General features: G+C 43.6%; 1 protein-coding gene across 1 annotated transcript; it reads left to right on the top strand.

Moving 5' to 3' along the window:
• The first annotated feature begins 1,718 nt into the window (after positions 1–1,718).
• On the top strand, positions 1,719–43,329 carry GRK7 (G protein-coupled receptor kinase 7). Its single transcript, XM_069563722.1, has 4 exons — positions 1,719–2,345; positions 3,914–4,351; positions 30,666–30,940; positions 42,276–43,329. The coding sequence occupies exons 1-4, from the start codon at positions 1,734–1,736 to the stop codon at positions 42,607–42,609; spliced, it is 1,659 nt and encodes a 552-aa protein (XP_069419823.1). The 5' UTR covers positions 1,719–1,733; the 3' UTR covers positions 42,610–43,329.
• The last annotated feature ends 17,619 nt before the right edge of the window (positions 43,330–60,948 follow it).

Raw genomic sequence — 60,948 nt, 5'->3', positions numbered from 1 at the left:
GTGGTCCAGTGAGTAAGATCCCAAGCTCCCAAAGAAGGGGACCCAGGTTTAATTCCTGGTCAGGGAACTAGATCCCACATGCCGTGACTAAGACACAACACAGACAAATAAGTAAATAAACATTTACAATAAATAAAAGATCCTTACTCTAAAAAAAAAAAAAAACAGGAAAGTAATTTCCCACTTAGGGGAGAGTCTCCGATTGATTTTTGTCTACTCAGAAATGCGAGCCTGGGATGACCTGTGAAGGACCAAAAAAAATAAAAAAGTACCAACATTTCTAGTGTGGGCTGCAAAGCAGATGATGTGGTTCCAAACAGTGGTCACTCATGCAGATCCTCCACCTCTGCACTGGTCCGATGGTTTACAGCGCAGCAGTGCAGAGCCAAAGGGCACCCACGAGTTCATTACATAATTCTTGGTAGCGTGAGGCCAAGCTCATATCTGCTCCGGGGGCCAGGCGGCAGGCTCTGCTCAGGCCGACCGTGGCCATCACAGTGGTGTTTTGACAGAGAGTGTGCTAGAGGTTGTTTGTTTGGAAAAAGATTGACCAGCTCTTTTTTTCCCCCCCCCCGTCCTCCTTCCTCTCTCTCTTTTTTTCCCTTTTAAACACTCTGGCATAATACTGAATGACTTTGTTTTTAAGCTGCCTTAGCCTTGCTTTGTGAAGAAAAAGCCGGAGGATTCTCTCCCTGGAGGACACAAGTGTTATTTTTGGAGCAGAGATTCTTAGCCTGATCTCTGTCTAAACCAATTTCTGTTCTTTGTGAGGTCGTGGTCTGGGGCAGCTCAGAGTCATCTCCATGGAGGGAAGCTTCCTGGTTTCGTGAGGCAGCCTGGGCTGAGGTGTCCAGGGGCCATGCCTGGAACATCCCTGCTTGGGGTCTCCACATACAGCTCCTTCCCTCTCAGGTCCCCCTCATTAGGCTTGTGCCCTTGGGAGAGTCTAGGCCACCTGCCGTGAAGTGCGCGACTTCCCTGATGTCATTTCACGGGATGTTCTGGGTCAAGGTGACCCTCCCCTTTTAACATGGTACTGTAGGTCACAGACTCCTCAGAACTAAGGCAGCCACGTCTTGAGGATCTCCACAGGCACTTGAGGGTGCCACCAGCCATGGGAGAGCCACAGCCCCCCCGAGAGTCACAACCTGGGCCTCTGGGAACATGTCCAGTGACTCGCAGCTCAGAGCATCCCCTTCTGTAACCTGCTCTGTATCAGGCTGCTAGACCGGGGGAAGGAAAACCTCTCCAGCTTCTCACAGCTCCTCTTCCCGACCTATCACTCCTAGGAGTTTACAGAGCTTTTACTTGCTGAGAAATGTAAAATCAGACACAGTTGAAAACACTGCTGTCAACAGCAAACAGCACATCACTGTAGAATGAGTCTTTTCCTTTGGTGATTGGTCACTGTGGATGCAGGAAGCAGGTGTGAGGAGCATGGCCCGGGGATGAACAGGTAGACTCTGCAGGTGTTCCAGGTTGCTTGGTGATCCTTGATGTGCCTGTCCCTGGCAGCTATACATAGCCAGCAAAGCTTCTTACTAGAGAAACCTCTTTCCTCACCCTCTACCAGTCCCATCCGTCACCCCAAAGACTCGCTGTAAATCCCCTGGGAGTTACTGCGTCTCGGATCAGAGAGCCACCAGCTGGCCCCGGGCCTGACCGCAACCCCACCGCTGCCGCTCTCCATCCGTCCTTGTCTGTACGGGGGGGAGAGCGATCAGTGCTCAGCCATGGTCGACATGGGGGGCCTGGACAACCTGATCGCCAACACGGCCTACCTGCAGGCTCGGAAGTCCTCGGACGCCGACAGCAAGGAGCTGCAGCGCCGGCGCCGGAGCCTGATGCTGCCCGGGCCGCAGAGCTGCGAGCAGCTCCGCCAGGCCCTGGCCACCGACTTCCACAGTCTTTGCGAGCAGCAGCCTATCGGCCGCCGCCTCTTCCGGGACTTCCTGGCCACGGTGCCCGCGTACCAGGAGGCCAGGGGCTTTCTGGAGGAGGTGCAGAGCTGGGAGCTGGCCGAAGAGGGCCCCGACAAGGGCAGCGCGCTGCAGGGGCTGGTGACCACTTGCGCCGCCGCCCCTGTCCCGGGGCGTCCACACCCCTTCTTCAGCCCAGCTCTGGTCACCAAGTGCCAAGCGGCCACCACCGAGGACGAGCGAGCATCCCTGGTGGAGCTGGCCAAGGCCGAGGTCATGGCCTTCCTGCAGGACCAGCCCTTCCGGGAGTTCCTGGCCAGCCCCTTCTATGACAAGTTTCTGCAGTGGAAAGTCTTCGAGATGCAGCCAGTGTCAGACAAGTACTTCGAAGAGTTCCGGGTGCTGGGGAAAGGTGGTTTCGGGGAGGTAAGTGCGAGGAGCCAGGCTGAAAGATGAGATAGATGGCATAATAGAGTTCTGTTTGGCTTCTTTTGGTCTTCTTCTTTTTAATCTCAAGGGATCTTAGAACTAATTTCAGTGCCACATGTGGAGAAAGCGTTCCTAGCTTGCTCTCACTTCTTCTTTCTGGTTGCTGGGTGAAATAAAGTGAGAATGCCGTAGGGAAAACAAACAAGATGTGGAACTGGCCTGGAATCGTGATCATGGGGTTTCCAGGAGGCAGGAACACTCTGAAATGCCCCTTTGGTGAATGATATCAAGATATAAATACAATGGGAGAGTTCCCTTCCCCTTTACTTGTGCTCATGGAGGTAATTTGAGAAAAACTTCAGGTATCTAAGAAAACAATCATCTTGAATTAGAGTCTATAAATCTGTTTTGCACCACTGCTGTGTTCAGCTTTCTTAAGAAGAAAAAAAATTCTTTGAGATGAAATTTGCATAAGATTAGCCGTTAACCATTTCCAGGTGTACAATTTAATAGAATCTAATACATTACAATGTTATGCAACCATCATCTCTAGTTCCATTTTCAATACTCCTGTGCCCATGAACAGCTACTTCCCCACCCCAACCCCCAAGCTCCTGGCAGCCTCTGGGCTACTTTCTGCCTCTATGGGCTTGCCTATTCTGATGTTTCATGGAGATGGAGTCATACAATATGTGAGCTTTTGTCTCTGGATTCTTTCGCTGAAAAGTGTACTTTGCTGAGTCGTGTTTTGGAGGTTCATTCACCTTGTAGTGTGGATCAATACTTCATTCCTTTTTCAGGCTGAGTAACAGTCCATTGTATGGGAATACTACATTTCATGTATTCATTTATCTATTGATGGACAGTTGGGTTGTTTCTGCCTTTTGGCTATTGCGAATAGTGCTGCTGTAAATATTTATGTACATGTATTTGTTTGAATACCTGCTTTCATTTCTGTTTCATATGTGCCGAGGAGTGGAATTGCTGGGTCTTATCTTAGGGCAATTCTATGTTTAACTTTTTGGGAAATCACCCATTTCTTCATGTTTTAAGTTCCTGCCAGCAATGCATGAGGGCTTCCCTGGTGGTTCAATGGTAAAGAATCCATCTACCAATGCAGGAGACATGGGTTTGATCCCTGGATTGGGAAGATCCCCTGGAGAAGGAAGTGGCATTCCAGTATTCTTGCCTGGAAAATCCCATGGACAGAGGAATCTAGTGAGCCGCAGTCCATGGTGTTGCAAAGAATCGGGCACAACTTAGCAACTAAACAACAACAAGCAATGCATGAGTGTTTCAATTTCTCCACATTCTGGCCAACACTTGTTATTTCTTTTTTTTTTTTTAATGGCCCATTTAGTATGCGTCACATGATACCTCACTGTGGTCGAAGCTCTTTCTCCAAGAACCCTCTCACTCACAGCTTTCCTTTCCTCAGAAGCCTGCCATCTTGCCACCTTGATTGATTGGTTTCTGCCCCTCCATCCTCTGTATCCTCCACTTCCTTCCTCTCTCCACTGCTGTCTATTTCTACCTCTTCTTTTCCCTTTCCTTCTCTCCTTAAGGTATGTGCTGTCCAGGTGAAAAACACCGGTAAGATGTATGCCTGTAAGAAACTGGACAAGAAGCGATTGAAGAAGAAAAACGGTGAGAAAATGGCTCTCTTGGAAAAGGAAATCTTGGAGAGGGTCAGCAGCCCGTTCATTGTCTCTCTGGCATATGCCTTTGAAAGCAAGTCCCATCTCTGCCTGGTGATGAGCCTGATGAATGGTGGAGACCTCAAGTTCCACATCTACAGCGTGGGTGAACCAGGCCTGGACATGAGCAGGGTGGTCTTCTACTCGGCCCAGATGACTTGTGGCGTGCTGCACCTCCACTCCCTCGGCATCGTCTATCGGGACATGAAACCCGAGAACGTGCTGCTGGATGACCTTGGCAACTGCAGACTGTCCGACCTGGGGCTGGCCGTGGAGATCCAGGATGGTAAACCCATCACCCAGAGGGTGAGTGAGCCTCCACTGGCCCAAAGGTGGGCCACAGAGTCGGAGAGGAAGGGAGAAAGCTGTCCTTTCCCAGGGCAGACAGAGCCTTGGACTTAATGCTTCTAATTTTCTTGTTCCTAAACCCCTTGTGCTGTCATTTGCCTCAAGTGGTGTAAGAGGATTAGCTTAACTGGCTCTTTGAGGTCTACTTTGCTCTCCTCTCATTGGAAGCAGAGGGCAGCCTTCTCTGTGAATTGGAGGTGGTCTGTGCCTTCACCATAGATGGCAAGAGCTGAATCCATAGCCAGGAGCTAGGTATGTCCCACCCATAACCACCTCCCTGGTGCCATGTTCCTGAGTCGGTAGAGCCTTGATTTCCTCTTCGGGAAAATTTTAGGGGCTGGACCCTAAAATTCCAGGACTCTAAAAGGTAAAATTTAATAGGATAATAAATAGAAGAAAACCCAACACTTAGCACATTAAATATCTCCCTTTCCTGTTGAGTCCACATGGAGAAATGTTTTACGTTGGACAAAGGTGAAATTTTAAATGAAAAGGTATATACAAGTCAACAAAGGCAACTGATGTTTATTTTGATCAGTTTGGTCCAAAGAGACTTGCAGAGAATTCTTTGATTAAAAAAGGGATTATAAGAATTAATCAATTATGTTAAATGATCAATACAAAAATCTCTCGAATTCTGACAGGTCTTTACTGTTGAGTTTCTGTGCACAAAGATGGGAGAAGTCCCAGGAAGATAAAGGCTCAAGTCAGGTTCTTAAATATGCACTTAAAACTTTGTTTCTACACAGTCTCCAGCTTGCAAGGCGGAGAGGACAATCAGGCAAGGAAGTGAGAAAAATCATGGCAAGTATGGGAAACTGCAGGTGATTTTATGTGGCTGTAATGGAAGGAATGTTGACAAGAGGTGTAGGGCTCAGATCATGCAAAGGCATTGGAATTCTTTTCTTGTGAGGGACACGAAGCTATTGAAGGGATTTTTAAAAAGGAATAACATGATCATTTTTTTTAAACACCAGTTTGATCGTAGATGGGAGGCAGGGGAGCTAGCATATGCAGTGGTGGAGGAAGAAATGATGGCGCCTGTGTAAGACATTAGGATTGATGACATTGACACTGAAGTCGCTCAGTTGTGTCCGACTCTTTGCGACCTCATGGACCGTAGCCTACCAGGCTCCTCCGTCCATGGAATTTTCCAGGCAAGAGTACTGGAGTGGGTTGCCATTTCCTTCTCCAGGAGATGTGGGCAGACGCTTTACCGTCTGAGCCACCAGAGAAGTCAATAATTCAGAGCTGTTGGAAAGAAACTTGTTGGGATTTCAGGACCAGCTGGGTATGAGGGTGAGGAACGGGGAAGGTCCCTAGCTCCAGTGACTAGAAGGAAGAAAACAGTTATGGGAAAGCTGGAAAGTTGAATTGTGAGTGTAGTATATATAAGGCTCTTCTATGACAGGCAGGTGCTGTGATGAAAGGTCTGAGTTAGACATTGGAATTTGGAGTCATCATGGCTTGGGAAGCAGCAGACACCACTGGGTTGTTTGAGAAACAGTGGAGGAAGAGGACCAAGAAACAGCAACGTGTAGGGGGTGTGGAAGAAGAGGGATGTTGAAGAGGTTAAAGAAGTAACCTCTTCAACCTCTGTTGAAGATGAAAATGGCAGAGTCATTGGAGCTGTATCAGTTAAGTGTTGATTTCACCAGCGATAATAGAAAAACCCAAATAACAGTGGATTAAACAAGAGAAAGGGTTCTTTTTCTTATGTAATAAGTAGTGTAGGGATAAGGATGACTGATATTAGTTCTGCAGCTATGGGATAAGGGCAGAAATCACATCTCTGTGATTTTGCCCTTTTCCGTGTGTTGCAGAATGGCTGCTCTAGCCCCAACCATCAAGTCTAGGCAGAGAAAGGAGGAAGGGTCAGGAGTAAATAGGGATGCCCACAGCAACTGAATATATCTCCTTCTAAGGAACTTCCCCTAGAAGGCCCATCTGACAGCTTCCATTTAAATCTCATTGACTAGGACATTCATCTGGCCACCCTACCTGCAGGGGCAGCTGATAAATGACTTTTTTTGTTTTTGCTTTTTTGAGAGGGAGAGAGGAGTTCTAGTTACTAAGGAAGGAGAGCAAGTAACTACTAAGGGATGTGGAGCAAGTAACTGGCGGCCTCTGCCACAGAAGCCAAAGAAAAAGAGGATTTAAGGGAGGAGTGAGGTCTGCACTGCCAAGTGCTGCCAAGGGGTCACGCAGACTGTAGGGTCTGACAATCTGGAAACCACAGTGTCCTCAGGAAGAGAGATTTTCAAGGTCAAAACTCAGATGGCAGAGGTTGGATTGACCTGGAAGTAAAGAGTGAGATGAAGGAAGGAGCAGGATGGAGTTTTAAGAAGGAAGACTGGAGATTTAGATGCTGAGACTAGAAGCAGAAGAGAGGACTTCCCTGTCAGTCCAGTGGTTAAGACTCTGCACTTCCAAGGACAAGGGGGCCTGGGTTTGATCCCTGGTAAGGGAACTAGGATTCTACATGCCTTATGACCTAAAACAAAAAATAGTGGGGAAAATAAAAAAGAATCTGGAAAGAAATTGCTGGTCGTGTAGGAAGGAAAGAGGCTGAACGACAGTGGAGAAATCGAGAAGGCGGTGGAGAAGGATGGAGAACTTTAGTATCACTATCTCCTAAGTAGAGGTGGAGGAAGCAAGAATATGGGGAGGAAGCAGAGTGTTTGCCTCCTTGGGACTTTACTATGAAAAGAGAAACATCATGAATACATGTCTATCAGTGCACAAAAAATCAGAAGTGTATTACTTCAGTATATTATTTTGAATTTGTATTGCTGATTATGCAGAGAGGAAGTGTTCCTTCTGAACGTCCCATGTGCATGCCTCATGCTGACTGGTGGCACCATCTTCACGTGAAGGATGCTGAAGGATGAGGAGACACATAGCTCAGTCTCTTATAAATCCCTTCTCAATCTTCCTCCAGCTCTGTTCATGGGCCAAGAGAATATTTAAGGACAGTTCCTCCTGCATCCAGCTTTCTGGCTCTTTTGGAACCTGCAGGAAGCTTTTCGTGCCTCCTCAATATTATCCACTATAACGGAGGCAGTTGGTGGAGTTTAGGGCTTCCCGGGTGGTGTTAGTGGTAAAGAACCTGCCTGCCAGTGCAGGAGACATAAGAGATGTGGGTTCAACCTGGGTTAGAAAGATCCCCTGGAGGAGGGCATGAAAACTCCAGTATTCTTGCCAGGAGAATCCCATGGACAGAGGAGCCTGGCAGGCTAGGATCCATAGGGCTGCACAGAGTCAGACACAACTGGAGCAACTTAGCTTGTGTGCACACAATGCCTAGAGGCCTCTCACCCTTTTGCCTTTTCTGAATTCCTCTTTGTCCCAAGAGACCAGACTTCTGGGTTTAGACCGCTTGCCCCATCCAAGAAAGTTTATGCCCTGGTCCTTGGACCTGCCTCTGAAGCCCAGGGGGATTTTCAGGAAGGATGGAGGGGAAAACAGGGGTCAGAGAGAAGGTTTAGAAAGCCACAGAAAGAAAGAAAAGAGAAAAGCGTTCCTCCTTCACTGTTTACTCCTCTACATAGCTAAGTGAAACTTCTCAGTATCCTACTTACTGTAGTTCCCACACAATAAGGGGCCCCCAAGTGGATTTGAAATCATTATACTCACAATCCATTTCACAGAAGAAATGAAAAGGAACATATTTTATACAGCTTCTGTAACTAACTAATGTTTTGACATCAAGAAACCATGTAAAGAATTACTGGGTCTTCCCTGGTGGTGCAGTTGCTAAGACTCTGCACTCCCAATGCAGGGAGCCCAGGTTTGAGCCCTAGTCAGGGAACTAGGTCCCACATGTCACAGCTGAAGATCCTGCAAGCCACAGTGAAGATCGATGATGCCACATGCCCCAACTAGAACGTGGTGCAGCCAAATAAAAACAACGTTTTTAAGTACAGATCTCACCATATTCCCAGAGTATGATCAGCTGAATGAAGGTAGAACTGTAAGGAAAAGTCCTGCTAAATTTTTGCATAAATGTAAGGAAACCCGCAAGAACATTTCAACACCGATTGGATCCTATCAAAGGAAGGAAAGCATGTATCATTTTGCCTTACAGGGAAATTGCATTTGTGAGATAATTCTATAACGTGGTTTAAAAAGACTTTGAACAACAGTTGTGCAGAGCTGAAGGAGCAAACTCAAATGGCGAGGCATGCAGCGTAAGAAGTGAAGCGAGTGCCGTGGACCTCAGAACAGCGTGTGCACTTCTATCTAAGGAGGGAAACCACTCCTCGTGTCCAGTGGCCACACTGTGAGAACAGAGATCCAAAGCTCTGGCTCTTTTTTCTTTAATATTTATTCACTCATTTATTTATTTTGGGCTGCACTAGGTCTTCGTTTGCTGCACACAGGCTTTCTCTAGTTGCAGCGAGGGGGGCCGCTTTCTAGTTGCAGTGCTCAGGCTTCTCGTTGCTGTGGCTTTTCTTGTTGTGAAGCAGGGACTCTGAGCTCACAGGCTTCGGTACTCACGGTGCACAGGTTTAGCTGCTCTGTAGCATGTGGGATCCTAGTTCCCAGGCCAGGAATTGAACCTGTGTCCCCTGCATTAACAGGCGAGTTCTCATCCACTGGGTCACCAGAGAAGTCCCCTGACTTTTTAAAAGAGAAACTGACACCTGTGAATTTTTAAGAAGTCTCTTGCTTTTAAAATGGGGACATTTCATTAAAAAGAATGCATTTGAGTCAGTTCTAATAAGGTGGCTGAAACTGGAGCCTATTATACACAGTGAAGTAAGTCAGAAAGAAAAATACCAATACAGTATGCTAATGCATATATATGGAATTTAGAAGATGGTAATGATGACCCTATATGCGAGACAGCAAAAGAGACACAGATATGAAGAACAGTTTTTTGGACTCTGTGGGAGAAGGCGAGGGTGGGATGATTTGAGAGAATAGCATTGGAACATTTATATTATCATATGTGAAACAGATCGCCAGTCCAGGTTCGATGCATGAGACAGGGTGCTCAGGGCTGGTGCACTGGGATGACTCAGAGGGATGGGATGGGGAGGGAGGTGGGAGGGGGTTTCAGGATGGGGAACACATGTACACCTGTGGCGCATTCATGTCAATGTATGGCAAAAACTACTACAATATTGTAAAGTAATTAGCCTCCAATTAAAATAAATTAATTAATTTTAAAAATAGATAAATAAAATGAGGACAATTAATTCAAAATGAGCCCAAATCATAAACTAACAACAACAAAATCCTGGTGAGATTAATCACACTAGCTGCCATCTGTATTCACGGAGTTTGTTATCACCTTATCCATGTTTGACAATCTCTGAATATAAAGTTCAATATAGATGCTCTGAAGGCCACTATATCTTAAAGGCAAGAAAAGAATGTGATATGCACCTAGTATTGAAGATTTTTTTCAACAAGAAAATGGCATGACCAGAGTGATTCTTCTTTTTTAAAAAGTTTTATTGAAGTATATTTGATTTACAATGTTCTGTTAATTTCTACTGTATAGCAAAGATGTGTGTGTGTGTGTGTTCTTTTTCATATTCATTTCCAGTGTGGTTTATCATCAGATACTGAGTATAGTTCCCTGTGCTATAGTTTATCCATCCTATATGTACTAATTTGCATCTGGTAATCGCAAATTCCCAGTCCTCCTTTCCCCCACCTCACCCTCTTGGCAAACACAAGTCTATTCTCTGTGACTGTGAGTCTGTTTCTGCTTTGTAGAAACATTCATTTATGTCGTATTTTAGATTCCACACATAAGTGATATCAAATGCTATGGTATCTATCTTTCTCTTTCTGACCTTTTTCACTTAACGTGGTGATCTCTGGGTCCGTTCATGTTGCTGCAGGCAGCCTTATTTCATTCTTCTTTACGGCTGAGTAATATTCCATTGTGTATTTATACCATATCTTTTTTATCCATTCGTCTGTCAGTGGGCATTTATGTTTCTCCCATGTCTTGGCTACTGTGAATAATGCTGCTGTGAATATAGGGGCATGTATCTTTTCAACTTATAGTTTTGTCTGGGTATACAGAGAGATTCTTTAAGAAGATGATTAACAGCATATATGATGGATTGAAGTATGTTGAATCACTGTAATAATCCCCACATGAGGTAATGAGAATTGAAGTATGGCCTGGGCTCTGAACAGCCTTACTTCCAGAGTTCAGCTCGCTGGCTTCACCTAAGTTCCATCAAGACCCACATGTGTGTTTATTTCTCTTAAATCATGGCTGTCTTCAGTGGAAGGGGGAGATTATTGGGGGAATGGAGCCACTTCTAGAAGGTGATGCCCTTTGTCTAGGGGGTCCCCTTTGTTGCGGGTAATTGGACAATGATTCAAGAAGGAAAGGTGAGGATAGTTCTGCCCGAGTCTGAGAAAGACTGAGGCAGACATACAATGAGAGGCAAGGATGCTTGAGAGCACTGGCTGGAATGCAGAAACCCTGGCTTCCGGTCCCAGACCTATCCCTGACTCACGGAGTCAGCCATCTCAGGCAGGCCCCAGGACATCCTTAATGGAAAAGATTTCATGAATCTATGAGATACTCTTTGAATTATTTATAGGAAAAGACTCATAAACTCAGAAGATGAACATATGGCCTACATTTTACTATGACTTACTGGGCTATCAATCAGGGTTCTTACGGAACAAAGCGAAGTTACTTAAGAAAATGAAATTAATGGTTTTCATAACTGAGAAGCCTAGCAGTTTGGCCTGATCCAGGGTCTGAGCAGTGTCGCTGAAAACTCTCCCTCTGTGTCCCAGCTCTGCCCTTCTCGATATTGGTCTCACTTTCACTCTCAGGGGCTCCTACGTGGAGGCCACTGGCAGCTCCATGCATATCCTAGCAGCCAAACAATCTCATAGAAAGGGAACAGTTCTTTACAAAAGGTCCTTCAAATTTCCAGGGAAGACTCTCAGTGGACAACTCACGTTACATGCCCAATCATATCCAAGTCCACTGGCCAGGACTAGGTCTCTGTTCTCAGGAGCCAGGGAGAAGTTTTGTCCTATATAAATATCGGAGGCAGAGGAAAGTGTTCTTCAATGGAAAACAGGGATGGAGGGACTTCCCTGGTGGCCCATTGGTTAAGACTCTGCACTTCCAATGCAGGGATCTTGGGTTTGATCCCTGGTTGGGGAATGGAGATCCCACATGCTGCACCACAAGGCCAAAAGAAAACAAGAAAATAGGGATGGAAGAGAATGGGAATGGAATTCAGATAGACAGAAGCAGTGGATGCCCCTAATAACTGCACGATGGTTTGGAAACTTTCTGAGCTCTTAATTAAGTGATGACAGCATCTAGATAGAGCCTTTGCAAAAAGATGTTACAAGGTAGGGGCTATTATTAGCTCCATTTTACAGATGGAGAAGTTGAGACTCAGGTTAAGTTACCCATCCAAAGTCACATTGCTCGTATGTGAGATGAACCCAGTTATGCCAGATTCAAGAGCACTTACAGTTTTGACTCCACCTTGTCAAATTCACACCCAGGGCAGAATGTTGCCTCTGGTTTGTAATGCTGTAAAATACCCTCCACTGAATAAAACTCAGAATGAGTGTGTGTGATGACGCATAACTTCCTGAGTCTGGTCTGACATGTACACCAATCTCAGGCCTAGTTGAACCTCTGATGGAGTTAAGACTTTGGAAAAGGAGCCCAACCTTTACAGGGAAACGTGTGACTAATATTTCAGAGTCAGCCTCCCACAGCCCAACACAATATCATTAACCGTGGTCCCAGCCACTGTCAGTATTCACCTATAATAAATGTGATAAGCACTCCAGCCTGTTTTCAGCTGACATTCACATGCACACATTAAAACTAACTCTTGGCAGTTTTAGAGATACGAGGTAAATATAATAGGAAAATCAGGCGGTGGGGCTTGTGCTAGGACTTTTCAAGTTCAATGTTGTATGTGGAGAACAATGACCTTCAGATTTTAAGGAACATGAGTCAATCCTTAAAACTTGCTATTTTGTCAGGAATTAGAATGAAATTAGCACAGTGACCCAAAAGCTCGTGACATGTTTGGTTGCCTTGCCCTACCTCTGATCAGTTCTTCACACTCAGAAGGATGATGGGTGACAGAGTTCCAGCATTACGTTTATTTTCTTAATATTTATTTATTTGGCTGCGTCTTAGTTGCTGCATGTGGGATCTTTATTGAGTCATGTGAGATCTTTCGGAGAAGGCAGTGGCACCCCACTCCAGTACTCTTGCCAGGAAAATCCCATGGACGGAGGAGCCTGGTAGGCTGCAGTCCATGGGGTTGCTAAGAATCAGACACGACTGAGCGACTTCACTTTCACTTTTCACTTTCATGCATTGGAGAAGGAAATGGCAACCCACTCCAGTGTTCTTGCCTGGAGAATCCCAGGGATGGGGGGGCTTGGTCGGCTGCTGTCTATGGGGTTGCACAGAGTCAGACATGACTGAAGCAGCTTAGCAGCAGTGAAATCTTTTGTTCAGGTGCATGGGCTCTCTAGTTGTGGCATGTAAGCTCAGTAGTTGTGGTGAATGGGCTTAGTTGCTCTGTGGCACATGGGATCTTAGTTCCCCTACCAGGGATCACCTGCATTGCAAGCTGGATTCTTAACCACTGGACCACCAGGGAAGTCCTAGCCATCATATTTACTTTGAAGCTCTTATTGTGTTGAATAAAATGCTAGGGACACACTAAATAAGTCATTTTTTTTTAATTTTTATTTTTACTTTATTTTACTTTACAATACTGTATGGGTTTTGCCATACATTGACATGAATCCACCATGGGTGTACATGAGTTCCCAAACAAGAACCCCCCCTCCCACCTCCTACCCCATATCATCTCTCTGGATCATCCCCGTGCACCAGCCCCAAGCATCCTGTATCCTGCATCGGACATAGACTGGCAATTCGTTTCTTACATGATAGTATACATGTTTCAATGCCATTCTCCCAAATCATCCCACCCTCTCCCTCTCCCTCAGAGTCCAAAAGTCTGCTCTACACATCTGTGTCTCTTTTGCTGTCTCGCATACAGGGTCATCATTACCATCTTTCTAAATTCCATATATATGTGTTAGTATACTGTATTGGTGTTTTTCTTTCTGGCTTACTTCACTCTGTATAATCAGCTCCAGTTTCATCCATCTCATTAGAACTGATTCAAATGTATTCTTTTTAATGGCTGAGTAATACTCCATTGTGTATATGTACCACAGCTTTCTTATCCATTCATCTGCTGATGGACATCTAGGTTGCTTCCATGTCCTGGCTATTATAAACAGTGCTGCGATGAACATTGGGGTACATGTGTCTCTTTCTATTCTGGTTTCCTTGGTGTGTATGCCCAGCAGTGGGATTGCTGGGTCATAAGGCAGTTCTATTTGCAATTTTTTAAGGAATCTCCACACTGTTCTCCATAGTGGCTGTACTAGTTTGCATTCCCACCAACAGCGTAAGAGTGTTCCCTTTTCTCCACACCCTCTCCAGCATTTATTGCTTGCAGACTTTTGGATCGCAGCCATTCTGACTGGTGTGAAGAGGTACCTCCTTGTGCTCTTGATTTGCATTTCTCTAATAATGAGTGATGTTGAGCATCTTTCCATGTGTTTGTTAGCCATCTGTATGTCTTCTTTGGAGAAATGTCTGCTTAGTTCTTTGGCCCATTTTTTGATTGGGTCGTTAAATAAGTCATTTAAAAAAGATCTGAGTGTGTTTCAACTACTTGAAACACAGCAACAAAGACCCAGCATTGCTGGGTTGACAACTATATATATCACAGCCCTTATGACCCTGCTCCAAGTATTTTTCTCTTTGAGAATTTGCTTCTGAAAACCACACAGGACAGGCATTCTGGTTACTTTATTGTCACATGTTGGTCTCCACCAAAACTCCCTCAAAAAAACAATAAAATAAAATAAGGCATAGAGTCATGAGCAAAAAGAGACATGATTTCTTGCCCTCATGGAGCTTACAGTCTAGTGAAGGAGACAGAACTTCATTTCACCCAATGAATGTAACATTTCAATGATGACAAGTGCTGTGAAGATGTGGTACATGGAGCTTTTCAGGGAGGATTTGTTAACATGTGAGACTCTGGGGCTTCCCAGGTGGCTCAGTGGTAAAGAACCTGCCTACAATGCGGGAGCCACAGGAGACACAGTTTTGATCTCTGGGTTGGAAAGAGTCTCTGGAGGAGGGCATGGCAACCCACTCCAGTTCTTTTGCCTGGAGAATCCCATGGTCAGAGGAACCTGGCAGGCTACAGTACATAGGGTCACAAAGAGTCAGACATGACTGAAGTGAGCCCACTTGCATGTGAGACTCTGAGCATCAGCCACAGGGGAAATACAACTTACTGACATCAGAAAGAAGATAGAAATTCACTCTGCAAAGCAGTTTGGGTGCTGTCTTGGTAGGCGTCACTAGAAACTGACTCAGAAACAGATTTCCATGTGGGGGATTTATTTATCTATTTTTCAAAATTTTATTGTTTGTTTACAGCAACGCTGGGTCTTCGTTGCTGTGAGCGGGCCACTCTCTAGTTGTGGTGTGTGGTCTTCTTATTGCAGTGGTTTCTTCTGTTGCAGAGCACTCGCTCTAGGGTGCAGACTCAGTAGTTGTGGCCCACAGGCTTATTGCTCCGAGGCATGTGGAATCTTCCTGGGGCAGGAATCGAACCCGGATCCCCTGCATTGGCTTCTTAATCACTGGACCACTAGGGAAGTCCCTGGAAAGCCTTTGAAAGTGTTTAACCAAAGCAGGCAAAAAGTTCAGTATTCCGTTTTGGAACCAAATCACTTCATCTGAAGTGAAAGCAGATCAGAGGAGATTCATGTAGATTGTGGTTGTTTGCAATCCCGGTGAAAGATGATGGCAGCTCAGCCCACGTGTGTGGTGGGGTGGAGGGGGGTGTGAGGGGTAGTCAGAGCACAATATTTGATTTGGAAAGAGATTCCAGAATGACCTGGCTTCAGTAATGGTTTGGATGTGAGCTAAGGGAGAGAGGGGGTCAAGGTGATTTACTAGGTGAGGTCATGTCACAGGTACTGACTTGGCCCCGAGTACAGACAAATGCCTGTCTTCGTGAAGTCCAAGACAGGGAAGAGACCATCAAGCCACAGGGCAGTGACAGTACAGCGGGCAAGCTGTCCCAGTTGGGCGTGCAGGAAGGTCACCAGCCCCACCATGTAGTCAGGAAGGTCTTCCGGGAGGAAATGACAACCCAGGGCAGACTTGCAAGGCAAACAGAAGTGAGCCAGGTGAACCGAAAGGAAAGTGGGCTTGGCACAGGGCTCAGCATAGGGTGGTGGTCTGCAACAGAGAGGGGTTTGGGCCCCCAGAGCATTTTGAAAATGTCTGGGGACTTTTTGGTCATGAAGGGGGATCTGCTACTGGCTTCTAGTGGGTAGGGTCCAAAGAGGCTGTGAGCATCTTACGATGCGCAGGACATCCCCTTCCCCTCCCTGCCCAAAGAGCACCCTCCATGTCCATAGTGCTTCAGTGGACAGCCCTGATCAGAGGCTTAGGGCTCAGCCACAGAACAGACTGACTCTGTAGCTGCCTCGAGTGTGAAGTCACAGGGTGTGAGGGGTGACACCAAGTGCAACTGGAAAATGGGCGTATGTCAGGCCTCAGAGGGCTGGAGGAGTCGGACAAGGGCATTCGAACCCAATGCCAAGGGTACTGGGGAGCCACTGAAGATTTTCAGGCAGAGAAGTGACAAATCAGCCTTGAAAGTACAGTCAGGAAGAGGGAGTTGAAGGTAAAGAATAGGGGAATGCAGTGTTCATCAGTGAAGTCAGTGAAGTCACTCAGTCGTGTACGACTCTTTGCGACCTCATGGACTGTAGCCTATCAGGCTCCTCCGTCCATGAGATTTTCCAGGCAAGAGTGCTGGAGTGGATTGCCATTTCCTTCTCCAGGGGATCTTCCCGACCCAGGAATCGAACCCGGGTCTCCCGCATTGCAGGCAGACGCTTTACCATCTGAGCCATTCTGGAAGCAGTGTTCACAGTAGTACTATTTACAAAAGCCAGGACACAGAAATACCCATCAACAGTCGGTTTAAGAAGTGATGCACACACACATTTATATATGTATATATACACACATATATTAGAATATTACTTCTCCATACAAAAGAATGAAATCCTGCTTATACGGGGAAAGTAAAAAATAATATGGGCTTCCCTGATATCTCAGACAGTAAAGAATCTGCCTGCAATGTGGGAGACCTGGGTTTGCTCCCTGGGTTGGGAAGAACCCCCGGAGAAGGGAATGGCAACCCACTCCAGTATTCTTGCCTGGAGAATCCCAGACAGAGGAGCTTGGCGGGCTGCAGTCCATGTGATCACAAAGAGTGAGATACAGAGAACAAACCTGTAGTTACCAAAGGAGAGAGGAAAGAGAATTTGGCAGTCTGCATGGCTTGGTGTGTGGAGAACAGGTTGGCCCTGGGTCTTCCCTGGGGACTGGGCAGGCTGGCACATTGTCTGTTGACTTGTGGCTGTGAGGAGAAAGAAGAGCCGTGAGGTCTGCAGCCTGCAGCAGGAGGGGGCTGTCTCACGAGATGATGCAATCCCGAGAACAACCAGTTGCTGCATCTTCTAATTTAAAGTAGACATAGGTTAGAGGCTCAAAGCATCCTTTCAGATCAAGTGCAGCTGATGAAATGCGGTCCACAGGATCAACGAGATGGAAGGACAGTGAGTTTGTCAAGCTGGTTCTGCCATTTACTATGGCTGCTGTTTATAGAAGCACAGGCTGACCCCACACCTGGGGCACCTGGCCATGGGGAGAGTGAGGACTGACAACCAGCCAAGCCAGGCAGACTGCCTTCTAATTGGCCCAGACTTGCCACGTAGGCTGGTCTCAGCCCTGCACTTAACCCCAGGCAAGTCATGCCTCTTCTCTGAGCCTGGTTAATACTGCTCGCCTCTCAGACTTGATGAGAAGATTAAGGTAGATAAATGCCTAGCAGAGATAAGCCACTTGGTAGGCGCTCAAAAAATGATTGCTATGATTATTCTACAAGAAGCCCAGCACCGAACCCTCTGTCGTGATCCTCACTCTTGCACTGTTTCTGCCTCACTGGAAAGGCAGTGGAGCCGCTCCAGGGACCTTGGCTGCTGTGCTTCTTCTCTGAGGGATGCAAAGAGCCAGCAGGACTCCAAGGCTGCAGCGGGGCGGGCAGTGGGTGAAGGGCACAGCTCGCCTGGAAGCTGAGCCCAGCAGGCACACACCATCATCTTGCTTCCTCACAGCCACGTGGAGCTTTGTGATTTTATTCTGAGCCTTTTAGAGGCATCATGGAAAACAGGCATCAGCCTGCCACTGGACAGATTCACAGAACATGAACCCACCCAAGGACACACTCTAGTGGAAGAACTAATGCTATTGATCTCTGATGATGTACCAGGCTCGTCTTTCAATTTGATGGAGTCTTAGAGGCTTCTGGGTTTTCTGTGTGTGTGTGTGTGTGTGTGTGTGTGTGTGTGTGTGTGTGTGTGTAGCTGCCCTGCCTACAGGACCAGCTTTGGCTTGGTCGTGGCTAACACCTATTGAGGGTGTGAAAGGTGCCAGACTTTGAAAAAGCACTCAGTGTGTCTTATGGTTTTAATCTTCATCACGATCCTATGAGATCAGGGCTGTGAAGCTCAGAGAGGCTGAGTAACCGGCCTGGGGGTGACCAGCTGGGATGTGCACTAGAGCTGACTGACGCCAGACTGTATAGGTGCAGGATTCGTTCTTGCAGGGACCCCTTTTCTGGATCCCCTCCTCCCAGGGCTGTCGGAGAGCAGCAAGGCCCCTCTGATGAGGTTCCCGCCCCGGCCCAGGAAGTGGCTAGCAGAAAGCAACAAGGCAGGCGGACGAGGAACAAAAGTTAGGCCGGCGGCGATCTGGAGGCTGCAGCCGGGGGCGCTGAGCACACAGGGCGGGGCCTCGGAGCAAAGTCCCCTGGGGTCCAGGGCCGCATTCCTCCGAGGTCTGCAAAGGCCACCGCTTAAAGGCGCAGAGGAGCAGCTGGGAACGAGAACAAAGCGGCCGGGCCCCCCTCGGAGGAAGGAAGGAGTGAGCCCCAGGAAACAGCTGATAGCGCTAAGCTCAGCTTGTTTTTTTTCCTCTGCTCAACAGTTCTCCTGCCACGGCAAACAAAAGATGTACATTCTGATTCCCTCTTCTGTTTGGATTGTGCTGTCGAGTGGATCTGGTCTGTGATAAACTGGGGGGAAGAGGATCCGCGGGCGGTTTCTTGCTCCACTGGCCAGTTTGCTGGGCCATCGCGAGACGCGGAGATAGCTTCTTTGACCGCCTCTTTGTCCCGCGCGGCTCAGTAAATCCAGCCCGGCCTGGCCGCACCCGGGGCCCCGCAAGACAGGCCTTTTTTTCCCTAATGGAATTGAAGATTGCCAACTTTGCAGGTTCACTGGGAACTGGCAGTGACCTTGACCTTCAAGGACCTGCACGTACATACGGCACGCGTGCTTGGGGGACACACTATTTTTATGGACCTGTAAAACTATTAAGAGAAGAACTATGCCCTCTCAGCCCCTCTGAAAGTCCACTCCCTGTTCTCATCACCGCGGCTGAGGTCACAGTTCACTCCTGCCCAGAGCCACCCTTGGACTAAGTGAGCAAATTCCGCCCAGCCTGGACCCAGCCACTTCGCTCTCAGGGGTCCAGGGGTGAGAGTGACAACAGCTGCAGGGGCAGGGGAAACCAGCATCCAACAGCAAGAGCAAGGCAGGCAGGAGGTGTCCACACAGGTCCCCACAAGATGGCTGGGATCCTGATGCTAGCCTGGGGTGTCCACCTTCCTCCAAGTCTGGATATCTGTAGGTGACGGGTGGCCCTGATGGGACTAAGCAACCCACATGTGATGACGGTGGCAGATGCACCGCCTGCTGCCCGCTTGCAGGTGGGTGGGGGTTTGAACCTCCCTCTGGCTTCCCTGGTGGCTCAGTGGTAAAGAATCTTCCTGCCAATACAGGAGACATGGGTTTAACCCCTGGGTGGAAAAGACCCCCTGGAGAAGGAAATGGCAACCCACTGCAGTACTCTTGCCTGGGAAATCCCAAGGACAGAAGAGCCTGGTGGGCTACAGTCCATGGGGTCGCAAAAGAGTAGGACAGGACTTAGCAACTCAAGAACAACAACTGGCTTCCTGAACCCTATGAGGTCTGATGCTTGATATCCTGAACGCTGGGCATACTGTGTTTTGCCTACCAGGTGTTGACAGAGTGAACCCATCCAAGGGCACTATAAAACCATAGCAAAACAAAATGAATCAAAAGAAGTTCAACTATACACAAAAACCTCCACTGAGTCCTGCTGCTGCTGACACTTGGGTGATCCCTGCAGCCCTCGCGATGGCGGTTCTGGTCACACGGACTGAAAAAGATTGTTTTGATGCCATAGAGACTGATGTGCCGGGGGCCCTTTGTAACTGCAGGAGTTAAACTGAGCTGCGAGAGGTCAGTGTGGCTGGACCCTGCCCCGTGCTGTTTGGCCCGATCTCTCCTCCCACCCCGTTATGAGGAGGCAGTTCACATGCAGAAGACAAATGGCATAAAGGGCAGGCAATTAATTTTTTCAGCTGGAGGCTGTGATGGAATTTGGGTGCTTAGACTCTGGCGTGCACTGCTAATTCCATTCTTCTCCTCTGTGAAATACCTCCACTCTGCAAGGGGGTGGTGCCCTTCAAAATTCCATCACTGATATTTTCTGCCTTAAGGGCCAAGAGGTAAATTCATTGTTCAGTCACTGAGTCGTGTCCAACTCTTTGCGACCCCATGGACTGCAGCATACCAGGCTTCCCTGTCCTTCACTATGTCCTAGAGTTTGCTCAAACTCATGTCCATTGAGTCAGTGATGATATTTTCTGCCTTTAGGGTCAAGAGGTAAATTTAGTGCTGAAAATTATTTGGAATGAGTCTGAGGTTACCCTGCATACTATTTATGCTTCAAAACACCAAAGGTCTATAGTGCCAGCTGGCCGATTCTTCCCTTATTTCCTGGAGAGGGAGCAACGTGGTCCCAGCATGGTTCAAGGTCTGGTTCCCCCCACCTAGCAGCCTCTGGTGTGGAGCAGCCCAGCCAACCTGGTGAGCAGAAATGCAGGCAGGGAACAGAGAACTTGCTGGGAAAAGGGGAAGAGACAGAGCTTAAGCAAGAATGGACCACAGTGAAGACTTAGTACTTGGCAGATGGGGAGAGGGAAGGAGGATACTCTAGAGGGAGAAAAAGAAATCCTGAAGCGAACTTGGAAGAGTAAGAAAAAGTTACCTCAGCCATTTCCACAGAGGCAATGTAATGTAGTCTGTGTGTAAATCTTGGGTGGGTGACCTTGGGCAAGATTTAACCTCTGTGGTTTAGTTTTCCACTCTGCAGAATGGGCTATAAATTAGTCTCTATCTCATAAGGTTATCATGAAGAGTAAATAAGAAATTCACAGAAAGCATTGGAGAAAATATTTAGCGAGTAATAAACACTCAATACCTATTTCCCATTATTATTAATATTTCCAATTTTTCTCCCAGCATGTGTCTCACAATCCTTTGTTCAGGACTGGCATATGCTCTCCACTTTTACCCTAAAGCTTCTACCAATCAACTGATGTTTATCCAGTGTCCTGATTAGTGATTTTAATCCTTCAAGTCACTTGCCTCTGAAATCTGCTCATTGGAAGCTTGCCACACACAGAGCAAGCTCACAACAAATGTAACCAAGTAGAATTTACCCATCATCACCATCTGAAATGCAGTAGGATGTGGTTTATAGTCATTTTTTTTGCCTCTCCCACCCCGGCTCAAGAGATTGAACAGAGAGAATCCTGCCCCAGGAACTTATAGCCCAACTCAGAGCTGTAGAGGATGAAGTGCTACACACAGGGAGGCCTTTAGCGGCTTTCCATCTCAACACCCATAAGGAGAGCAAGCAGACTGACACCTCTTTTGTGGGGTATTAGAGAATCTCCCTCTGGGGACACTGAACAACTAACAAAAAAGGTCTACAGGTGAGATCCTTGCTGACATGGCTTGGCATAATCACCCTACAGTGAAATCCAACAGTTGACAAGCTTTTGTCAGCTTTTTGGTCACACTGTGAAGCATAAACAAAGATTGTTTGTCACTTGAAACAAATCATCCAAAATGAAAGACAGTGCCAAAACAAACAGAAGAAAGAAACTCGTAGCAAACAGGAGCGATTCAGGGAGTGAAAAAGAACGTTTTTTAAAACCTACAATTCTTATCTTTGAGATTTAAGGGAAGATATTGCATCCATGAAACAAGGACAGATGCTGTAAAACAAAGAACATTCAGAGAAGAAAAAGGACATTTCGAAATAAAATATGTGTAAATATGTCTGCAGAACAGCTTGGATAAATCTCAAAAAAACATTATGTTTAGAAAAAAGAGAAGTCAAACACAAAGAAGAATCTATCTTACAATTCCATCTATATGAAATGCAAGACTAATTGATGGTGACAGAAATCAGGAAGTGGTTGCCTGGGAAGCCGGAAGAGAAGGAACCAGAAGGGACACAAAGTAGCTTTCTACGTGAATGGAAATGTTCTTTATCTGGTTTGGGTTCTATTTGCGTGAATGTAGTCAGTTATCAAAATTTACTGAACCAATAGTATAAGATCCATGCACATTATTCTGTGTTAATTATGTTAATAAAAACATATCTGCAGAAATGAAAGTTCAGTAGAAGTTTCTAGATCTAGCTATCAACTTACAGGAAACACAAAGAACAGAGAAACATGTTAAATGACATCACAGGAATGTAGTTAGCGAAGTCTGACTGTGGGAAACTCTAGAGTTTAACCAATATTTTTTTCTAATAAAAACTTGCAAGGGTGGGTGGTGAGGAGAGACAGAAAAAATTAATTGTCACAGAGATTTAAGAGACATATAATCAATCACATTGTGTGAACCTTGTTTGAATCTAAATTTAAACAAACTATTTAGAGGCCAAGTTTACTGAACAATAGGGAAAGTGTAAACATGTCCAGATATTTGATAATATTCAAGAATTATTGTTATTTTTAAAGTGAGATAATGGTGTTTGTAGTGGTTTGGGTTTGTTTGCTTTTTTTTTTTTAAGTGACCTTTATCTTTTAAAGATTCATAGTGAAATACTTCAAATAATATCTGAGTTAGTAGAGTGGAAGGCAATGAGAGTGAGTAAAGACAAAAGAAACAAGACTGATCATGTGTTGATAATTGTTAAAGCTGGGAGTAGAGTACACTGGGTTTATTATTCTAGAGTCTTTTCTTTTGTGTGTGTTTGAAATTTCCCATTAATAAAGTACTTAAAAAAAATAGGAGAATTAGAAGAAAAACTGAGCAAGTCTCCCAGATTAAAAAAAGGAAAGAAAAAGACAAAGAGATGGAAAACAGAAGCAAAAGATAAGAAACACAAAGAATAAGTTCAGATTTAAAGAGAGAGAGCAGGAGAGAGAGAAGAAAGAAAATGATCAAAGAAATAATTTTAGCAAATTTCATGATACTGACCACTGTTAGTTTCTAGACTGAGAGGCCAGCCAGTAGCCAACATGGGATGAAAAATACCCCACACCAAAGCCTATCTATCATAGAGAAATTTCATGAATGGCTCACAAACCTCACACACTCTGACAGTCTTCACTGATGCCTCCTTTTTCTCTCTCTCTTCGTCAGTACCCTGTTGGCACCCCTTGTAGGCCAAGTTGCTCCTCCACTTTTAGAACTGGATGAAACATCATACTTTGGTATGATGCAGGACCTGGTTTTCAGGGCGACTGCTAAGGGTCTGGATAACATATCTGGAAATACAGACAAGCTAGCTTCAGCGTAACTGTCTTTTTCTTTCATGCTTTAACAATTCTGTTTTTTATTATATTTAGTCATGATATAATTTCAAAATACGATTAAACATTTACATGTCAGAGAATTCAAAATAACATTTTCAAATTGAAATATAGTTGGAATTTCCCTCTTGGGCCAGTGGTTAAGAATCCGCCTGCCAATGCAGTGTACATAGGTTTGACCCCTGATATGGGAACTAAGATCCCACATGCCACAGACTGCTGAGTCTTTGGGCTGCAACTAGAGAGTAACCTCTGAGCATCACAACTAGAGAAAGTCCACACACAGCACTAGAGACCTAGCAGAGATTAAAATTAAATAAAATTTTTTAAAAAAATGAAATATAGTTGATATACAATATCATGTAAGTTATAGGTGTACAATATAGTGATTTTCAATTTTTAAAAGTTATACTCCATTTATGGACTTCCCTGATGGCACAGATGGTAAAGAATCTGCCTGCAGTGAAGTAGATGAGGGTTCAATCCCGGGTTCGGGAAGACCCCCTTGAGTAGGAAACAGCAACCTACTCCAGTATTCTTGCCTGAAGAATCCCATGACAGAGGAACCTAGCAGGATACAGTCCATGGGGTTGCAAAGAGTTGGACAAGACTAAGCAACTAACAGGTCAGGAAGCAACAGTTAGAACTGGACATGGAACAGACTGGTTCCAAACAGGAAAAGGAGTACGTCAAAGCTGTATATTGTCACCCTGCTTATTTAACTTATATGCAGAGTACATCATGAGAAACGCTGGGCTGGAAGAAGCACAAGCTGGAATCAAGATTGCCGGGAGAAATATCAATAACCTCAGATATGCAGATGACACCACCCTTATGGCAGAAAGTGAAGAAGAACTAAAAAGCCTCTTGATAAAAGTGAAAGAGGAGAGTGAAAAAGTTGGCTTAAAGCTCAATTCAGAAAACAAAGATCATGGCATCTGGTCCCATCACTTCATGGGAAATAGGTGGGGAAACAGTGGAAACAGTGTCAGACTTTATTTTTTGGGGTTCCAAAATCACTGCAGATGGTGATTGGAGCCCCGAAATTAGAAGACGCTTACACCTTGGAAGGAAAGTTATGACCAACCTAGACAGCATATTCAAAAGCAGAGACATTACTTTGCCAACAAAGGTCCGTTTAGTCAAGACTGTGGTTTTTCCAGTAGTCATGTATGGATGTGAGAGTTGGACTGTGAAGAAGGCTGAGCGCCGAAGAATTGATGCTTTTGAACTGTGGTGTTGGAGAAGACTCTTGAGAGACCCTTGGACTGCAAGGAGATCCAACCAGTCCATTCTGAAGGAGATCAGCCCTGGGTGTTCATTGGAAGGACTGATGTTGAAGCTGAAACTCCAATAGTTTGGCCCCACTTGATGCAAAGAGCTAACTCATTTGAAAAGACCCTGATGCTGGGAAAGATTGAGGGCAGGAGGAGAAGGGGATGACAGAGGATGAGATGGCTGGATGGCATCACCAACTCGATGGACGTGAGTTTGAGTGAACTCTGGGAGTTGGTGATGGACAGAGAGGCCTAGCGTGCTGCGATTCATGGGGTCGCAAAGAGTCGGACACGACTGAGCAACTGAACTGAACTAAACTGAAGCAACTAACACACACACACACTCCATTTATAGTTATTATAAAATATTGGCTATAATTCCCAGTGTTGTACAATATATCCTTGTAGCTTATTTTATATTTAATGTTTGTACTTCTTAATCTCCTATCGCTATATTGCCCCCTGCCACTGGTAACCACTATTTTGTTCTCTATATCTGTGAGTCTGCTTTTTTGTGGTTGCTGTTGTTATAGCCACTGATTTGCTGTATTTTCTTAGATTCCAAGTATAAGTTATAGCATACAGGGTTACTATTGACTAATGGCAATGGGAGATGAGAGGGAGCTGGGCAGACAGATGCCCCTCTCCTGTGGTTCCTCCTTGTGACCTTTCTGGAAGAGTCTCATGTACCCATTAAACTAGCAGCCAGTGTGGTAACATCTGACATCACATTCCCCTGCCCCTCTTTCCTTTTTGCCCTGTGCATTCTTTTTTTTTCTATATAGTTTTATTTATTTTTGGCTGTGCTGGCTCTTTGTTGCTGTGGGGCTTTTCTCTAGTTGTGGTGAGTGGGCTACTCTTCATTGCAGTGGTTGGGCTTCTCTTGTGGTAGCTTCTTTTGTGGAGTGTGGGTTCTAGGGCACAGGCTCAGTAATTGTGGCACAGGTTTTAGTTGTTCCTCGGCATGCGGAATCTTCCCAAGATCAGGGACTGAACCTGTGTCTCCTGCATTGGCAGGCAGATTCTTTACCACTGGGCCACCAAGGAAGCCCTCTCTGTACATTCTATTATGAAAACTTTCAAACATAGAGAAGTTGAAAGAATTCACAATGAGCGCCTCTATACCCATTACCTAGATTTTACCATAGACGTTTTAAACAGCTTTCAGTTCAGTTCAGTCACTCAGTTGTGTCCAACTCTTTGTGACCCCATGGACTGCAGCACGCCAGGCTTCCCTGTCCATCACCAGTTCCTGGAGCTTACTCAAACCCATGTCCATCAAGTCAGCGATGCCATCCAACCATATCATCTTCTGTCGTCCCCTTCTCCCACCTTCAATCTTTCCCAGCATCAGGGTCTTTTCTAGTGAGTCAGTTCTTTGCATCAGGTGGCCAAAGTATTGGAGTTTCAGCTTCAGCATCAGTCCTTCCAATGAATATTCAGGACTGATTTCCTTTAGGATGTACTAGTTGGATCTCCTTGCAGTCCGAGGGACTCTCAAGAGTCTTCTCCAACACCACAGTTCAAAAGCATCAATTCTTCAGCACTCAGATTTCTTTATAAACAGCTTTACTGAGATATAATTTATTTTTTTAAATCTGCATTTGGCTGCATTGGCTCTCAGTTGCAACATGCGGGATCTTTTGTTGTGACACGTGGGCTCAGTAGTTGCAGCTCATGAGCTTACTTGCCCTGTGGCATGTGCAGTCTTAGTTCCCTGACCAGGGATCAAACCCATGTCCCTGGCAGGTTCTTAACCATTGGACCACTTAGGGAAGTCCTGAGATATAATTTAAATACCATAAAATTGACCCATAAAAAGTGTACAGTCCAGTGGTTTCTAGTATATTCACAGATATGTGAACATTATCACTGTTTTAGAATAGTCTCTTCACCCCTAAAAGAAACCACCTGTCAATTAACAGTCACTCTCATTCCCCTTCTCCCAACCTTGCATGCATGCATTCCTACCCAGTTGCTCAGTCGTGTCTGACTTCTTGCAACCTTATGGACTGTAGTCTGCCAGGCTCCTCTGTCCATGGGATTCTCCAGGCAAGAATACTGGAGTGGGTTGCTATGCTCTCCTTCCTGACCCAGAGATCCAATCCTCATCTCCTGTGTCTCCAGCATTGCAGGCAGATTCTTTGCCCACTGTGCCACCTGGGAAGCTCTCTCCCAGTCTTAAACAACCACTACTATTTTCTGGATCTATGGAATCACCTGTTTTAGACACTGCATATCAATGGAGTCATACAGTAAATGGTCTTTGGTGACTGGTTTCTTTCACTTAGCATAATGTTTTTAAGGTTATCCACGTTGTAACATTTATCCATACTTTATTTTTTTATATATAGTATTTCATTGTATATTATTAACATTTTATATGTGCTTTATCACCTGTGCATCCATCTATCCTTCCCTCTATGGATCCATGAATCCATCTCATATCTTTTATGTATTTCCCTTTTTTTAAGTCTTTCCACAAGTCTCATTGCCTTTGCCTTGCACACCTTTCAATACAACTCATCACATTATCACATGGCCTCCCTGGGAGCAACAGAGGCCGGGAGATGGAGTACTTAGCCTTCAGGCTCTACATAGAGGGACAAAGAGAAAAGGGAGCCTGGGAATGGATTTTTGTTACCTTGGCAGACAGCATTTCTCAATTCTGTCCACATCTACCCCTCCAGATTCTCCTCCCACCATTGCATCTCACAGATCTTATATTCTAGAAATCAGAAATTCCTTAAAGTTCCCTGGGCACCCCACATTTTTCTGGACTCCAACTCTTGCACTCATCCTTTACCCAGACAACCTTCTCTGTGTGACAGCTTCTTTCTTCATAATTCAACTCAGCTGTCACTCTTCAGTGAAATATCCCCAACACACAAACACACACACACACCCTCTGGCCTCCCTTTGTTTGTTTTCCACTCCCATTTTGGCATTTACCCTCCTTTATTGAATTAACCTTTTGATCTGTCTCCACCAACCTGTAAATCCTCAAAGGCAGGGGCCAGGCCTTGTATATCTTGGTATCCCTAGAAATCGCTACAGGGGTGGCTCCACAAATATTTGTTGGATATTGAATGGAAAAGGTCTGGTTACCATTGTTACTATTGTTTACCTACCAAACATGTTTTGGGGCATGCAGGAAAGGAAACTTGGGAGTAAGTACCTGGTTTGATACAATGATGAGTAAGACTATATCCTGGGCCTCAGAGGACCTCCAGCACCCTTTTGTTCTGGGCAGATGTAACACTGGACAAGACGCCAGGACAACAGATGTAAACTGGGACTGTCCCAGACAAACCGGAACATAAGGTCACCCAAATTACATGTCCATGCCTATGAAAACAGCAGTGCCACGCTGACTCATGACCAGCCTGTCAGACCAGTCACTTCCAGACTTTTCTTGCACGGGCCAACTACTCCTAATCAGTGCTTGGGTTATTTGTGTCTTAAATTGTTCTTATCCATGTAAAAAAATCACCCCTGAAATTTAATATTCCTAAGGTAGTACATACATTGTGCACATAAAAGAAACATATACTTGGGCTTCCCTGGTGGCCCAGTGGTTAAGAATCCGCCTTGCAATGCAGGATACATGGGTTAGATACCTGGTCTGGGAAGATCCCACATGCCACGGAGAAGCTGAGGTTGTGTGCCACAATGACTGAGCCCACAGCCCCCTGAGCTCCGCACACCATGGAGCTCGTGTTCTCCAATAAGAGAAGACGCTGCAACTAGAAGTGCACCCTCCACAACAAGAGAAAGCCCATGCACAGCAATGAAGATCCAGTGCAGCCAAAAATACATTGAAAAAAATATATATGTATGTACTTATGCAACCAGACAGAAAAAAAATCACCCAATGAACAACAAAAACATTTTTCAACCTTTCCTGATGTACTGAATTCACATTTACAAACAGTATGCAAAACCCGTTACATAAATACACTTCTTAGTATTAACATGTGACTCTGGTCTGTAGTCTTTATTGAAAGGTTTTGGGTGTTTCCAGCCTGTGGCTATAATGGCACTATGAACATCTTGATGTAGATTCCTTTCCCTTTCTTCTGAGTCAATTCTTTGAGCTACTCGCTCCAAGTGACGTGGTTCTGGAACGAGAACGGTAGATACATCTCATTTACCTATTGCTCTGTGTCTAACCGCTCTCCTGAAAATCTGAATCAAATCACAGAGCACATCTGTTTCTCACAGCTCTGTCAATAATTGATGTTTTCATGTTTTCTGTATTAATAGGTGCTTATTGTCATTTAGGATGTTGTTAGCATTTTTAAGTGCTGCAGAGGTTTTACATTATACTTTAAACAAAAGCAGCTTAGTTTTTGTGAAAACACATTCTAATGTAAATATATACATTATATATAAGATATGTTGCAGGTATTCGTTAAGTATTTGTTGAATGAATGAGTGAAATTATGCTCAGTTACGAAGAGACAGATGCTGTGTGATTCCACTTATATGAGGTACCTAGAATGGTCAAATTCATAGAGACAGAAAGTAGAAAGGCAGTTGCCAGGGCTTGGGGAGTGGGGCCAATGGGGAGTTGTTTAACGGGTACAGAGTTTCAGCTTTTAAAGATGAAAAGAGTTTAGGAGATTCATTGCACAATGTGAATGTACTTACTAGTTGAACTGAACATTTAAAATGGTAAGATGGTAAATTGTGTATTATGTGTAATATATATATGTGTGTGCATGTGGTGTGTGTGTCTTTGTGTGTGTTCAGTTGCTCAGAAATGTCCAACTCTTTATAATCCCATAGACTGTAGCCTGCCAGGCTCCTCTGTCCATGGGATTTCTGAGACAAAAATACTGGGATGGGTTGCCATTACGCTCTTCAGGCTATCTTTCTGACCCAGGGATCGAACCTGCATCTCCTTCATTGGCAGGCAGATTTTTTACCACTGAGTCACCTGAGAAGCCTGTTAAAAATAAATAAATAAATAAATAAATATATATATATATATATATATATATATATGGCCAATGATCATTTGGTATATATTATCAATAGCAGTGTGCCTATAATATATAGTCATTCATGTTAAATGAAGTTTCATGTGTGGAATTTTCTGCTTTAAAATATTTGTATTAATTTTTCAGTGCAGAGACAAATAGGCGAAGATGGCTGATAATAATATCATCACATGCCAAATAGAGTAAAAAACTCATATACAGATACTACTATATGAGCATCCAATATTATCATTAAAGAGCTCAACCTTTTCAAAAATCATGCATCTATTATTATCTTTGAATGAAAAGCAGAAGCAGAATTTAGGGGCTCTTAGCAACAGCCATGTGAATTTTTCACCTTAAGGATGAAATGAGGAGACTAAAAGAGTCTGCTGCTACTGCTAAGTTGCTCAATCGTGTCCGACTCTGTGCGACCCCGTGTGACCCCATGGACTGCAGCCCACCAGGATCCTCTGTCCATGGGATTTTCCAGGCAAGAGTACCGGAGTAGGGTGCCATTGCCTTCTCTGAAAAGAGTCTAGGTTTGATTTTGATCAAGAGATCAAAATCTCTTGATTTTCCCACTTCAAGAGTCACAATATCTCTCTCCTTAATAATGCACTCCAGCCAAGTCCTCTTAATGTCTCATTGGCTAAAATGGATTGCGTGACTTGCCCTGACTACACCAGAGGCTACTGGGAAAGTGGGGGAATAGAACAGGTTAGACACATGGCCACTGCAAATAAATTAGGGTTCCCTCAATAAGGAAGAAGAAGGCAATGGCACCCCACTCCAGTACTCTTGCCTGGAAAATCCCATGGACGGAGGAGCCTGGTAGGCTGCAGTCCATGGGGTCACGAAAAGTCGGACACAACTGAGTGACTTCACTTTCACTTTTCGCTTTCATGCATTGGAGAAGGAAATGGCAACCCAATCCAGTGTTCTTGCCTGGAGAATCCCAGGGATGGGGGAGCCTGGTGGGCTGCCGCCTATGGGGTCGCACAGAGTTGGACACAACTGAAGTGACTTAGCAGCAGCAGCAGCAATGAGGAAAGAAAAGGAAAATGGGCATTGGGAAGGCATCAGCTGTGTCTGTTACACTCACATTGGTGTTTTTGTTTTGTTTTTTTTGCTTGGGGCATTACAGGCTGGAACCAATGGTTATATGGCTCCTGAAATCCTAATGGAAAAAGCGAGTTATTCCTATCCTGTGGACTGGTTTGCAATGGGATGCAGTATTTATGAAATGGTTGCTGGACGAACACCATTCAGAGATTACAAGGAAAAAGTCAGTAAAGAGGATTTAAAGCAAAGAACACTGAAAGAGGAAGTCAGATTCCAACACAGTAACTTCACAGAGGAAGCAAAAGATATTTGCAGACTCTTCTTGGCTAAGACACCAGAGCAACGCTTAGGAAGCAGGTAACTATTATGTAGAGACATGATTAGTGATGTCAGCATTGCCACAGGGATTTGGAGAATACTTTGGAGTGATGATAAGGCCTTGGTATTAAATAATAGTAGTATTTTCTTATTATTATTTGCATATCGTGTGGTTAAGTATTTTCAATTCTTTCAAATACTATGAACACTTGATGTCCAACAGTCTCCAAAATACATTTTAAAGTGAAAAGTTGAGGTGCAAAGCAGCATACATTAAAAAGAAGAAAAAGAATACATAATTCAAATAGTTGCATATACTATTTCAAGCAGAGTATACCAGGAATATATAGGATTGATTGAATTTATTTTTAATTTAACTTTTGCCCGCACTGTGTCATCAGTTTAGATCAGTCTCAGTCCGTCTGACTCTTTGTGATCCCACAGACTGCAGCACACCAGGCTTCCCTGTCATCACTAATTCCCGGAGCTTGCTTAAACTCATGTCCATCGAGTCGGTGATGCCATCCAACCACCTCCTCTGTCGTCCCCTTCTCCTTCCGCCTTCAACCTTTCCCAACATCAGGGTCTTTTCCAATGAGTCCGTTCTTTGCATCAGGCGGCCAAAGTATTGGAGTTTCAGTTTCAGTATCAGTCCTTCCAATGAATATTTATGACTGATCTCCTTTAGGATGGACTGGTTGGATGTCCTTGCAGTCCAAGGGACTCTCAAGAGTCTTCTCCAACACCACAGTTCAAAAGCATCAATTCTTCGGCACTAAGTTTTCCTTATAGTCTAACTCTCACATCCATACATGACTATTGGAAAAACCATGGCTTGGACCTTTGTCAGCAAAGGAATGTCTCTGCTTTTTAATATGCCGTCAAGGGTGGTCATAGCTTTTCCTCCAAGGAATAAGCGCCTTTGAATTTCATGGCTGCAGTCACCATCTGCAGTGATTTTGGAGTCCAAGAAAATAAAGTCTCTCACTGTTTCCATTGTTTCCCCATCTATTTGCCATGAAGTAATGGACTGGATGCCATGATCTTCGTTTTTGTAACACTGAGTTTTAAGCCAGTTTTTTCACTCTCCTCTTTCACTTTCATTAAGAGGTTGTTTAGTTCCTCTTCACTTTCTGTTATAAGGGTGGTGTCATCTGTGTATCTGAGGTTATTGATATTTCTCCCTGCAATCTTGATTTCAGCTAGTGCTTCATCCAGTCCAGGATTTCTCATGATGTACTCTGCATATAAGTTAAATAAGCAGGGTGACAATATACAGCCTTGACGTACTCCTTTCCCAATTTGGAACCAGTCTCTTGTTCCATGTCCGGTACTAACTGTTCCTTCTTGACGTGCATACAGATTTCTCAGGAGGCAAGTAAGTTGGTCTGGTATTCCCATCTATTGAAGAATTTTCCACAGTTTGTTGTGATCCACACAGTCAAAGGCTTTGGTGTAGTCAATAAAGAAGTAGAAGTTTTTCTGGAACTCTCTTGCTTTTTCTATGATCCAACAGATGTTGGCAATTTGATCTCTGGTTCCTCTGCCTTGTCTAAATCCCGCTTGAACATCTGGAAGTTCATGGTTCACGTACTGTTGAAGACTGGCTTGGAGAATTTTGAGTATTACTTTGCTAGTGTGTGAGATGAGTGCAAATTGTGCGATAGTTTGAACATTCTTTGGCATTGTCCTTTGGGATTGGAATGAAAACTGACCTTTTCTAGTCCTATGGCCACTGCTGAGTTTTCCAAATTTGCTTGCATATTGAGTGCAGCAGTTTCACAGCATAATCTTTTAGGATTTGAAATAGCTCAACTGGAATTTCATCACCTCCATTAGCTTTGTTTGTAGTGATGCTTCCTAAGGCCCACTTGACTTCACATTCCAGCACGTCTGGCTCTAGGTAAGTGATCACATCATCATGGTTATCTGGGTCATGAAGATCTTTTTCGTATAGTTCTTCTGTGTATTCTTGCCACCTCTTCTTAATATCTTCTGCTTCTGTTAGATCCATACCGTTTCTGTCCTTTATTGTGCCCATCTTTGCATGAAATGTTCCCTTGGTATCTAATTTTCTTGAAGAGATCTCTAGTCTTGCCCATTCTATTATTTTCCTCTGTTTCTTTGCATTGATCACTGACAAAGGCTTTCTTACCTCTCCTTGCTAGTCTTTGGAACTCTGTATTCAAATGGGTGTATCTATCCTTTTCTCCTTTGCCTTTAGCGTCTCTTCTTTTCTCAGATATTTATAAGACCTCCTCAGACAACCATTTTGTCTTTTTGCATTTCTTTCCTTGAGTCTTGATCACTGCCTCCTGTACAATGTCATGAACCTTCATCCATAGTTCTTCAGGCACTCTATCAGATCTAGTCCCTTGAATCTATTTGTCACTTCACTGTATAGTCATAAGGGATTTGATTTAGGTTATACCTGAATGGTCTAGTGGTTTTCCCTACTTTCTTCAATTTAAATCTGAATTTGGTAATAAGGGGTTCATGATCTGTGCCACTTGTCGGCTCCCAGTCTTGTTTTTGCTGACTGTATACAGCTTCTCCATCGTTGGCTGCAAAGAATATGATCAATCTGATTTCAGTATTGACCACCTGGTGGTGTCCATGTGTAGAGTCTTCTCTTATGTTGTTGGAAGAGGGTGCTTGCTATGACTAGTGAGTTTTCTTGGCAAAACTCTGCCCTGCTTCATTTCATACTCCAAGACCAAACTTGCCTGTTACTCCAGGTATCTCTTGACTTCCTACTTTTGAATTACAGTCCCCTATGAGATGGTGATGGACAGGGAGGCCTTGCGTGCTGCGATTCATGGGGTTGCAAAGAGTCAGACACGACTGAGCAACTGAACTGAACTGAAGTGACTGATGATGAAAATGATATCTTTTTTTGGGTGTTAGTTCTAGAAGATCTTGTAGGTCTTCATAGAACCGTTCAGCTTCAGCTTCTTCAGCATTACTGGTTGGGGCATAGACTTGGTTTTCTGTGATACTGAATGGTTTGCCTTGGAAACAGACAGAGATCATTCTGTCATTTTTGAGATTGCACCCAAGTATTGCATTTTGGACTCTTTTGTTGACTATAAGGGCTACTCCATTTCTTCTAAGGGCTTCTTGCCCACAGTAGTAGATATAATGGTCATCTGAATTAAATTCACCCATTCCAGTCCATTTTAGTTCACCGATTCCTAAAATGTTGATGTTCATTCTTGCTGTCTCCTGTTTGACCACTTCTAATTTACCCTGATTCATGGAACTAACATTTCAGGTTCCTACGCAATATTGCTCTTTGCAGCATTGAGCTTTACTTCCATCACCAGTCACATCCACAACTGGGCATTTTTTTCACTTTGACTCCATCTCTTCATTCTTTCTGGAGTTATTTCTCCACTCTTCTTCAGTAGCATATTGGGGACCCACCAACGTGGGGAGTTCATCTTTCAGTGTCATATCTTTTTGCCTTTTCATACTGTTCCTGTGATTCTCAAGGCAAGCATACTGAAGTGGTTTGCCATTGCCTTCTCCGTGTTTCATATGGGATCTTAGTTCCCCAACCAGGGCTCAAACCCATGCCCTCTCCAATGGAGGCACGAAGTCTTAACCACTGGATAGCCAGGGAAGTCCCAGGATTGACTGACTTTAAAAAGAGAGAAATCGAGAGAGCTGGTGACAGGGATAAAATTGACAAAACAACAATTTTCATTAGGTAAACTTACTAATTCTTAAATTTTGAGCTATGTGAATAAATTACTACTCAAAAAGGAGTAAAAGTAAAACTTAAAAGCCATCAGTACAGATAGCCATAGTTCTGGGAAATTCTGCCCTTTTTAAAACATCTCTGTAAAATATCATCAATCAGTCAATAGATATTCAATAAGTATATATGATGTTGCCAGGTATGTTAAGTACAGTTGAAATCAGTTTTGAGAAAAGTCAAGTTTTATTGCTTACAATGAAATAATAAGATCAAGATATTTTAGAAGAAAAAATTAGAAAAGCTGACTTATGATAGCACCCTCGGCAGCAAATAATTGTAACACCCTTATGGCAGAAGGTGAAGAGGAACTAAAAAGCCTCTTGATGAAAGTGAAAGAGGAGAACGAAAAAGTTGGCTTAAAGCTCAACATTCAGAAAAGAAGATCATGGCATCTGATCCCATCACTTCATGGGAAATAGATGGGGAAATAGTGGAAACAGTGTCAGACTTTATTTTGGGGGGCTCCAAAATCACTGCAGATGGTGATTGGAGCCATGAAATTAAAAGATGCTTACTCCTTGGAAGAAAAGTTATGACCAACCTAGATAGTGTATTCAAAAGTGGAGACATTACTTTGCCGACTAAGGCCCGTCTAGTCAAGGCTATGGTTTTTCCTGTGGTCATGTATGGATGTGAGAGTTGGACTGTGAAGAAGGCTGAGTGCCAAAGAATTGATGCTTTTGAACTGTGGTGTTGGAGAAGACTCTTGAGAGTCCCTTGGACTGCAAGGAGATCCAACCAGTCCATTCTGAAGGAGATCAGCCCTGGGATTTCTTTGGAAGGAATGATGCTAAAGCTGAACTTCCAGTACTTTGGCCACCTCATGTGAAGAGTTGACTCATTGGAAAAGACTCTGATGCTGGGAGGGGTTGGGGGCAGGAGGAGAAGGGGACGACCGAGGATGAGATGGCTGGATGGCATCACGGACTCAATGGACGTGAGTCTGAGTGAACTCTGGGAGCTGGTGATGAACAGGGAGGCCTGGCGTGCTGCGATTCATGGGGTTGCAAAGAGTCGGACATGACTGAGCGACTGAACTGAACTGAAGGGGGAAAACCAAGATTTTTTGAGTCACAGAGATAGACTCACATCCCTGCTCTGCTACATGCTGGTCATTTTACCCCCAGCAGTTGAATTATTTTCTCTGAGTCTCAATATCCTAATATATAAACTGAGATTTTTGTGGGTGTGATGGTTAATTTTATGTCTCAATTTGACTAGGCCACAGTACTCAGATATTTGATCAAACATTATTCTAGATGTTTCTATGCAGGTATTTTTAGGCAAGATTAATATATATCCACATGAGTAAAGCAGGTTATTCTTCATTATGTGAATGGGCCTCTTGCTATCCATTTGAAGGCCTTAATAGAAAAGAACTGGCTTCCTGGGAGCAGAGGGAATTCTGCCAGCCCACCATCTTTAGACTTGAACTGCACCTCTTCCCTGAGTCTCCAGCCACAGAGTCTACCTTGCAGAATGTGAACTTGCCAAACCTCCACAGTCGCCTGAGCCAGACTTTACAATAAACCTCTCTCTCTCTCTTTATCATATACATATTGCTGGGAGAGGAAAGAACTTTTCTTCTACCTTCCTTAGGTTTAGGAATGAAGGCCTGAAAATTAAACTGCCAAAAGATGATTAACAAGAGACAGATTTTTATTTACATTCACACTCGGAGTTCACAGAAAATTGTGGCTAGGAGGCAGTTAGAATTTCAGGCTTACACACCATCCTAATAGGGAAGGTGGATGGGAAGGTTACGTACCAGAAAACAAATGATTTCTTTGAAATGGTGGGGGAAGGGCACTTATGGGAGAGCAGTTGACTTTTAGAAAAGATAAATGGCCCTTAGGAGACTAGATGGGAGATATGATATCTTAGTTAGGTGTGGTGCTGACTGCTCTCTGTGGTGATGAGTCAATCTTTCCTGATTTCAAAACTCTGAAACTCCTGGGGAGACGATTTATGAGTTAGGTAGTTTTCCAAGGCTCTACTTATCTTAAAGGCAGACAAGGGGATTTCAAAACCTGCATCTGTTGACTCTCAAATACCTACAGCACAGCTCAGTTGTGTCTGATGCTTTTGACCCCATGGTCTATACAGTCCATGGAATTATCGAGGCCAGAATACTGAAGTGGGGACCTGGGTTGGGTAGCTTTCCCAACCCAGGGATTGAACCCAGGTCTTCTGCATTGCAGGCGGATTCTTCACCAGCTGAGCCACGGGGAAGCACAAGAATACTGGAGTGGGTAGCCTATCACTTCTGCAGCAGATCTTCCCAACCCAGGAATTGAACCGGGGTCTCCTGCATTATAGCCAGATTCTTTACCAACTGAGCTATCAGGGAAGCCCAGTTTTTATGTCACTGACGTGCATTCCGGACCCCTTCAACATCCTTTTGGTTCTGTTTTTCTGAAGAACCCTAACTCACTTAGTGGGATATTTTGAGGCTTAGATATAATATATGCAAGGTTAGATTCTTTACCATCTGAGCCAACAGGGAGGTTAGATATAATGTATGTTAGGAATCATTCAATAAGTGATAGCAATTATTAAGTAGTCCTAAAAGTGATATCAGATAATGTTTTAACTCATCTATGAGCTTATGTGTCTTAAATTACTTGGATTGAATTTTCAAAATCTAAAAACATATAACAAATAGAAAGTTACAACCATAAAGTAATATGACTGATTTTTAACATTACCAAAACTTGGGGGGTGAAATTAAAATCCTCTGAGTAGTTTTCATGGAGACTCTAGCACAAGGCTGCCTTAGCTTACGATGCTTTTGTATGGAAGCAAGCTTTTGATTTTTGACCTGATTTTTTAAAATAGTGAAACAAAATGTATTTATAATGACTTTCAAAACATTTCAAAGATAACCAAACTTACAAAGGAGTATTTTAAAATGAGATGAAACCCTACATTGATGTGAAGTAAAATGTGGAAGTGATTTTCTTGTGTAGATTTCAACATGGTTGTTTTAGTGTGGTCAGAACAGGCTATGTTGTGATAAGAGGCAAATCCCGAAGTCTCAGCCACTTTAAACTAAAGTATTATTTCTCATTCACACGAAGTCCTTTATATGTCCAGTGGTTCTCCAGCGTATTTCCTTTCAGAGCGGGGTGACTCAAAGCTCCAGGCTACCTCCATCTTTCAGCTCCACTGGAACCTGTGGCTTTGGGTTGCTATGGCAACACGAGTGCATGTAGAAAACCTAGCTTTGTCCTGCCTCAGACCCACTTCACAGGTCAGTTCAGACACACTTCTGTTAGCCAGAAAGAATCCTTGGGCCCTCAGAGCCAGGAGGCTGTCTTGTATTGCCTTCTATCTGCCCAGGAAGGAGGAGAAGAGAACTGAATATGGAGACCACTGGTCATCTCTGCCATCCTGCATCTCAAGCACCTGCGGCAGGTGGGGAGGGGGGGCGGAGAGAGGATGTGATGTGTCAACGGTGGTCAAGGCAGTGGAAGAAGTGAACAGTCTCTTTAGATCACCTCCCTGAAGGGAACACGACCCACTTGTGTTTGAATAAAAATCTATCTCAATACTTTATAAGCACACTTTGAGTCTATAAAATGAAACATTGACCAACCCCTTTAGGAACACGCCACCTTAAAGCACCATATCATGGCCTGAAGCTGCTCTGTCAAGCGAAACCTTTTTAAAAAGCATCTGTTGTTGTGACTGTTTTGAATAAAAAGTGTTTACAACATTAGAGAGAAGGCATATAAAAACCAGCTGTTCAGTGAAAGAGAAAACCTTCCAACATTTTCGTTTCAACTCTTTGTATTTTGTAAACATTCATTCAGACGAGATAACATTTGATTAATGTCGTGGGCATCCTCCAAAGACAGCAAATGCCTAGACAGAGTGTTACACAGCGGAGAGGTCAAGTGTGCCCCTCCCCGTTGCATTCACGAGCATTTGAAAGAAATTTAAAACCCTGCTCTTTAGACATCACTCAAGGGAATCTCCTCTTTTGCCTTTATGTGGGGTCTGTGAGTTAATTTTGCAGAGAGGCCAAGAACTTTTTTGATCATCTCACAGGGACTCCACACAGGGTCAACTATGGTGTTTTCCAATAAAATTAAAAGTGAAGACTTAAGTACTGTGTAGGATTTATTCTGATCAGATAGGCAGACAAGGACAAATAACCATGTAAGTCTCTGACTTAAGCGCTTCTCCAAGACACAATTTTAGGCCAATTCAGGTTCTTGGCAGACCAAACCCCACAGTGTGGTCCTTGTGTATGGGCAGCTGGTATCTTTTCTTCATTGACTGTTACCAAAAAATCCATTGTAATCTGTGTGGGGTTTGGTAACACAAGAGCCCCTGTTAGTGCTCTGAAATGTATTTAATAAGCCGGAGAAGTCCCCCTGGAGCTGCTGATTTGGCTATTAGAAAAGGTGCTGCTTCCTTCAATAGCTTCTTCTATTGGTCCAAGGGCACAGCATGATGATGGGTCAAAAGAACCCTGACCAGGGACTTCCCTAGTGGCTCAGGGGTTAAGATTCCCACTCCCACTACAGAGGGCCTGGGTTCAATCCCTGGTCAGGGAACCTGGAGCTCCCATGAGACAAATAAAGATCCCATGTGGTGCAACTAAGACCTGGTGTAACCAAATAAATAAAACTTAAAAAAATAAAATAAATTTTAAAAGAGCCCTAAAGAAAGCTGCCAGGGAAATGTTTAAGAGTCAACTGACCTTTACACTATTTCTAATTACACAACTGAGGCTAAACATCACTCGTGCCAAAGAACCAAATGATGAGCCTCGTGGTGGCCTAGACACAGAGGGAAAGGTGCAGAAGTTGGAGAGCCTAGTCTTCTGTTGTTAGCATCAGCAACCAGAGGCATTTATTGGAAAGGGGTGAAAGGCATGGGCCCTGCCCGCTAAGGGCATCTGGTAGGAGATGTTGAGGAACATGAGGAAAACCTCAACATGGCCCATCGTTTCCTTGTCTATCTGTGACTAGTTGCAAAAAAGGCAGCAGTTGGTCATTCTTAATGGACAAACCAAGGCCATCTGGGCCTAGTTGAGATATTAGTTGAGAACTGTGTATTTTGGGGGATTTCCCTGGTCGTTTAGTGCCTAAGAATTTGCCTTCCAATGCAGGGGACACAGGTTTGATCCCTGATCAGGGGATTAAGAGCTCACATGCCATGGGGCAACCAAGCCGGAGCACTCTGGAGCCAGTGCACAGCAACAAAGACTGCCTGTGCCACAAGCAACTAAGAACCAACGCAGCCAAAAAAACAAAGTAAATAAATATTTTTTAAAAAGAATTTTAAAAGAGACAATCATCAATTTAAAAAACTGCATTTTAAAAATTATACATCATTTTAAAACCTATACATCATTCTATTGATGCATAGTGTTAATGTCTGCTATACAGCAAAGTGATTCAGTTAAGGTTAGGTGAAGTCACTCAGTCGTGTCTGACTCTTTGTGACCCCACACACTGTAGCTTAACCAAGCTCCTCCGTCCATGGGATTTTCCAGGCAAGAGTACTGGAGTGGGTTGCCATTTCCTTCTCCAGAGGATATTCCCGACCCAGGGTTCGAACCCAAGTCTCCCGCATTAGACTGCATTAGGCAGACGCTTTACCATCTGAGCCACCAGGGAAGTCAGTTATACGTATATAAATATATTCCTTTTCATATTCTTTCCCATGGTGATTTATTACAGGGTACCGAATATAGTTCCCTATGTTACCCAATAGGACTATGTTGTTTATCCATTCTATGTATAACAGTTTGCATCTGCTAATCCCAAACTCCCCATCCACCACCCTCCCCCCACCCCTTGGCAACCACAAGTCTGTTGTCTAGATTTGTGAGTTTCTTTCTGTTTCCTGCATAAGAAAACTGTGCATCTTGATGTGAAGACTGGCTCGGCAAGTTCCCCATGGTTACTGAACCCTGGGCGCTCTCCTTTATCCAAGTTAAATCTGCTCAGAGTGACTTTAAAGCTGCCCTCTTGACCTCTGGTACAGTGCATTCATACCTGCCAGCAGCCATCAAGGTGGTACGAGCTCCTTTCTCATGGCACCTGGTCCCATCCTAACTCCTCTGTTGTCTTCAAGACACACAGACCTGAGGTTCATTCCTGATATACTTGAATAGAATTTAGCTCTAGTCTAGTTCTGGCACATTTAAAATCTTATCTGATACCAACCCCCATTCCTTGAATATACTTTGATAAAACTGACTAAACAACAACAAAAGAAAAAAATCGTTTGAACCTGGTACCACAAAACAGCTCCCCCCCGCCTTTTTTAAACATTTCTTGAAAACTTGGACTTAAGAAGAATCAAGAGGGGATTTCCCTGATGGTCCCTCCTCACTCACGATGCATAGGGCCCAGATTCAATTCCTGGTTGCGGAACTAGATCTCACATACCACAACTAAAAAAATATATGCCATATGCCACAATTAAAATATGGTGCAGCCAAATAAATATCTTTCTTTAAAAGAAAAGAACCAAGAGAAGTGTATGGTAGACCACCCTTGATATAATCCCCAAAGATCTCCACCTCTTGCTGTCCACATCCTTGAGTAACCCCTTCCCTTAAGGATAGGCTGAGCCGACTGACTTGCTTCTAACAAATAGAATAGGGTAGAAGTAATGAGATGTCATTTCCAAGATTAGGTAATAAAAAGAAGAGGCTCACATGGTGAGGGGGGTACTTTCCAGTAACCATGTCAGTGAGCTTGGAAGCAGATTACCCCTATCACTGACCCACTAGTCAAACCTTCAGATGAAACCACAGGCCTGACCAATAGCTTTACTGTGATGTCACTAGAGACCTTGAGCCAGAAGTGCCTGGTTTATCCAAGTCTATATACTTGCCCCACAGAAACTGTGAGATAATAGCAAATGTTTGCTACTTTAAGTCACTAAATGTTGAGGCTATCCGTTACACAGCAAAAGATAAATAATACAAAAGGTTACATGACTAGAAACACACTTTTCCCCCTTATTCTAAGGCAAATACCAGAATAATTTCTAGCCTTTGGAAGAAGGGCTTGATAACAAATAATGATAGTCTTGAGTACCAAATGTATGTTCATTTATGCTACTAAAAATTGCTAATGGGTTAAAGTCTTTAAAGATTGTTGTGGCAGTTAGGGGAGGTAGGTGGGGTTCTTAGAAATTGTGTCATATGAACAGTAAGGAGATATGACTGCTATCTTTTAAAATGTAAGTGGTGATCAGGTGAGGAAAGACATGCTTAACTTGTTCTCTCTGACCCTGAAGGACAAAGCAAGGGATGTGACTGGAAGCTGCAGGAAAGCAGGTTCTGGCCCCACTGAATTTTGCTGAAACACCATGAACAAAAGTCATGCCGACTGCTTGACTCTAAAAATTACATCTAAAGTGAAAGTGGTTTACAAACAATGAAAATGCTACTGTATGCATATGGTAGAATTGGGTGATTTTTAAAGATGTTATTTTTCTAAATTATTCTTTTTATATCATCTTTGCAATGAGAATGAAATGTAATTCTCAGAAAAGAATACCACATGCTTTGTATTGCTAGAAGAGTTCCTCTTTGGGTTTGTTACTATGTCTCAGGCTGACCATCTCCTTTCTTCACAGAGAAAAGTCTGACGATCCCAGGAAACACCATTTCTTCAAAACCATCAATTTTCCTCGCCTGGAAGCCGGCCTAGTTGAACCTCCATTTGTGCCAGACCCATCAGTGGTTTATGCCAAAGACATCAATGAAATCGATGATTTCTCTGAGGTTCGAGGAGTTGAATTTGATGATAAAGATAAGCAGTTCTTTCAAAGATTTGCAACAGGTGCTGTCCCCATAGCTTGGCAGGAAGAGATTATAGAAACGGGACTGTTTGCAGAATTGAATGACCCCAACAGGCCCGCAGGTTGTGGGGAGGGTTCATCCAGGTCTGGCGTATGTTTGTTATTATAAGTTGTTATCTCTACCAGACCAGCAGCAGGAGTCTCAGCTGACAGAATCCTCGAATGTTCCTAATACATGAAAATCTGTTGTGGAAGACTGATCAATCAGGAGGGGCACCTTAACTACAGAACAGTTCAAAAGACAAATGAACTCACCACTAGGACATATTTGCTCTCCTTCCTTCCCTCCTTTCCTTCCTTCTTTTCCTTCCTACCTTACTTCTTTATTCTTTCTTCCTTCACAAAGAAAAGTACAGTCTCGGTGTTCACTGAGTGCTGGGAAAAGGAGCCCTCAGATTTGTTTTGATAAAGTAAAAGCCTGAGCCTTTGCCGTCATGCCCTTGAAAATGACGTCAAGTCCTAGGAACAGAGGATGGAGCTTTGAGGTGTGCTCGGAAAAATGAGCATTTGCAATTCTTAGTAAATAATCATTTTAGTTTTTCTTTGTTTATATCTTTTCTTCCTTTCATCTTTCAGTATTTCTTCTGCTTCTGTACTCATGAAAAGGATTTTAAACCTGAAAATAAATATTTCTGATTTCCTTCTCCCCTGTTTAAAAAAAAAAAGGAGTGGATTGTAATATCTTGGAAATATTTCAGATCACAAAATAATTTTTGATTTACAGAATGTCTCTTTTTCATATTTTTGAAATATTCTACCGTTATAATGTTGAAGCATGTTAAATATAGATACACATGATGTCTGTGGATTAAAGTATTCTGTAAATTGAGTTCTTTAAGTAGTATTCTACAAATTGCTTACTTGTATACTTCCATATGCCATTGCTTCCCAATTTTTGCTGAACTTTGGAATCACCCAGAAGTCTTTTAAAATACTAACGCGTTAACTCCCACTGCCAGATTTTAATCCATCTGGGGTACAACCTGGGCATCTAGATTTTCATAAGCTCTCCAGGTGATACCAGTGTGCAACAAAGTTTGGGATCTACGGCCATGTATTATATATGGATCCTTGTTTGGATCACTCAAAACCCCAATCAGACATTTTGACAGCAATCTCCCAAATACTCAAAAAAATGCATAACTTGGGCAATTGCACTTAAATGAAGTGAATATAATCTATATTCGTCTTGTAGATTTTCTTGCCCAGGCACACTTTAGTTCTTCACACATATCTTGGGAAGTAGATCTCTTGATTGTTTCAAGACCTAAAGGAGAAACATGGGCCTTGAAACTAATTTGAACAAATGGTGGCCTTCAATTCAAGTGGGTGCCCAGCCAACACTCTATAGGAGCATTGTACTTAATCGCTCAGTTGTGTCTGATTCTCTGAGGTCCCATGGACTATAGCCTGCCAGGTTTCTCTGTCCCTGGAATTTTCCAGGCAAGAACATTGGAACAGGTTGCTATTTCCTTCTTCAGGGGATCTTCCCAACCCAGGGACTAAACCTGCGTCTCTTGCGTCTCCTGCATTGGCAGGTGGATTCTTTACCACTAGTACACCAATTAGCACTTCTCAAAAGCACCGCCAGGATTTCCCTGGTGGTCCAGTTACTAAGACTCCATGATCCCAATGCCCAGGTTTGATCCCTGGTCAGGGAACTAGATCCCACATGCTGCAACTAAGATCCCAGTTGAGACCTGGCACAGCCAAATAACTAAATAAAAAAAAATTTTTTTTTAAAAAGCACAGCCAAAGTAAGAATTTAAAAGCTTATATATATATATATATATATATATATATATATATATATATTTGACACAAATATATCTGGAGTGATTTTGTGTGTGTGTGTGTGTGTGTGTGTCTGTGTGTGTGGTATGTGTCCATAAGGCAATCTTGTTTGTCCCAAAGCTGAGAAACTTGGCTGAACTTATTTTAAAAGTTTTGCCCCTTGAGTAAGGGAGCCAAAAATTACAAAAACACTGGCAAAAATTCTTTTGGTTAATTGGAATCCACCTAACAGTAATCCTCAACTACAAGACTCAACTACAACATCAACGATATCAGGAACCAGGAAGAAGAAATCCCCTTGGAGTTGAGTCCTGGGTTAGAACACCTGCCATTCGCCCTCCTACTCATCCTCTATCCTCACTGAGCTCCCTGAAGCTCCAAACCCTACCCTAGAGACACCACAGAGTCCTGAGTCACCCAAGCAAAATACAGGCGTGTCCACCTAAAGCAAGAAAGTAGATTACAATTTGATAAAATGTCAGTCTGTTTAACAAAAAACGAATCAACAGTTAACAGAAACCTAATTAACCACAGCATTCCAAGAGTAGACATCTCAAGATTTAGCTTTATAAGCATTAAACATTTTTTTAAAGTGATGTCTACTTGCATTCATTGTTTTGAAGTGAATGCCTACTGGTTTTGATAAACTTCAAAAGCAAATCTGTTTCACTTTTTAGAAGTAACTCAGGAAAATAATTGAGTAAGATAACCATGTTCAGAGAATCCGCCTGCCAAGATAGGAGACTCAAAAGAAGCAGGTTTGATGCCTGGGTGAGGAAGATCCCCTGGCACAGCACTCTAGCATTCTTGTCTGGAAAATTTCATGGGCAGAGGAGCTTGGTGGGCTACAGTCCATGGGACCACAAAGAATTGGACACAACTGAGCACAGCAGTACATTTAAACAGTCACCAAGTAAATATGTGTTGAACTCTAATTACATTGAGCCCTATACTGGGTAGTATTGGGGACACAGCAGAGAAATAAGACAACCATCTAAGAAAGGCCATGTGGTGTCATGTAGAATGCAGATTTCTGTGGGTATATTACTCACATTTTAAAAGAGGAAACTGATACTCAGAAATGTTTTGTAGCTTTTCCAAGGTCACACAGCTTGACAGGGTTATTGAGAAGACATGATGCAGAAATAATAGAAATAATGTACAGCAAGCACATAGCCTGTGTTGCTGTTCAGTCACCCAGTCATGTCCGACTCTTTGTGACCCCATGGACTGCAGCACGCCAGGCCTCTCTGTCCCTCGCTATCTCCCAAAGTTTGCCCTAGTTCATGTCCATTGCAACGGTGATGCCATCCAGCTATCTCTTTCTAAGATCACGGTCAGGAAGTAGCAGCAGGTCAAATGACTCTAGGCTGAGGAACAAACTATCAAGAGCTGAACCCACATCTTCATTAAAAGTTACAGAGGAGGTAAGAGAGGCAAGAGAGCTGGTTCCTGGGGAGTGGTCGAGAAGGTAGTTCTTTACACACAACAGAAGAAAAATCTAACTGCAATAAGTGGAGACACGGCAGCCCATCTTAGGCCTTATGCCTATCATATGCCAGGTGGGGATTCACCTGGGCCAAGTCAGAGTGAAGGAGGCTCATCTTTCCAAGGACAGGGCAGGAGAAGGAGAGACCTCTTTTCAGAGATTAAATGTTGGAGAGAAATAAGCAAAGGCTAAGCAGTCTGCTCAGGTTGTGGGTGGGATTCAAAACTTAAATAAGATGGGACTTTCCTGGTGGTCCAGTGGCTAAGACTCCATGCTTCCAGCTCCCAATGCAGGGGACCCAGTTTCGATCCCTGGTCTGGGAACTAGATCCCACATTCTACAATTAAGAGTTCACACGCCACAACTAAAGATCAAAAATCCCGCATGTTGCAACTAAGACCTGGCACAGCCAAATAAATAAATATTTAAAACAAACTTAGATACATGCAACCAGATATTTCATCAAAGGAAAGAAATGATTTTTTGAAAAAGGGTGGTACTTGCCTATTCTTAAAAAATTAAAATGACCTCATGTTTTTAGAGAAAAATTTTATAAACAAAATGAAACATCGGGGAAACAAAAGCATATATGAGTGAAATAGTCATGGAAAGAAGAACCAAGAAGTCATTTTTATTCTTCTAGTTTGTCAGGGATTGTTTGAAATGTTTGTTTCTTAAAGGAGATTAGGACTTGAAGGACTTGGAAGTGCCTTGCAAAGCAGAAGGTATGGATGATGTTTTCACAGAAAACAGTGATGAATGCTTGATCTTAGATGTAATTTTTCTTTTCTTTTCTTTTTCTTTTTGGCCACACTGCACGGCATGCCAGATCTTAGTTCCTCGACCAGGGAACTATGCCCCCTGCAGTGGAAGCACGAAGTCTTTACCACTGCACCACCAGGGAAGTTTCTGATTTTAGAACTGTAAGCAACAAAGTGTTAAAAAGTATTCTCAGAACTTCCCTGGTGGTTCAGTGAGTAAGATTCTGGCTCCTATGCAGGGGACCCCTGCTCAGGGAGCTGGATCCCCACATGTGGCAACGGAAAAATCCACATTTTTGATCTTTAGTTGTGGCATGTGAACTCTTAATTGTGGCATAAAGATGCTATATGCCAAGATGGCAATGACGACCCTGTATGCAAGACAGGGAAAGAGACACAGATGTGTATAACGGACTTTTGGACTCAGAGGGAGAGGGAGAGGGTGGGATGATTTGGGAGAATGACATTCTAACATGTATACTATCATGTGAATTGAATCGCCAGTCTATGTCTGACGCAGGATGCAGCATGCTTGGGGCTGGTGCATGGGGATGACCCAGAAAGTTGTTATGGGGAGGGAGGTGGGAGGGGGGTTCATGTTTGGGAATTCATGTAAGAATTAAAGATTTTAAAATTTAAAAAATAAAAAACTAAAATTAAAAAAAAAAAAAGATGCTATATGCCACAACTAAGACCCAGCACAGTCATAAATAAATACATAAATATTTAATACATTTAAAAAAAAAGTATTCTCAATTGGTTACTTTGAATATCAAATTTAAGATGTTTCTCATTTAGGTGACCAGGCATGAATGTGAAATAATTGAATAATTTAAGCTTTGCTTCTTGGGAATTGCTCATATGAAATCATAGAGGAAATTCCCTGGCAGTCCAGCAGTTAGAATTCAGTGCTTTTACTGCAAACACCAGTGGCCTTGGTTCAATCCCTGCTTGGGTAACTAAGATCCCACAGGCCATGTGGTGCAGCCAAAAAAAACAGGCAGAAAGAAAAAAGAAATCATAGAGAATTCTACATCGATTTTAAAAGATCATTATTATTATATTGTGTTTATAATTGGGGCAATTTAACACATATTAAGTTTTAGACAGTAAAACATGATGAAAGTAATGAAAAATATATAATCCTTGCTTCTTAAATGATTGTTCTTGGCAGTTACAAACCTTAAGGAGAAAAAAAATCATAAAGGGAAAAAAATAGATCCAAGATTTTGGGGGGGTGGCAGAGGGGAGCCTAGAAGACATACCTTATGAGCCATTTTGATTATCAAACAAGTAAAAAGACTGAATTTTCTTGGATCATCTGGGAAAAATAATTGCAGTTGTTTAGGCTTCATTCTTTTAATAAATATTCTTACAATAATGTGCCAGGCCCCATTTCAGTTTGAGGAGATATTCTGGGGTTTGTCCCTTTAAAATTTTTAGATTGGAGGGTGCTTTCATTCACTTTGTATTTCACTAAAACTTTATATCTCTCTGGGGAAAGATGAATTCTGGTTTCTTCATTTTTTCTTAAGTTTTCTGCACTGAACATTTAAACTTAAACTTGAATATTAGAACTTAAAATTAAAACTTCCTTTTAAAAATCAAGAAAAAGTAAGCAAAATATAACTGGACCTGGGTGTGAGCCCAGGCTGGCTCTGGCAATAACCAACCCCCAAGGACCTCCTTTTGCAAAGGAGAAAAGGAAAGATACATCCATTTGAATGCAGAGTTCCAAAGAATAGCAAGAAGAGATAAGAAAGCCTTCCTCAGTGATCAGGGCAAAGTAATAGAGGAAAACAACAGAATGGGAAAGACTAGAGATCGCTTCAAGAAAATTAGAGATACCAAGGGAACATTTCATGCAAAGACGGGCTCAATAAAGGTCAGAAACGGTATGGACCTAACAGAAATAAAAGATATTAAGAAGAGGTGGCAAAAACATAGAACTGTACAAAAAAGATCTTCACGACCCAGATAATCACGATGGTATGATCACTCACCTAGAGCCAGACATCCTGGAATGTGAAGTCAAGGGGGCCTTAGGAAGCATCACTACGAACAAAGCTAGTGGAGGTGATGGAATTCCAGCTGAGCTATTTCATATCCTGAAAGATGATGCTGTGAAAGTGCTACACTCAATATGCCAGCAAATTTGAAAAACTCAGTAGTGGCCACAGGACTGAAAAAGGTCAGTTTTCATTCCAATCCCAAAGAAAGGAATTGCCAAAGAATGCTCAAACTACTGCACAATTACATTCATCTCACACGCTAGTAAAGTAATGCTCAAAATTCTCCAAGCCAGGCCTCACCAATATGCAAACCATGAACTTCCAGATGTTTGAGCTGGTTTTAAGAAAGGTAGAGGAACAAGAGATCAAATTGCCAACATCTGCTGGATCATTGAAAAAGCAAGAGAATTCCAGAAAACCATCTATTTCTGCTTTATTGACTGTGCCAATGCCTTTGACTGTGTGGATCACAATAAACTGTGGAAAATTCTGAAAGAGATGGGAAAACCAGACCACCTGGCCTACCTCTTGAGAAATCTGTATGCAGGTCAGGAAGCAACAGTTAGAACTGGATATGGGAAAATAGACTGGTTCCAAATCAGGAAAGGAGAACATCAAAGCTGTATATTGTCACCCTGCTTATTTAACTTATATGCAGAGTACATCATGAGAAACGCTGGGCTGGAAGAAGCACAAGCTGGAATCAAGATTGCCAGGAGAAATATCAATAACCTCAGATATGCAGATGACACCACCCTTATGGCAGAAAGTGAAGAAGAGCTAAAGAGCCTCTTGATGAAAGTGAAAGAGGATAGTGAAAAAGTTGGCTTAAAGCTCAACATTCAGAAAACGAAGATCATGGCATCCAGTCCCATCACTTCATGGCAAATAGATTGGGAAACAGTGGAAACAGTGGCTGACTTTATTTTTTGGGTCTCCAAAATCACTGCAGATGGTGACTGCAGCCATGTTATTAAAAGATGCTTATTCCTTGGAAGGAAAGTTATGACCAACCTAGACAGCATATTAAAAAGCAGAGACATTACTTTGCCAACAAAGGTCCATCTAGTCAAGGCTATGGTTTTTCCAGTGGTCATGTATGGATGTGAGAGTTGGACTGTGAAGAAGGCTGAGAGCCGAAGAATTGATGCTTTTGAACTGTGGTGTTGGAGAAGACTCTTGAGAGTCCCTTGGACTGCAAGGAGATCCAACCAGTCCATCCTAAAAGAGATCAGCCCTGGGTATTCATTGGAAGGACTGATGTTGAAGCTGAAACTCCAATAGTTTGGCCCCACTTGATGAAAAGAGCTAACTCATTTGAAAAGACCCTGATGCTGGAAAAGATTGAGGGCAGGAGGAGAAGGGGATAACAGAAGATGAGATAGTTGGATGGCATCACCAACTCAATGGACATGAGTTTAGGTAAACTCCGGGAGTTGGTGATGGACAGGGAGGCCTGACATGCTGCAGTTCATGGGGTCACAAAGAGTCGCCCACTACTGAGCAAGACTTCCCTGATGGCTCAGTAGGTAAAGAATCTGCCTGCAACATAGGAGACACAGGGTGTGCAGGTTCGATCCCTGGGTGGAGAAAATCCCCTGGAGGAGAAAAATGGCAACCCACTCCAATATTCTTGCCTGGAGAACCCCATGGACAGGGGAACCTGGCAGGCTACAGTCCAAGGGCTCACAAAGAGTCGAACACAGCTAACCAACCAGAAGCATACAAGGACCTCCTTCCCTGCCAAAAGGCATAAGTTAGCCTGGGTACAAGGATTAAGTCCAGGACTCCTGGTCTGAGGCTGGAGGGTCTTCCTCAACAGAGCCAGAAGTTAGTGCCTAAGGTTGGGCCAGATTATTGGTTCCACAATCCAGACCATGAACTGCGGCTAGTTGGTGGCAAAATTTTGACAGAACCTCAAAGGAAAAAACAAAAGGAGAACGTAGTAAGTTTTTCAAGCACTATGCTCTTCAAAATATCTTCTTTTATCAAGTAGCTAAAATGTCTCCTTTTATGAAGTAGTTAATATTTGACAGAAGTAAAAAATGCAGACCAGTGACCAACCCTCAAGTATTTACTTCCCTGGTGGTTCAGACAGTAAAGCGTCTGCCTACAATGCGGGAGACCTGGGTTCGATCCCTGGGTGGGGAGGATCCCCTGGAGAAGGAAATGGCAACCCACCCCAGTACTCTTGCCTGGAAAATCCCACAGATGGAGGAGCCTGGTAGGCTACATCACGGGGCCGCAAAGAGTCGGACACGACTGAGCGACTTCACTCACTCATGCTATTCAAAATATCTTCTTTTATCAAGTAGCTAAAATGTCTCCTTTTATGAAGTAGTCGGTATTCGACAGAAGTAAAAAATGCAGACCAGTGACCACCCCTCAAGTATGTTTTGGAAATTTTGCTGACACATGAGATTTCAAAATCTGGAACCCCATTGGACTGGATGACCTTGAAGGGCATTCCAACTATAGGGAAACTATACTTCAGTGCAAAATGATGCATTGTCTAGAGGAAGATCTACAAGTTTTTTCTGTGAAAGACATGATAGTAAATATTTTAGATTTTGTGGATGGCAACTACTTAACTCTGCCTTGTGGTGGCAAAGCAGCTACAGACAAGGGAAAGGCGTAAACATGTCTATGTGCCAATAAAGCTTTATTTACAAAAGCAGGTGGTGGGACTGGATTCAACCCACAAGCTGTGGTTTACTGCTTGTAGTCATAAATGTCTTATTAAACTGACTAGATTATCTGAATCTAACAGAGCTATTTTACAATTCGATAAATTATAAATAGCTAACTGAGATGTAAATTAATTCTTGATTATCTATGTTCAAATGACCCTTTCCCACTGAACTAGTTAGGGCTATGATAACAAAGTACCATAAACTGGGTGGCTTACACGAGGGAAATTTATCTCAGTTCTGAAAGCTAGAAGTCTTAGATCAGGGTGTCATTGGGATTGGTTTCTTTTGAAGCCTCTGTCCTTGCTTTACTTGTAAATGGCCACCTTCTCCTTCTGGCTCAGGGCTCTCCTTCTATGTGGGTCTGTGTCCTAATTTCTTCTCCTTATAAGGACAACAGTCATATTGGATTAAGGCACCCTGATGACCTCATTTTAACTTGATTACGTTTTTAAAGACCTTATCTCCAAATACAGTCACAGTTCGAGGTACCTCGGGGCTAGGACTTTAACATTTGGGGAGATACAACTCAGTTTATAACACCCTTGAAGCTAATTTTATGTCCATTTGCTCATTCATTTCAACATTTCTTTACCCCATATGAACCTGTGGGTTTTATTACTTCTTAAACTGGTTGTAAGGCCAGTTTCCCCCTTAAAGAGTTAAAGTCTAACATGTGTTCATTTTTATTTCTGTATGACAGTCATGACTTTAACACTCCCCCTCTATTTTTGGAGGATTATCCATTAACACAATGCAGAATGTCACAATGCCATTAAGGAACCTGGGGTATATTTTGAAAATTCAACTTCCATAAGCAAAAGTTCTCAACAAGAGCCCTCTCTCTTTTTGTTCTCTTATGAAACACACAGCAGAGAGCAGAGCCCCTAGACAGAGGGCTGGTGGGAGCAGTGGTGAGCCCAGAAAGCTGCTAGCATTTCCCAGGAAGTCTGGTTGAGGTGCAGGGGGCCAGCTGACTATTCCATATTTTTAAGCCTATTCTCTTCATCCTGGCACTCCCATCTGCCTGGCCAGCTGTCAGGCACATTCCTGCCATGCCCGCTGTTCCCGCATGCAGCAGGGGAAGCTTTCAGGAAAGAGGAACAGGGAGCAGAGAGCCAGGGGCCACAAGAATCAAAGACAGCTTCATAAGTTCACCTGCTCTTAGGGCGGGGCGCCGAGCCTGAGGCCACAGTGCAGACATGTGTTCCAGAGGCACACCCAGAGGTGGGCCGCATTTCAGAGTCCCTGAACTAAAGATTCCTCTCCGAAGTGTGCCAGTTCAAATGCAGGATGTCCTGTTACATTTGAATTTTAGTAAACAATTAATTAGTGGTTTTTGCTAGTATAAGTATATCCCAAATGTTGTATGGGACATACTTATACTAAAAAGTCTCAAATAAATAAATATTTTTTAAAAGTCTCTTCTCCACAAGTGTACAGAATTGACTGAGGACAGTCACTGGCCAGGACTAAAGAAAATGCAGGAAAACTCCCAGCACAGCACCTGACATACAAGGCTCCGCCTGGGTTGCTCAAACTTGTGGCGTCTCTCCTCCTACACAGCTGCTGTGAATTTTTTTTTTTTTTTTTTGACAAACCCCCATGTGTGCTCTAACTATCTCTATCTTTAACTCACCTAAAAAGTTGGCCAGGCAGCATTACCAGCATTGCCAATAATAATAACACAACAAAAACTCCTATATATTGAGCACCTACAATGTGCCAGGCACTGCACTTAGCGCTTTTTGGGTATTATTCCCAGTGCTCACAATCGCCCAGTGAAGCTGGTATTATCTGCATTTTATTGAGGAAGCAGAAAAGCTCCAGAATTTAATGGACTTATCCAAGTACAGAGTAAGTGCTGAGTAAACCCAGGTCTACCTGATAGCTCTTGTCTATGTGGTCACTTGTTTCCCAGGTAGGAACTGCCCCTGTTCGACTCCCTGAAACATCTCCCCTGGGGTTCAGAGCAGAGTCAGTGGACCAGGCCCAAGGAGGAAATAATTTTTTAAAAGATGTATTTTATGGGTTCTAAATGGACTAAGAAGTTGGGCCAGGGGGAGAACTAGGAGTGAGGTGAGTGGGGCAGCTGGAGCACAATATTTAGAACATTTGAACAGCACTCTCTCTCAGGATCATGCCAGTAGGTGCAGCCTGGAAACCTGCACAAAACCGAAACGAGTGCCTCCGCCACAAAACGGAAGAGAGTACCTCAGTCAGTTCTGTACCTTGGAACTTTCCTTCTGCCAGCCCTAACTCTGGGCCTGTGGCCTAGCCAGCTCAGGTGCAGAAACATAGAAAAATGCTTTTGAAACGTTTCTTGATTTCTTTGCATCTTCAGAAACAATCATTTACTTTTATTCATACAACAAATTCTAATTTAGGACTTACCATGTGCTAGGCCTGTTGAGGAGACAAGAATACTACCTAGGATAGATCATACTTGTCCTGAATTTGGCTGGATATCTCTGTTAGGCAATATCAATCAATAATTTTTTTCCTCCTCCTCTTGTCACCCTTTAGTGGATGTCAAGGACCCAGAGGCACAGAGGCCAGGAGGTAGGTAGTTAAGAACAGAAATTCACTTTCCCCTCTTCCTTTCCTCTTCAAAAAATTTCTTGCAAGGACTTCCCTGGTGAACCAGTGGTTACGAACCCAGGCTTCCACCGCAGGAGGTGTGGGTTCAGTTTCTAAGATGCCACAGGCTGCACTGCATGGCCAAAAAATAAAATCTTTTTTTAAATCAATAAATTAAAAAATTTCTCCCAGGTTTATGCTTTAAAATTCTTCTTCTTACAAAGCTGTGAAATTAAGACTTGTAAACTCCTCATTACATCTCCCCTAAAGTGGAAAGTTACAGGCAGACCAAAAGACAGATCCAGATCAGATCTTGGTGAATGTTGTTTTAACAAATGCCAGCGGAATGAAGGGGCAAAGCCTGCCCTGGCACATGTCATAACTGGTAACAAGGCAGACAATGGTGAGACCGCAGCTCAACCAAACAAACATGCGGATGCCCTTGTCTGCGCCTCGCTTCCCAGGGAGCGGGGTGCCCTCTGGCCCTCGCCTCTGCTTGGCTGTGTTCTGGGCCAGGCTCATAAAAACAGCACAGCAGATACCACAGGGCAGAACTGGGCCCAGACATGTGGGGTTTTCATGACTGTGATTACTTTACGACTTTATCAGCCACATTTCCAGTCACGGTTGAGTGTTTAATCGATTCTAAGTCACTTAAGACTCCCATGCAGTTTGTAGCCTTGAGGCCGCCTTGCCTCTCCCTCCTGCAGAGCATTTTGGGGCAATTTGTCACTCACTGTGCCCTACCTTGCTCTATGTAGGGGTGCAGAAAGGAAGAGAAATAAATCTGTTCATTTGATTTGGGAACAAGTATTTAAGAAGATGGCCAAAACCATTGACTGGATTCTGAATTCTCTGTGACATACTGACATGCTCTGTCTGCTCACATCTCCCACCCCCCTTTCTTTGATGAAGAGATAGCTCAGCTCATTCACCTCAGATGTTACATTAAGTTGGAATTTTCTCTTTTTTTAAGATTTATTTATTATGTATTTAGTTATTTATTTTTGGCTACGTTTGGGTTCTCAATGCTGTGAGTGGGCTTTCTCTAGTTGTGGCAAGAGGGAGGCTCCTCTTTGTTGCAGTCCACAGGTTTCTCATTGCAGTGCCTTCTCCTGTTGTGAAGCACCGGCTCTAGGGTGCTCAGGCTTCAGTAGTTGCCACTCGCAGAATCTAGAGCGTGAGCTCAGTAGCTGTGGCACACTGGCTTAGTTGCTCCTCAGCATGTGGGATCTTAATTCCTGGACTAGGGATAGAACCCACATCTTCTGCATTGGCCAGGCAGATTTTTAACCACTGGACCACCAGAGAAGCCCAAGTTGGTACCCATCTTGCCAGTGACTATAAGTCACTATAAAAGTGACTATAAACCAGCATCCCTTCATATAAGGAAGAAGGAGGGACAATGGGAAAGACTAAAAGCAAAATGCAGGACTTCCCTGCTGGTCCAGTGGTTAAGATTCCATCTTCCAATGCAGGGGACAGTGGTTTGATCCCTGGTTAGGGAACTAAGATCCCACCTGCTCTGGGGCAGCTAAAAACCCATGTGTTACAACTAGATAAAGCCCGTGCACTGCAATGAAGACCCAACACAGCTGAAAAAGCAAAATGCAATTCCAAATCAAAGCTTACTTCTAATCATACCCCTGCCTGCCCCAAATACCGACTCAGGGAGATTGTGAGTGCATGGAAGATTTCCACTGGAAAAAATTCCAGAGAGAAATTGTTTGACTCTGTTTTGCAAGACATGGACTATTAAAATATTGTGTCATGAGGCTGTGTCTGCACTGGCCCTGCAGCATGCTTACCTCTTCCCATCTCTAAGGTCTGGGTGACCTCACTTCTGTAGCTTGGATTAGATCACAGTGGGTGTGTCTGCATCGTGAAAATTGGCAAATCCTACAAAGCAGATTTATTTTTTTCTGAAGAGTTAGTTTTTAAGCATTTACCAGCTCTTCACTGACTTGTCCCTGGTATATACCATGTGTGGTTAAGGTATGACTCTGCCTGGGACCCCACAAGTTCTGCCCCAAGCTTTGCTTCTATTTGCAAGGGGTAGGACAAGGCTGTAGGGGAGAAAGAGTCACAAGCCACTGCCCAGCGGGGATACTCACCAGGAGCTGAGAAATGGCAAGGAAAACTGGATGTGAGGCTTTGAACACCTGAAAGATGACACTAAAAGAGCATGAAAGAAGGGAAATCACCAAAACCAGAAAGGAAAGGAAGGCAGGGAGAGGAAAATGGGCCAAGTGGTCTGTAAGTTCACTACAAAAATTCTACATGATGTCCTGAGGTGTCCCATGGAATCATCACTCCACATGGAGGACTCATTAAAATTGTGATGAAGCTAATGTGGGCATGAGGTTTGACAGAAGTTACTTCATGTTAATGGGATCTGCCACCTCTTCCATACATACTTCCATGAATGAATGAGTGTAGTCATTCAGTCATGTCCAACTCTTTGCAACCCCATGGACTGAAGCCTACTAGGCTCCTCCATCCATGGGATTTTCCAGGCAAGAGTACTGGAGTGGGTTGCCATTTCCTTCTCCAGAGGATCTTCCCAACCCAAGGATCAAACCCAGGTCTCCTGCATTGTAGGTCGATGCTCTACCAACTGAGCCACCAGGGAAATCACACACGTCCATACACATGTTTAAATCAAACATGATTCATTCATCCAGAAAAATATAAAACACACAGAGTTAAAAGCATCCCCAACAGGTTCCCAAGAAAGACATCCTTCTGCTAGGCATTCTGGTCCTTCAGGCACAAATCACCACCGCAAGCATCAGCCACAGACCTAAACCATAGACCCCAAAAGCACAATTTCGAGCAGCTGAGCTGTCACTGAGAAAATATTAGAACTCCCTCCTGCCTAGTATGTTCCCCCTTTTGAAACATTTCAGATTGAAGAATCAGGTATTAGGGTACGTGGTAGGCTGATTAATAGCCCCTAAACATTAGTTCAGTTCAGTCGCTCAGTCATGCCCAACTCTTTGCAACCCCATGAATCGCAGCATGCCAGGCCTCGCTGTTCATCACCAACTCCCGGAGTTCACTCAGAGTTGCGTCCATCGAGTCCATGATGCCATCCAGCCATCTCATCCTCTGTCGTCCCCTTCTCCTCCTGCCCCCAATCCCTCCCAGCATCAAAGTCTTCTCCAATGAGTCAACTCTTCGCATGGGGTGGCCAAAGTACTGGAGTTTCAGCTTCAGCATCATTCCTTCCAAAGAAATCCCAGGGTTGATCTCCTTCAGGATGGACTGGTTGGATCTTCTTGCAGTCCAAGGGAGTCTCAAGAGTCTTCTCCAACACCACAGTTCAAAAGCATCAATTCTTCAGCGCTCAGCCTTCTTCACAGTCCAACTCTCACATCCATACATGACTACTGGAAAAACCATAGCCTTGACTAGACGGACCTTAGTCAGCATAGTAATGTCTCTGCTTTTGAATATGCTATCTAGGTTGCTCATAACTTTTCTTCCAAGGAGTAAGCGTCTTTTAATTTCATGGCTGCAATCACCATCTGCAGTGATTTTGGAGCCCAAGAAAATAAAGTCTGACACTGTTTCCACTGTTTCCCCATCTATTTCCCATGAAGTGATGGGACTGGATGCCATGATCTTAGTTTTCTGAATATTGAGCTTTAAGCCAACTTTTTCACTATCCTCTTTCACTTTCATCAAGAGGCTTTTTAGTTCCTCTTCACTTTCTGCCATAAGGGTGGTGTCATCTGCATATCTGAGGTTATTGATATTTCTCCTGGCAATCTTGATTCCAGCTTGTGCTTCTTCCAGCCCAGCGTTTCTCATGATGTACTCTGCATAGAAGTTAAATAAGCAGGGTGACAATATACAGCCTTGACGTACTCCTTTTCCTATTTGGAACCAGTCTGTTGTTCCAGGTCCAGTTCTAACTGTTGCTTCCTTGCCTGCATACAGATTTCTCAAGAGGCAAGTCAGGTGGTCTGGTATTCCCATCTCTTTCAGAATTTTCCACAGCTTATTGTGATCCACACAGTAAAGGCTTTGTCATAGTCAATAAAGCAGAAATAGATGTTTTTCTAGAACTCTCTTGCTTTATCCATGATCCAGTGAATGTTGGCAATTTGATCTCTGGTTCCTCTGCCTTTTCTAAAACCAGCTTGAACATCAGGGAATTCACGGTTCACGTATTCCTGAAGCCTGGCTTGGAGAATTTTGAGCATTATTTTACTAGCATGTGAGATGAGTGCAATTGTGCAGTAGTTTGAGCATTCTTTGGCATTGCCTTTCTTTGGGATTGGAATGAACACTGACCTTTTCCAGTCCTGTGGCCACTGCTGAGTTTTCCAAATTTCCTGGTATATTGAGTGTAGCACTTTCACAGCATCATCTTTTAGGATTTGAAATAGCTCTACTGGAAGTCCATGACCTCCACTAGCTTTGTTCGTAGTGATGCTTTCTAAGGCCCACTTGACTTCACATTCCAAGATGTCTGGCTCTAGATGAGCGATGACACCATCGTAATTATCCGGGTCATGAAGATCCTTTTTGTACAGTTCTTCTGTGTATTCCTGCCATCTCCTCTTAATATCTTCTGCTTCTGTTAGGTCCATACCATTTCTGTCGTTTATCGAGCCCATCTTTGCATGAAATGTTCCCTTGGTGTCTCTAATTTTCTTGAAGAGATCTCTAGTCTTTCCCATTCTGTTGTTTTCCTCTATTTCTTTGTTTTGTTTTGTTTTGTTTTCCTCTATTTCTTTGCATTGATCGCTGAAGAAGGCTTTCTTATTTCTTCTTGCTATTCTTTGGAACTCTGCATTCAGATGCTTTTATCTTTCCTTTTCTCCTTGGCTTTTCGCTTCTCTTCTTTTCACAGCTATTTGTAAGGCTTCCCCAGACAGCCATTTTGCTTTTTTGCATTTCTTTTCCACGGGGATGGTCTTGATCCCTGTCTCCTGTACAATGTCACGAACCTCCGTCCATAGTTCATCAGGCACTCTATCTATCAGATCTAGCCCAAATGTTAACCTTATATGGCAAAAGGATCTTTGCAGGTATGATTAACTTAAGAATCTCAAAGGACTTCTCTGGTGGTTTAGCAGTTAAGACTTAAAATGCAGGGGACTTGGGTTCAATTCCTGGTTGGGGAAGTAAGATCCCACATGCTGAGGAGCAGCTAAGACCAGGTACCACAACTAGAGAGTCCCTGTGCCACAGCAGGAACTCCTGCATGATGCAGTGAAGATTCCACGTGTCACAGCTAAGACTTGTTGCAGCCAAATAAATAAATGTGTTTAAGAAAAAGAAGAATATTGAGTCTGCCTGTGGCTGTTGGGTTCCATTCCAGAGCTATAGTAGTTCTAGCACCATGTGAATGGCTGACTGAGGGCTTTCAGTTTCAGATCTTGGGGTCAAGTGAAAACAAAACAAAACAAAAAAGTGTTGAGAAATGGAGATTATCCTGAATTAACAGTCACATCCCTCCTTCGAAATGGCAATCCACTCCAGCACTCTTGCCTGGAAAATCCCATGGACAGAGGAGCCTGATAGGCTACAGTCCACGGGGTCGCAAAGAGTTGGACACGACTGTGCGACTTCACTTTCTTTCTAAGAGGGATGCAGAAGGAGTCAGTCAGAGGAGAAGACTGTGGGATACACGGAAGCAGTTGCTGTTTGTACAGTTAACCCATGTTAAGACAGAGGAAGGGGCCATAAACCAAGGAATACAGGAAGCCACCAGAAGTTGAGGAAAGCAAGGAAATGGACTCTCCTTGGATTCTCAAGAAGCAACCAGCCCAACCAGCACCGTGACTTTTAGCCCAGTGAAACAGATTTTGGACTTTTGGCCTCCAGAGCTGTAAATGAATAAATTTGTCTTAAGTCACCAAGTTTGTGGTAATGTGTTATAGCAGACATAAAAAACTAATACAAGGTCAGATGTATTTTTTCCTGGTCTTGGAATTAGAGAATTTTCTGAGGCTTTAGGAAAATTAAGAAAATAAAAAGGTCAATTATTCTGCAAAGAAACAACTATGAATTGCATCAGTTAGCAAACCATGTCCCCTATTCTCCAATCCTGTCCTGGACCTTACCCCAGGGGAGGGCAGGGTTGGGTTTTTTTTTTTTTTTTTTTTAAGGCTTTTTGGGAGGAAGGACATGAGGGGAAAAGAAAGGCAGCCTACCCAACAGCCATCCTTCCTCCTTCCTTGCACACAGATGCCAAATATTGCTCAGGGAAGCTGCATGCCTTTACCTAGAAGATGAATCTTGATTGGTCTAAGCCCAGGATCCCTTTTACCAATAATTGGTCTAGGCATGGTTATGTGACCTCTCCTTGGCCAAAGAGAAGTAAGCAAATGCCTCTTGAGATGTTTTCTTGGACAGATTTTTTTGGTCCTTGTTTTGAATAAAAAGAACCGCAGGAAAAAGAAACCCCTTTGTCCTCTTCTTTTTTTTTAATGTTTAAGTGATAAGGGGACAATGATGCTTTGCCCTGAGTTGGCCATCTTGAGACCATAGGGTAGGAACCTGAGGATAAGAGCTAACACACGAAGAGGCAGAGTGGCAAGATGGAAAGGCCTGTGGTTGGTTGGTTTTTGTTTTTTTTTGCTGTTTTCCAGGCCCTTGGCAGTAACAGCACAGGGTCCAAACTTCTGGACCACCAGGGAATTCCTGGGGCCTAGGTTCTTCATGATACTACTGAGTTGTCAAACCTACCACCCTCAGACTTCTGAAGAAGATAACAGACTTAAGGTTTAGATTTGCACTGATAGTAGAGGTTCTGATTACTTGCGCCAAACGTACTTAAAGAATAAAAGAAGGAAGGAAAGAAGGAAGAAGAAAAGCCAGAGGGATACATAGCATGCCTTTACAGAAGGAGCAGTCAGAAAACAAATGCATGGAAACAGAGAATGGAGGAGTGGCTACCAGAGAGGAAGTGCAGGAGGTGGGGAGGAAGGTGAAATGGGTAAATGAGATCAACTGGATGGTGACAGATGGACACTAAATTTTTGGTGGTGAACTTACTGTGGGCTATCCAGAAGTAGAAATATAATGTTGTACACATGAAACTTGTATAATGTTATAAACCAGTATAACTTCAATAAAAATTAAATGCAAAAATTCACCAGTAAG

This window comes from Ovis canadensis, chromosome 1 (assembly GCF_042477335.2).
Source record: "Ovis canadensis isolate MfBH-ARS-UI-01 breed Bighorn chromosome 1, ARS-UI_OviCan_v2, whole genome shotgun sequence".
NCBI classification, from domain to species: Eukaryota; Metazoa; Chordata; class Mammalia; order Artiodactyla; family Bovidae; genus Ovis; species Ovis canadensis.
This window is presented reverse-complemented; position numbering and strand designations above follow the sequence as displayed.

Bases quoted from the DNA above. Each gene is read 5' to 3' on its own strand.
- GRK7 (XM_069563722.1), top strand. From the start codon at position 1,734: ATGGTCGACATGGGGGGCCTGGACAACCTGATCGCCAACACGGCCTAC. The intron at 4,352-30,665 runs GTGAGTGAGCCT...GGGGCATTACAG, and splicing joins GTAAACCCATCACCCAGAGG to GCTGGAACCAATGGTTATAT. The intron at 30,941-42,275 runs GTAACTATTATG...CTTTCTTCACAG, and splicing joins GAGCAACGCTTAGGAAGCAG to AGAAAAGTCTGACGATCCCA.